This window comes from Microtus oregoni, unplaced genomic scaffold (assembly GCF_018167655.1).
Source record: "Microtus oregoni isolate MIOR12 unplaced genomic scaffold, Mior012 000016F_ref0000370, whole genome shotgun sequence".
Lineage (NCBI taxonomy): Eukaryota > Metazoa > Chordata > Mammalia > Rodentia > Cricetidae > Microtus > Microtus oregoni.
This window is the reverse complement of record NW_024543075.1, coordinates 38,846,921-38,919,009: the sequence shown is the minus strand read 5'-3', so window position 1 is coordinate 38,919,009 and position 72,089 is coordinate 38,846,921. Positions and strand designations below refer to the sequence as shown.

Sequence of the window (72,089 nt, the reverse complement as noted above, 5' to 3'; positions counted from 1 at the left end):
GTCCACTCTCTCCATACCTCGTCAATATAGTGCTTGAAGTTTTAGCAATAGCAATAAGACAACATAAGAAGATCAAGGGGATTCGAATAGGAAAGGAAGAAGTCAAAGTTTGTCATTTGCAGATGATATGATAGTGTACATAAGCGACACCAAAACTCTACCAAAGAACTCCTACAGCTGACAATCACCTTTAGTAATGTGGCAGGATACAAGATCAGTTCCAAAAAATCAGTTGCCCTCCTATACACAAAGGATAAAGAATCAGAGAGGGAATTCAGAGAAACATCACCTTTCAAGGTAGCCACAAATAGCATAAAGTATTTTGGGGTAACTTTAACCAAGGGAGTGAAAGATTTATTTGACAAGAACTTTAAGTCTCTAAAGGAAGCAATTGAAGAGGATACCAGAAAATGGAAGGATCTCCCATGCTCTTGAATTGGGAGGATCGATATAATAAAACTGGCAATTCTACCAAAAGCAATCTATAGTTTCAATGCAATCCCCATCAAAATCCCAACAAAATTCTTCATAGACCTTGAGAGAACAATAATCAATTTTATATGGAAACACAAAAAACCCAGAATAGCCAAAACATTTCTATACAATAAAGGAACTTCTGGAGGCATTACCATACCTGACTTCAAACTCTATTGCAGAGGTACAGCTATGAAAACAACTTGGTATTGGCACAAAAACAGAGATATTGACCAATGCAATTAAATTGAAGACCTGGATATTAATCCACAAACCTATGAACACCTGATTTTCGAAAAAAGAAACTAAATTTATACAATGGATGAAAGAAAGCATCTTTAACAAATGGTTCTGGCATAACTGGATGTCAATCTGTAGAAGAATGAAAAAAGATCCATATCTATCAGCATGCACAAAACTCAAGTCCAAATGGAATAAAGACCTCAATATAAGTTTGACCACACTGAACTTGATAGAAGAGAAAGTGTGAAGCAGTCTGCATCACATGGGCACAGGAGACCACTTCCTACGTAGAACCTCAGTAGCACTGACAATAAGAGCATCAATAAATAAATGGGACCTCCTGAACTGAGAAGCTTCTGTAATGCAAAGGAGAGTGTCATTAAGACAAAAAGGCAACCTACTGAATGGGAGAAGTTCTTCACCAACCCCACATCAGACAAATGTCTGATCTCCAAAATATAAAGAACTCAAGAAACTAGACATTAAAACTCTAATTAACCCAATTAAAAAATGAGGTACTGAACTGAACAGAGAATTCTCAAGAGAAGAAGTTCAAATGGCCAAAAGATACTTAAGGTCATGCTCAACCTTCTGAGTGATCAGGGAAATGCAAATCAAAACAACTTTGAGATACCATTTAGTTGGCTGTCAGAATGGCTAAAATCAACAACACCAATGATAGCCTATGCTGGAGAGGATGTGCAGTAAGGGGAACACTCATCCATTGTTGGTGGGAATGCAAAGTTGTGCAACCAATTTGGAAACCAGTGTGGCAGTTTCTTAGGAAACTGGGTGTCAACCTATCTCAGGACAAAGCAATACCACTCTTGGGAATATACCCAAGAGATGCCCAATCATACTACAAAAGCATTTGTTCAATTATGTTCATAGCAGTTCTATTTGTAGTAGCCAGAACCTGGGAACAACCTAGGTGCTCCTCAATAGAAGAATTGTTAAAGAAGGTGTGGCACATATACACTTTAGAGTTCTACTCAGCGGTAAAAAACTATGACATCTTGAAATTTGCATGCAATTGGATGGAAATAGAAAACACCTTACTGAGTGAGATAACCCAGACCCCAAAATATGAATATGGTATGTACTCACTCATAAGTGGATTCTAGCCATAAACAAAGGACATTGAACCTATAATTCATGATCCTAGAGAAGCTAAAAAAAGAAGGTAAACCCAAAGAAAAACATATTTTTATCCTCCTGGATATTGGAAATAGATAAGATCCCTGGGCATAAGTTGGGAGCATAGGGGTGGAGTATGGGGAAGGGAGCTGGGAAGAGAGAAGGGAGAAGGGGAGGATTGGGGAGAGCTTGGGGAATGGGATGGTTGAGATGGAGGAAGGGCAGATATGGAAGCAGGGAAGTATATATATTAATTAAGGGAGCCATTTTATGGTTGGCAAGAAACCTGACTCTAGAGGGGTTCACAGGTGTTGTGGCTCAAGCCTCTAATCCTTGCACTTGGGATTTGGGAAACAGAGGAATATGGATGTCTACAAATCAAGGTCAGCATGAATTAATCATTGAACTCTGTCACACACATTATACTAAGAAAATACTCCAAGATAAATAAATTAAAAGGAAAGAAACAAATAAATGTTTGTGCTATATTTGTTCAACTACAGTGTTTCTGTTTCTTCTAAGTTTCAGGCAGACTTTCTTCACACATGGATTTAAAAAATAAAAGTACTTTGTATATATATTTCCCTCCCCCACCTTCCATGTCTCAAGAGATCTAAAAGTTAGAGAATGTTGCATTCCAGCAAGAACTGGTCAAAGTCAAGTTTCCTTTTGGTTAGCAACACTGCTTTTACATAAACAAAAACAGAAGGGAGAGGCAATACACAGAGGTAATATTTAGGTGTTTACCATGTAACACAGCTCTGGATAGATGGGGCATCTGTTCCCTGGAAATCTTGGAGAGATTATAGATGGCTCCTTTATTCCTGATGGTCAGTGGGATGAAAGAAAACATTTTCTTCTTTTCCCCAGGATTAAAAGCATAGTCAGAACAATGTGTTAGGACATGCCCAAAGGACTATTGCTAGGAATGGAGGCTGTGCCACCCATGTAAACAGGTGAAAGTTCTGAGATTACACAACAGCAAAGCATTACAGCAGAGCAGAGAGCAGAGAGGAAATGTTCCTCCAAGCCAGAGGCCACAGAGGCTGTATCCTTGGTAAGAATGTAAAACAGACTACAAAGAACATCTCAATTTTTTTAAAAACTCATTTTGCATTCTATCCACAGTTCCCCTCTCCCACCTTCTCCCTCATTTCCTATCCACTTCTCAAAGAGGGTAAGGCCTTCCAAGGGGCATCAACTAATCCTGGCAAATCTAGTTTCAGCAGGACCAAGTCTCTCCCCCATTCCCCTTCTCCCCTACTGGGCATCAAGGCTCTGAAAGATATCCCACCATAGGGAATGCCAGAAGCAAATAAATTTTAACCCAGGAAGGAAAACCAGAAAGTAAGTGACCTCAGATTGTTACTTATGTTAAAGTTTTGTGGGTTTGCAGGGATCCAGGACATGGGAAAGCACCCAAATGCAATCATTTTGCATCCAGGAGTCGTTTGTTCAGACCTGGAATTAGAGGGACCTCCAGTCGCAAGCTGGAGGAGGACTTCTAGGTAATTTCTATTAGATAGAAAGTGTCAGTGCTGTCCTGTCACACACATTACTAGAACATCAGTCCTTTTGCTGGTGTTGTTTGCTTTAACCAAATCCAAAGTCTATACACGTCTTTAAACTTCTATACAGTCAAAACGTGCTTTATGAAGCTATGGGTCTTCACATCAGATTTCGCACTTTCACTGATAATTATGTTTTGATTCACATGTTCACACTACCACCACCACAATCCACCACAGAGTTAGAATAAGAAAAACAATCTTGATATTCAACTTGATACCGTCTTTCATAACTTATTCCTATTACCTCCATCAGTCCTTTCTCATCTTCTAAATATTCAGTCTTTCTTCTGATTTTTTTTACATGTTATACTGTTCCCACATGTTCAAAGTGATGCATATAAGGTAGAAAATGAAGGTTTTTTTCGTGAGATTGGATTGCGTGACCCCCACATTTTAAGTTCATCAGTTTTGGTGGAGTATGCTTATTGTATTTTTTTCTGAATATTATTCATGTCTATCTGTCTATCTGCCTGTCTATCTGCCTGTTTATCTATCTATCATCTATCTATCTATCATCTATCTATCTATGGTTTTTATTATCCATTCACCCTTTGATGGACATCTTGATTGATTCTAGTTTTTTTCCCTAGTGAATACAGGGTCTGGGGTGTAAAAGGAAGGGTACAATGATATAATTATAATGTATTATATTCTTAAAAATTAGAAATGATAAAAAAAAAATCTTGAGAGTTAAAATTTCTTTTGTAGGGTAAGGAGTCCTCTGGATATATGTCCAGGAGTGAAACAGTTGAGCCATATGGTAGTTATATTTTTCAGTTTTTGAAAAATATTTAAACTGATTTTCAACTGACTTTATTTACACCCCCATCAATAGTGAATAAAGAGTCTTCTCACCACACATACTATCATTTATTCTCAGCTTTGTTGATGACAGTCATTATGACCCCAGTCAAGTGGTCTCTTAAAGTTGTTTTCATTTGCATTTCCCTGATGACTAGTGATATGAAATTGGTCATTTTTCTTGTTACTCATTGATCACCTCTCTCTCTCTCTCTCTCTCTCTCTCTCTCTCTCTTCTTAAACTGTTCACTTCACGTGCCAGTTTGCTGATCACTGGTACTTAATTTCTGCAGTTCTTTATAAATTCTGGACTTCACTCCCATATCTGAAGTATAGCTTGTATAGGTTTTCTTTCATTCTGGGTGCTGTCACTGTTATGCTGATGTTTGCATTGTTGTACAGAAGTTTTTGATTTTCCTGTGTCCATCTGTTGATGCTGAAGGAAATTTCTGTGAGGCTGGTGTTCTATTACAGAGGAAGATCTTGTCTGCTCAGCATCAAGTTTGAAACTAAAGTCTTCATTACATCTTGAAATAATTTTTGTATGATGGATAAAATGAATCCACGCTCATTCTTTTGCAAATAGAATCCAGGTTTGGCAGCACCATTCATTGAATAGACTGCCTCTTTTCGATGTATATTTTGCTTTTCTTGTCAAAAATTAAGTGGGCATAGCTTTGTCAACTTATTTCGGGATCTTTACTCTATTTTACTGGTTTACCTGTCTATTTCCCATGCTACTACCATGTTGTCTCTATTACTGTATCTTTCATTATATATTCTCTTTTTCTTTTCACGGTGAAATGATTTTTTTCTCACATAAAATATGCTGATTATTTTCCCTCTCTCTAGACTTCTGCCAGTTACACCCTATTTCCACTCCCATTTGGACCTATTCCTTTTTTCTTTTCATTTCAAAACAGACAGGTTTCTAAAGTATAATAATATAATATAATGTTAATAAACAAATATTAATGCATTGGGATTAATACACAGAAACAAAAGAACTCAAGAGAATGCATAAGAGTCAGAGATGTTCTTGCTTTGTACACTAGGGAATCCCATAAATATACTAAACTATAAATAATAATTTTATTTTGAGAGTCTTAATTTGTTTGGGGTTGAATTTTGTTCAGGGTAATAAGAATGGATGTATTTGGAGTCTTCTTCTTCACCATTTTTTTTTTATTTACAACACTGCTTGGTCTATTAGCTTAGGCTTCATATTAACTAACTCTTACATCTTAAATTAAACCTGTTAATTTATGTATCACCACGAGGCTGTGACTTCCCAGGTAATGTTCTGGCATGTCCCTTTTTTTTGGTGGCTACATTCTATATTCCTGACTCTGTCTCTATATATCTCTTTCAACCCAGCTGTATTTGGATTCTTCTACATACATCCATCTAATTTGACGAGCACCAGCTGTGGAAGATGTTGTCTTTTTCCCAATGTGTGTTTCTGGCTTCATTATGAAAAATCAGTTGTCAATAGTTCTTTGGATTTATGTCTGGGTCTTCAATTTGATTCCATTGATAAACACATCTGTTTTTGAGCCAACACCATGGAGTTTCAATAACTTTAGCGCTGTAGTACAGCTTGAAATCAGGGATAGTGGATACATCCAGCTAATTCAGCTAAAAAAATAATCCTTTTATTATTCAGGATTGTTTTAGCTATTCTGTGTCTATGTATTTCCACATGAAGCTGAACGGTTTCTTTTCAAGAGAATCTTTAAACTACTCACTATTCAAAAGCCTTAAGTCTGAGAGGACTGAATTACTCTATAGAAATTTCCTATCGTATCTCCATGTAGGGCATGGCATAAGAAAAAGAACAAAGGCAGTTTGTCATCCAGAGCGTAGTCCTGTCAGGTGCCCAGCCTTATCTTTGAGATTGGTAGTGTTGGTGCCTCTCTCCCTCTCTTGCTCTGGACAAGGCACACACCACCATCTCTGTGCATCTGGGTTTGCTAATTCCTATGCTGCTGAGTCTTGTTTCCCTCCAGTCCACATCACTTGCTCTACGTGATGTGTAATTTGGGACTAAGGGAAACATTTAGTAGCATGACCTTATGGAGCTGTTTATAATATGTACCTGTATTGTCTTTTTTTACAAGTTGAAGCAGAAATGTGTTCTTATAGTATAGAAGATAATTGTGTCTCTTTCCATACATTTTCTTCCATCTGAATATCCTGTAATTTTACCAAGAAATGCATATCTTCTTCCAGATAAATAAAAGACAAAGACTTTTGGCACACATAAAAATTTATGTTTTAATATGCGATTGACAGCTTTTTTGAAGTTCAGAATTAACATAGTCAGAATTAATTATTAAATACTATTGAAAAGAATGACCAAATGAAAGATTTTTTATGCTTTCTCTATAGAGATAGTTTAAACTGATACACAGATATAATCATTTTTAAAGACTCTTTTCTCTAAGACACATCTTACAGTAGGTAGAAATAGATTTTATACAAAAATCATCATTTATAGATAATTGTTGCCCCACTAAAATACTAGCTTGCTAACATAATGAGATTAGAGTCTTTTCTGCTCTGATAGACCCAATTACTCAGTCTTTATCCCTAGCACTGCAACAGATTACCAGCTGTAGCCTCCCTTCTCCCTCGCTCACACCTCCTGTGGATTTTACAGAACATCCCCTCCTACCCTCACCCACCACCACATGCCTGTTGCAGTATCCCAGCTCCCAATTCCAGCAAGCACCTCCTGCTCAAACATAGGCCATGCCAGGCAAAAAAAACTAGGTAGTCTTTCCATAGACCTTCTCCTCTTTGGTTCCCTAAACCTTATTTCTCAGTCTTGTCCCTAGTACTGTAACAGGTCAGGAGTAGCAGACACCCTCCACCCATGTTGACAGTTCCTGTGGACTGCACGAACCATACCCTTCTAACCTCCTGCCACTCATCACTCTGTCCCGGCCTCCAACCCAGCAACCATTCCTTATGAACACACCTGCTGAGCAGCCCTGAAAACACAGGCAACTAACAGCCATCATGCTCTCTGAGAACTCAGAGGAGAAATAGAAACCAGGGAACAAAGCACCCACCTATCATAGACAAACTCACAAATAAGTGACTAGAGCTATAAACATCCCAAACCTAGATGTCAAGACAATAGAATAAAAACATAATCAATAGAACTCTGCAGGGAGAGACTACTATGTCACCACAGCAAAGCCTGAATATTTCAACATAAATGAAGCTCTAGAAAAAGACCTTAAATATAACTATATGAAGATTATAGATGTCCTGGAAGAGGAAATGGATAAACCCCCAAGAAGAATTCAGGAAAACACAAACAATCAAAGGAAATAAATAAAATAATTCCTTATAAAAGCCAACAAAATACAAACAAATTGTTGAACTCAATGAATAAAACTGTTTGATACATGAAAATGAAAATAGAAGCAATAATGAAAACATAAACTTGGGGACTCCTGAAAATGAGAAAATAATGTACTCAAACAGTAACTATAAAGGCAAGCTTCAAACAATACAATACAAGATGGAAGAGAAAATCACTTAGGTATTGAAGATACAATAGAAGAAATGGATACATCAGACAATCAAATGTTAAATCTAAAATGATCCTAATATTAAATATAGAAAAAATCTGAGACACTAAGAAAAGAACAACCTAAACAACAGTAGGAACAGAGAAAGAAGAATTCCTGCTCAAATGCTCAGAAAATATTTTCAACAAAAATCATAGATGAAAATTTTTCTACCCTAAAAATGGAGTTGCCTATGATGGTTTAAGAAGCATACAGAACACTCAATAGATTGGAAAAGAAAAGAAAGTCCCCTTGCTACATAATAATCAAAACACTAAACATACAGACCAAATCAATAGAGCAATAGAACAAAGAAAGAATTCAAAAAGCTGAAAGTAAAATATAAAGGCAGACTTATTAGACTTAAACCTGACTTCTCCATGGTGATTCTAAAAACCAAAAGAGCTTAAACAAATGTGCAACAGACTCTAAGAGACCAGCTCAAACTACTATATCCAGCAAAACTTTCTTTTTTTTTTCTCGTGGATTATTTATTTCTTTACTTTTTTGACACTGATTCTGAGAATATTTTTCTTTCTACTTTCTTTTTTTAAAAAATTTTTTATTGAGAAAAAGAAAAAAAGAAAAGTTTCCGCCTCTTCCCAGCCTCCAATTTGCCTCCCCCTCCTTCCACCCTCCTCCCCCTCCCCCCACAACTCTCTCCCTCCCTCTCCAGTACAAAGAGCAGTCAGGGTTCCCTGCCCTGTGGAAAATCCAAGGCTCTCCCCACTCTGTCCCTGTCTAGGATGGTGAACATCCAAACTGGCTGGGCTCGCACAAAGCCAGAACATGAAGTAGGATCAAAACCCCGTGCCATTGTCCTTGGCTTCTCATCAGCCCTCATTGTTCGCCATGTTCAGAGAGTCCGGTTTTATCCCATGATTTTTTAGTCATAGTCCAGCTGGCCTTGGTGAGCTCCCAATAGATCAGGCCCACTGTCTCAGTGGGTGGGGGCACCCCTCATGGTCCTGACTTCCTTGCTCATCTTCTCCCTCCTTCCGCTCCTCATTGGGACCTTGGGAGCTCAGTCCAGGCTCCAGTGTGTGTCTCTGTCTCTATCTCCATCCATCACCAGATGAAGGTTCTATGGTGATATGCAAGATATTCGTCAGTATTGCTATAGAATACGGTCATTTCAGGTTCCCTATGCTCAGCTGCCCAAGGAACTAACTGGGGACATCGCCTTGAGCTCCTGAGAGTCACTCTAGATTCAAGTCTCTTGCCAACCTTAAGGTGGCTCCCTTAACTAAGATTTGTGCTTCCGTGCTCCCCTATCCAAATTTCCTTTATCCCAATCATCCTGTTTACCCCAGTTCCCCCCATCCTCCCCTTCTCACTTTTCTCTCCCCATCTCCCCAAACCCCAATCACACCCAAGCCCCAAGATCCCAATTTTTTCCAGGCAATTTTGTCTACATTCCATAGCCAAGAGGATAAGTATATGTTTTTCTTTGGGTTCACCTTCTTATTTAGCTTTTTTAGGATCACCAATTATAGACTCCATGACCTTTATTTATGGCTAGAAAACACTTATGAGTGAGTACATTCCATGTTCATCTTTTTGGGTCTGGGTTACCTCACTCAGGATAGTGTTTTCTATTTCCACCCATTTGCATGCAAAATTCGAGAAGTCATTGTTTTTTACCACAGCGTAGTACTCTAATGTGTATATATTCCACACTTTCTTCATCCATTCTTCCATTGTAGGGCATCTAGGTTGTTTCCAGGTTCTGGTTATAACAAATAATACTGCTATGAACATAGTTGAACAAATGCTTTTGTGATATGATAGGGCATCTCTTGGGTATATTCCCAAGAGTGGTATTGCTGGGTCCAGGGGTAGGTTGATCCCGAATTTCCTGAGAAACTGCGACACTGCTTTCCAAAGTGGTTGCACAAGTTTACATTCCAACCAGCAATGGATGAGTTTCTCCACAACCTCTCCAGCAAAGGCTATCATTGGTGTTTTTGATTTTAGCCATTCTGACAGGTGTAAGATGGTATCTCAAATTTGTTTTTATTTGCATTTCCCTGATCGCTAAGGAGGTTGAGCATGACCTTAAGTGTCTTTTACCCATTTGAACTTCTTCTGTTGAGAATTCTCTGTTCAGTTCAGTGCCCCATTTTTTAATTGGGTTAATTAGCATCTAAAAGTCTAGTTTCTTGAATCCTCTATATATTTTGGAGATCAGCCCTTTGTCTGTTGTGGGGTTGGTGAAGATCTTTTCCCAGTCAGTAGGTTGCCTTTTTGTCTTGGTGACAGTGTCCTTTGCTTTACAGAAGCTTTTCAGTTTCAAGAGGTCCCATTTATTCAATGTTGCCCTTAATGCCTGTGCTGCTGGGGTTATACATAGGAAGCGATTTCCTGTGCCCATCTGTTGTAGGGTACTTCCCACTTTCTTTTCTATCAGGTTCAGTGTGTTCAGACTGATATTGAGGTCTTTAATCCATTTGGACTTGAGTTTGTGCATGGTGATAGATATGGGTCTATTTTCATTCTTCTACAGGTTGACATCCAGTTGTGCCAGCACCATTTGTTAAAGATGCTTTCTTTCTCCCATTGTATACTTTTGGCTCCTTTATCGAAAATGAGGTGTTCATTGGTTTGTGGGTTAAAATTTGGGTCTTCTATACGATTCCATTGGTTGACTTCTCTGTTTTTATGCCAGTACCACACTGTTTTCATTACTGTAGCTCTGTAATAGAGTTTGAAGTCAGGGATGGTAATTCCTCCAGAAGATCCTTTATTGTATAGGATTGTTTTGGCTATCCTCGGTTTTTTGTTTTTCCATATAAAGTTGATTATTGTCCTATCAAGATCTTTGAATAATTTTCATGGGGCCTTGATGGGGATTGCATTGAATCTATAAATTGCCTTAGGTAGAATTGCCATTTTTACTATGTTGATCCTCCCAATCCAAGAGCAGGGGAGGTCCTTCCATTTTCTGGTATCCTCTTCAATTTCTTTCTTCAATGCCTTAAAGTTCTTGTCAAATAGATCTTTCACTTCATTGGTTAGAGTTACTCCAAGGTATTTCATGCTGTTTGTGGCTATCGTGAAAGGTGAAGCTTCTCTGATTTTCCTCTCTGCTTCCATATCCTTTGTGTATAAGAGGGCAACTGATTTTTTGGAGTTGATCTTGTATCCTGCCACATTACTAAAGCTGTTTATCAGCTGTAAAAGTTCTTTGGTGGAGTTTTGGTGGTCGCTTATGTATACTATCATATCATCTGCAAATGCAAAAGTTTAACTTCTTCCTTTCCAATTCGAATCCCCTTGGTCCCATTATGTTGTCTTATTTCTATTGCTAGAACTTCAAGCACTATATTGAAGAGGTATGGCTAGAGTGGACAGCCTTGTCGTGTTCCTGAGTTAAGCGGGATGGCTTTCAGTTTCTCTCCGTTTAATTTGATGTTAGCTGTCGGCTTGCTGTAAATAGCTTTTATTATATTTAGGTATGACCCTTGTATCTCTAATCTCTCCAAGACTTTTATCATAAAGGGATGTTGAAGTTTGTCAAATGCTTTTTCAGCATTTAATGAAATGATCATATGTTTTTTTTCTTTCAGTTTATTTATATGCTGGATTACATTGATAGATTTTCGTATGTTGAACCAGCTCTGCATCTCTGGGATGAAGCCTACTTAATCATAATGGATAATTTTTCTAATGTGTTCTTGGATTCAGTTTGCCAGTATTTTGTTGAGGATATTTGCGTCGATATTCATGAGTGAGATTGGCCTATAATTCTCTTTCCTGGTTGAGTCTTTGTGTGGTTTTGGTATCAGAATAACTGTAGCTTCATAAAAGGAATTTGGTAATGACTCTTCTGTGTCTATATTGTGAAATACACTAAGGAGTATAGGTATTAGGTCTTTTTGGAAGTTCTGGTAAAATTCTGAATGGAAACCATGTGGTCCTGGGCTTTTTTTGTTAGGGAGGGGTTTGTTAACAGCCTCTAATTCTTCGCGACTAACAGGTCTATTTAGATTTTTAACCTGGTCCTGGTTTACTTTGATATATTGTATTTATCTAAAAAAGTGTCCATTTTTTTACATTTTCCAGTTTTGTGACATACAGGCTTTTGTAGTAAGATCTAATGGTTCTCTGAATTTCCTCTGTGTCTTTGCTTATGTCCCCCTTTTCATTTCTGATCTGTTCAATTTACATATTCTCTCTATGCTGTTTGAATAGTTTGGATAGTTGTTTATCAATCTTGTTGATTTTTCTCCAGGAACCAGCTTTTTGTTTCATTGATTTTTTGGATTGTTTTCTGTGTTTCTATTTTGTTGATTTCAGCCCGCAGTTTGATTATTTCCAGTCTTCTCCTCCTCCTAGGTGAGTCTGCTTCTTTTTTTTCTAGAGCTTCCAGGTGGGCTGTTAAGTCTCCAATATGTGCTTTCTCTGTTTTCTTTAAGTGGGCACTTAGTGCTATGAACTTTCCAATTAGGAATGCTTTCATAGTGTCCCATAAGTTTGAGTAGGTTGTTTCTTTATTTTCATTGAATTCGAGGAAGACTTTAATTTCTTTCTTGATTTCTTCCTTGATCTAGGTGTGGTTCAGTAGTTGACTCTTCAGTTTCCATGAGTTTGTAGGCTTTCTGGGGGGTAGCATTGTTGTTGAATTCTAACTTTAATCCGTGGTGATCTGATAAGACACAGGTGGTTACTAATATTTTTTTGTAACTGTGGAAGTTTGCTTTGTTACTGAGTATGTGGTCAATTTTCAAGAAGGTTCCTTGAGCTGCAGAGAAGAAGGTATATTCTTTCCTATTTGGTGGAAAATTCTATAGATGTCTGTTAAGTCCAATTGATTCATTACCTCCATTAATTCTCTTATTTCTCTGTTAGGTTTCTGTCTGATTGACCAGTCCATTGGTGAGAGAGGAGTGTTGATGTCTTCTAATATTAGTGTGTGCAGTTTGATGGCTGCCTTGAGTTTTAGTAATATTTCTTTTACATACGTGGGTGCTTTTATATTAGGGGCATAGATATTCAGGATTTAGACTTCATCCTGATGAATTGTTCCATCAAAACTTTCAATCACCATAGTTGGAGGAAATAAATTATTCCATTTTAGGCATATTTAAATAATATCTATTTACAAATACTGCCACACAGAAGGCACTAGAAATACCCCAACAAAAGAAGGTAAACGATGTCCATGAAATAATCTCACAACAGCAAAACCAAAGGAAGGGACACACACACATATACACACAGAAACACACACACACACAGCTCTTGCACCACTGCCACCAACAATAACAACAAAATAACAGATACATTAATTTCTTCAGCTGTTGTTCTAATTATTACAAACAGTAGTATAAAGGAATTATTCAGATGTGCATCTAAAATATACTTTAAAAATCTTTGAGAATTTATAACAATGTAGTTTTTTTTTCTTTCTCCATCCCTATCTCCCTTTTCACAGACTGTCAAGTTGTCCTCTCCTCCTCCTCCTCCTCCTCCTCCTCTTTCTTCTACTCTTATTTCTCCCTGGAGCCCAGTTTGCGTTGTCTAACTACTGCTGGGAATGTAGCCTGCCCTAGAGTGTGGTCACCTTGCTCCCTCTTCTAGAAGCTATCAGAAACTAATGGTGCTCATCTACCAATGGGCTTTTGTGTCCAACTTTTCCTGTATGCTGCAATGTTGTCTGGATTGAGTTTATATAAGACTTATACATATCCAGATTCATAGAAATGGCTATACTTACCAAAATGAACCGGATATCATTTATTTGAATAAATGTTCTTGTAAATGGTTTTCTTCCCTAGGCATTATTGTTTCTTGTTTATATTTCATTTAATTTTACCTTCACTTTCCAAGTTTAAACCATCTTGATTTGCCTTAATACACTGAATTTAAAGAAACTTTTCAAATCTCTTTAACAGTGCTTTAATGATCCAGCTCCCATCCACCTTTAGCACTGGAATGAGAGTATAGAAATATTAAATATCTAAGACAGGGCCTCTGCAACCTCAGAGATAATGGTGATATTTTAGGTTGTTTGTCTGGTTCGCACTAGGCCTGAACTTGGTTTTACTGAGAAACTGAAACTGAATCGTTATTTTCAGAAAGCCCTTAAGTGCTGTCTGAGCACTCCTGACTGCATTTATCATACACTAATGTTCTTGAACACAACTGACCTGTCTCCTCTGTCTGTCCAAGTTCCCACATTAACCCATGTGGTCATTTCAGCATCTAAGCTTGATAGACATGGAAAAATACAGTGTTAAGTGGGGAAGCACAAGTTCAGATTGAGAAAACAAAATGCTTTCCCTCACTTGCACATCGTGCCCTCCAATGTATATGTGTATAGATTTAAATAGGGGCAAATATAGGTAAAGTGTAAAGAAAAGATCTTTTGAAAAAGACTGGAATTGATGTAGGAAATATCCTGAAAAACTGACAAATGAGATAACATGAATGTTTTTGCCTTGAAAAGAAAATAAGCATCACAATGAATGACAATTCACAGGAGGGGATAAAAGTCTATTATCAGATTTACTTTAAATTATTAATTCATATAGACAATATATAAAAAATTAAAAACTAAATTCCTCTAACTCCAAGTCTTCTATTTTAAGTGAGATAATGAACAGAAGAGACTCCAAATGAAGAAATGGAAATTGCCAATTAAACCTAAATTCACATTTTTTGATATCCGTACATATATTTAATGTGTTTTGTTCAATTTCTTTCCTCTTTAATTCTTCAAGTCCTACTGCTTTTTATCCAATTTTTATGGATTGCCTTTTTTTTAATAAAATATACACTGAGTTCATTTAGTTCTGCCTCTTATACATTGATGTGGGAGTATGTACACCCTCCCAGCCCACAACCTGACAAACAGTGATTCTCCCCTAATGGCCACAAACTGCTTATAGATTCTCAAAAAGAGATAGGATGTTATAAGCCCCTTCCCCTCCACATTGAAAGCTTGGCTGGCTTGATTTTGTCCAGGACTGGCACATGTATTTCCTGTCATTGAGATTTCATGTGTGCAACTGCACTGTTGTATCCAAGAAACATTGTGTCACTCCAGACAATGTCTATTCTGGCTCTTACAATACCTCTGATCCCTTTTTTTATAATGCTCTTGAACCTTGTGAGCAGAAGGTAAAGTATAAATGTTCCAGCTATTGACAGGAGATCTGCAGTCTCTTCTTCACTTCATGTTGACCTGGTTTTAGTCTCTAAATTACTCTCATCCAAAAAAACCTTCTTAACTGAGGTTTAATAGAAGAATTGGTGTATTAGTATAAAGATAAAAACTTAGGGATAAGTTTATTACTGTGTCTATTAAACAGTATAATATTAGGTCCTCCCCTATGACTTATAATCAAACACTGACCAAAACCAACTTAGAGAATAAACAGGTTATTTAACTTACAAATCCTGGTCACAATCCATCACTCAGTGAAATAAGGATTATTTTTGTCCAATTTTAAATATCATTTTCAATTCCATATTGTGGAGTGGGTACAAATTCAATCAGAATATAGTTGCACACTGTCAAAATATTAGTGCTGCCATTGAACCAGCAAGCTTATAGTGAGGCAAGAATCTTTTACTTTTCTCCTTTTATATCATGCATAGCACCTGCTGGTATTTTGAAAGCTAGCCAATGAGGACAATGACTTTAGGCCAGAACCAGCTTGTTTTTTCAAGTAATTATGACTCAAGTATGTGGTGTCTTCACCAATACGGTCTTACTATCAAGTTCCAGAGGGCAAACTGGAGCAATAACTTTTAATAACTTTTAGGGCATTTGGTATGAAAAACCTGACAAACAACTTATAAAAAGGTAGCTCATATATGGTAGTGGGCTTTACTTATGGTGTTCGGGGAAGCATTGTCCCCTTTAGAGTATAACTTCATTTAAACTGATTTTATATGTGTATACTTATACATTTTAGAATGCTTCTAAACTAGTCAGTTATATAAAAAAAATTCAAAGTACTTTAGTATTATTTATTTGCTTCCATATCCCTCTCTCTGTCTTGCTCTCTTATTCCATCACAGCACTTTAATCTTTCTTCATATGGCCTGTGTTTTCTCTCATCTCCATTCAAAGCTTGGCCTCAGCTGAATGTCCTGTTCAGGCTCCATATTGGGTACCAGCTGAGGGGTCTCTCTGCAGGCCCCACAGAATGAAATGATTCAGCGTCATGCAACTGGTGCTGGCTGAGGAAGGGAAGTACACTACTTGCCATGTAGCCCCCAGATCCTGAAGTCAATCAGACGCAGAATGGAGTCTAGTCAAACAGGAACTTGTTTATTTCCTTACAGCATGGAACTTACAAAACAAAAATCCATGAATCCCAGAAGCAGTGGAAGAAAAATTAGCCAATCATATTAGTACTCACATCTGCATGAGAAGCAGCTCCCATAGACCCTGATGGAGAATACAAGGCATCAGGCATTTATGTCATCTCTTCCCATCTTAACTCCAATTATTTTATTTATTTATTTATTTATTTATTTATTTATTGTAAATAGTCATGTCCTCTCTCTCCTTGCTTCCTGTCATTGCCACTTTGGTTACTCCTACCTTCCATATGCTCAATTCAGCCTACATTTCTGAATAAGTACTCTGCTATCCCAGACATTAGTATCAAAGTTGTCAAATGGTATGACATGAAACCAAAAAGCTTCTCTATAGAAAAGAATAGCATCATTATTATGAAGAGGAAAAATGGTAAAAAGTCTTATCAGTTATACATCTGTCAGAATTACTTTATTGAATATATAAAGGTCTAAATCACTAAACACGAAGAAAGAATTCCAGCACAAACAAGACATGGAGCTGAACAGAGAGTCCTCAGAAGAAGAAACACATGACCAAAAAATACATTTGTTAAAAAGTTCAGTATATTTTACTATAAGGAAAACCCAGTATAAAACTCTGGATTTTATTTTAAGACATATAGATTGGCCACAGTCAGAAAAAGAAATCACAACAAATGCTGGTGAGGATCTGGGGAAAGAAGAGCACTTCTTTATTGTTGGTGGGACCATGAACGCCTGGAGCCAATATAGGAATCAGTGGGAATCTTCCTCAAAAGGATAGAGGTAGGTCTTCCACATGTTCCTGAGGTGGTAAAAATGTCTGAGAGCTACAAACATAGAGTGGAGAAAGCAGAAGTAGGAACCACATATTACAGGCAGCAAAACCAAAAGGCTGGAGTCATCAAAATCCTTTGAGACTGAATACACCAAACACCTCATATACCTGATATATATATATATATATATATATATATATATATATATATATATATAGAGAGAGAGAGAGAGAGAGAGAGAGAGAGAGAGAGAGAGTTTAGGACTTAATATTTTCCCTGCTGAATTTCTGTCTTACTTTGCTATTTTTTATTACTCATTACATTCCTGTTGAAGTAGCTGCAGGCCTGCTTTTTGTCCCGCATGGCTAGCTTTACACCAGAAATAACAACACACAAACTGTATTCATTTAAACACTGCTTGGCCCATTAGCTCTAGCACTTACTGGCTAATTCTGATATCCCCATCAACCCATCTCTAATAAACTGTGTAGCACCAGTCTTACCGGGAAAGATTTAGCATATCTGACCTAGCAGCTTGCTTAATTGCGTCTGCACGGGAGAGGGAAGCATGGCATCTGAGCTCACTTCCTCTTTGTCCCAGCATTCTGTTCTGTTTACTCTACCCACCTATGTTCTAACCTATGAGGGCCAAGCAGTTTCTTTATTTTTTAACCAATGACTTTCCTCCATCATTTCCCCTTTTTCTGTTTAAACAAAAAAAGGAAGGATTTAACTTTAACATAGCAAAATTACATATAACAAAACAGTTGTCAAGTAAAAATTACAATATTTACATCTATTTTATCTTTATCATAACTAAGGAAAACTATAACTATAACTAACTATTCTTCAACTCCATCAAAGACTCCAGAAAGATATAATATTACCTAAGTAAATGAGAAGTAAGCAACTTACAAAACTCTAGAAATCACAGAGACATCTCGCTGCCTGGACAGTCACCCAAAGTTCCTCTGTACCGTTGGGGCATCCATCTTCAGCCTACAGGACCATAGTTTCCAGCAGACATTTCCATGAAGCAGGAAATTTCAAAGTCAGTTCAGTCACTATCTGCTGTGGCCTATAGAATGTCTCGCAGACGCCTTTATGAATCAGGAACCCCGAAAGATCACCTCACCTTTAGCCAAGTTCAATAGTCCTCTCTCTGTGGGTTCTCTGTGTCCAGTTTATGCAATAGTCCAGGCAAGAGCAGTTTCTTGCCCAAATGGCTATCAAACTCCATAAGGATACTCTTCGATGCCCATCTTCCTCTTGAAGTAGATTGGTGCTGCCAGGAGCAGAGTGTCTCATTGTCATGAAAAGCCCTAAGTTATTAAACCATTTTAAATGCCATATTCTGTAATCTTTGAAAAATATGAAGAATGCCTATCTAAAATATATCTATGTACATCTAGAAAATCTTAACTAACATGACTACAAGCTTGACTATTATTGATTATCCATTAACAACCTATATACATTACATTTTAAATGAACTACACAATCACAATACCTTAATCAAGATCAGAAATACATATACACATAACAAAATTGACCTTAAATCTCTATCAATAAAGCAAAATCTATACTAATGCAAATTATTCATACCTATATCATATCCCCCTTTAAATGTAGAAAAACATTTATAAACAATATATGGGAACATGGGTGCAATTATTTCTCTCCAAACTGCTTCCTGCTGAATTGGGGCATTGTAATTTAGACCTTTTATGGTATAACCTGTGTGCCGGGGTCATCTCAGTTGGCAGTTCAGTGAAGTAATTTTTTGAGGGTGTTCACAGCAACCTTTCAGGAGGGTGTGGTCCATCATACCATATTGGAATAGAAGCAATCATAGTGTCTCATCCTCTGTGAAAACAAAAGAAGAAATTCCTTTCCAAAGCATCATACACTTAGATACAAATTCTGAAGTCAAGATATTTTCAAAATATCTATGTTGGATTAGTTCAGCAGCATTTATAAACAAATATTTTTTTTAGCATCTTTTGCTCCTTCCTCACCATTCAGACAATTCAAAGAGAGCATAATAGCATACAGTATCAAGATTCTCATTGTATTTTCCATCTTTGTGTGGCTATATTTTAACCTCTATTTCATTTATTTTTACTTTTATTTTGTATTCTCTGTATATCTTTGTCCTGAAATAACTCAGTAGACCAGGCTGTCCTTGAACTCTCAGAGATCCACCTGTCTCTGCCTCCCAGGCATTGGGATTAAAGGTCTGTGCTACCATACCTTGAAGTCACAGAGGTCAATCTCCCTCTGCCTTCCAAGTGTTGGGATTAATGGTGTGTCCTACCACACCCAACTACTCTCTTTCTTCCTTGTTTTTTGGTTTTTTACTTTAAGAACTTTAACTTTTAGTCTGCATATATTTTCAACACACTGTAAATCATTTAGAGGTTTTCTTTGTTATTGAATCTCTCTTTACTGTATTTCTCTCTCTTTTTCTGAACACATGAGCCTTTAAATTACCAAGCAATCTCAGTAGGACTAAAGCCGTGGCTTTGACAGCTGGATCCAGCCCATTCCTTAGCTTTCCAGCCTCATGGCAGAGATACCATTGGAGCCATTTTTATCGCAACTCTATGGTGTTTCAAGGTCCCTGCCAGCAAGCAAGTTGAGTGTTGTTTAACACTCAAAACCTCCATAGTCAGGACTGCCTGCTTGAAAGAGTCAGAGTTTGCCCTGGCAGAACAGCCCAGAAAACCGGCATTTTAAAACAGCACAACTTTTTTTTTTTCTGCTACGGCTGAAAACAAGCATTCAGTCGGCTTTTATCAACACCATTTAAGTGTTTCATGGCAGGACCTCTTAAGAGCTGCAGGGTTTTGCAGTTAAAGCTGAGTCAGGAGGCCTCTCTTAGATGAGAGCACTTGCTTGCCTCTAGCAAGCAGAGTAGACCCAAGAAATTGCTGCTACCAAGAAAACATGCTTTACTCTATTCTTTCCCAAGCTTTCTCAGGCTTTCTGTGGATTCAGTTGTCCACAAATTGGGCAGCCATTCTGTTGAAGGAGCTGCGGGCTTGCTTTTCCTCCCGCCCAGCTCCTGCATGGCTAGCTTTACAACAGAAATAACAATACACAAACTGTATTCATTTAAACACTGCTTGGCCCATTAGCTCTAGCCCTTACTGGCTAATTCTGATATCCCCATCAACCCATCTCTGATAAACTGTGTAGCACCAGTCTTACCAGGAAAGATTCAGCATATCTGACCTGGCAGCTTGCTTCATCGCGTCTGCCTGGAAGAGGGGAACATAGCATCTAAGCTCACTTCCTCTTCCTCCCAGCATTCTGTTCTGTTTACTCTACCCACCTATGTTCTAACCTATGAGGTCCAAGCAGTTTCTTTATTTTTTAACCAATGACCTTCCTCCATCACATTCCCATTTTTCCTATTTTTAAATGGGAATGTATATTCTATGTCATTTTAAAAATATGCAATTCTGTTTTAAATTCTTCTTTTACTATTGTTCATGCATTCACAGGTCAGATTTAGCCTTAAGTCTCAGAATTGACTGTATACTTTGGAGTTTTGTTTAGTGTTGAGGCTACTAAATACTACGGGGAATTCTGTGTTGGACTAAATGGGTTTTGCATTGTGATATGGCATGAATCTCTGGGGGTCAGGATTGGAATACTGTGATTTGAATGAAAAATGACCCACAAGCTTATGTGTCTGAATATTTGACCCAAAGAATAACTGGTGAGGTAGGAAAGTTCTAGAATGTACCTCATTTCTTCTCAGCCTATGAAACTTTGCTGTAGAAAGTCAACATTGGAATCAGGCTAGAGGGTTTGTAGACCTGTTGCCTTACAGTTTGCTCTCTTTGTTTCCTGTGTGCATTTGAGATGTGATCTTGCAGCTTCATGGCTAGATTGAAAACAGGCACTTAGTTGGTCCATGTCCTGTACTTTAGAAGTGTGATTTCTTCTGTAATAGAAAGAGTGTAACAAGTCTATAATTTTCATCCTTGTTTTAATTGTGAAGCGTGTACTTTCATTGGTATCTTTATCACACACATTGTCAAGAATTAATTTGATATGGGAAATAACCAGGCCAGCTTAAAGATAACAATTATATTTTTCATTGTTATAAGGGGAAACTCACACCACAAGAATGGGAAGTCCGACTTCCTCTGTCTCTGGTGGGAATTGCCCAGAGAAAGAGGGCACACCTGGTTCCTCCCAGTTTTTCTTCTTGGGTTCCAGGTAGTCATGCCTTAAATAGATTTAATTGGTTAACAGAGCTTCCCATCTCCCCCTTTTGTCTAAACAAGATCAATCCAAACCCAATACAACTATATACAATAGGAACAGATACCAAATGTAAAATTACAAATAATAAACAATATTAAGCAAGGAATGTATAACAAAAGTTTTACTAAGCATTCTGTTTCAAGGAGTCTAAATCTTACATTGAAATTAAGCTTGGCTAAATCATGAGGAAGGTAACTACAATTATCTAATCTTTAACCTCATCAAATATCTGAGAAGGGAAACAATATTACTTTAGTAAACAGGAAGTGCAATCAAGCAATATTACTTGAGTTAACAGGAAGTGCAATCGAGCAACTTCCAAAATGTGCAAGAATGACAGAGACAACTAGTTACCTGGACAATCACCCAAAGTCTCATTTGTAATGCTGAAGCAACCAATTATGACTAAGGCCTAATGTAACTGACATACCATTTTCAAAGGCAAGAAACATTTCAAAACTATCCTGTCTTGGTAGGATTTGACAGTCCTGTTTTATCCACTTATGGGTACTATGTATTTTTGTCAGTGGTTGAGGCATGGGCGTTTATTTGCCCAAAGGCCAGTTCTGCCAAGAAGAAAACAAGCTCACAGTGGAGTGTCTTTGGTGCTCAAAATTCTCTTGGGAATAGATTGGTGTTGCCAGGAACGATTGTGTCTCACTACCACAGAACTCTAAGTTAAATCAAATGCCATTTTCTACAGCTCTTTGAAGAGGCTGAAGATTATCTATCTATACAGATATAATCTCTATGTATCTAAAGAACCTGATTAGTCTAACTATAAATATGACAAACATAGATGACTATTGATCTGTAATTCTTAGTACCTATCTAACTTAAAGACTAAGACAATAAACAACTGTGCAATAAATGAGGACAATGACATCCAAATGTAAACAATGTATAAGTATCTTGATCAGAGGTAGAAATGTATACTGCAATATGATAAATATATCTATATATTAATACATAAACAATGTCTTAAATAGAGGTGGAAGCATACATGCATACAATATTCAATATAACTTAACGTTGTATCAAAATATACAAGTATTTATACCAATGTAATTGTATAAAAACAATAACTGACAAATACCAATCTATTATCCCATCATTCAATTTTCCCTCTTTATTTCAAAAAGATCCCTGATCTTATAAAATTCCTATCCCCAAACTCAACAGTATACCAATTATATTCAACACCTAAATGATGTCCCTAAGCCTTAGAACAAACTTTGCTGGGAGAGGGGACATTGTCTTCTGGATTCCTTCTAGCTGCCATGGGGGGACTTTCTTTTTAGGGGATTCTGTGAAAATAAAATGATGGTTAAATTTCAAGACTAATGTCTTGTAAGATTGCAAATAAGCTCTGAGTATTTTGTGAAGGTCTAGCCAGAATGTTGTAAAAGATGCGCACCATTTCAGCTAACCAAGTTGGAACTGTATTGTGCAGCTGGTACCCAAAATACATCTTGTAGTAGCACTATCAGTATCATGATGTCATATAAGCCAGGTGAAGTTGTTGTAATGGGACCCCATCTTCTTCCTGGAAACTTCAAAGATTACTGCAGGAAAATTCACTGTTAATTGTGGAAAACTTAAGCATTATTTATATAGACATATACAGACATATATATTCAATAAAAAGGCATGATAAAGACAAAAATAGATATAAAGAAAAGTAAAGATGTTTTCTAATTTTTTTCTTTCTGTCCCATATCATGGGTCCTGACATGAGGCAAAAACTCTGGGCTTTTCTTTTAACACCAGGCTTGGAATTAGAGAGGGACTGAGCCAGAGTCCAACTCCAAAACCACTTCTGGGATAGTTGCTATTAATTTCTACCAAAAAATTAGCACAAACTCTTTGTTAGAGTTCATTGTCTTTCCATAACTCTTTTTATTTCATCAGTAGTGAAAGGTACTATAATTTCTGCTGGGTCTATACCTGCTAGTTGACAAAGTGTCAATTTACCTTTTATAATTAATTCAGAGACATTTTCCACATAAGTTTTTAATTTTTTACTTGGTTTATGTGGTAAAAAGATCAATTCTAAAATAGTATCATTTCTCTACATTAAAATTCCTGTAGGAGAGATTCTGGAAGGCAATATGACTAGAATACAACTAAGATTTAGGTTCACCCTATCCACATGTGCCTCCTGTAATTTTTCCTCAACAATTGTCAGTTTCTTTTCTGTTTCAGCTGTTAATTCTCAGGGACTATTCAAATCTTTATTACCGTCTAAGGTTTTGTTTAAAAGAATTATTAGATAAGGTGTTATCCCAACAGCTGGTCATAGGCTGGAAATGTCTCCTAAAAGTCTTTGAAAGTCATTAAGTGTTCGTAACCATTCTCTCCTAATTTGTGCCTTTTGTGTCCTAATTTTTTGTAAACCTGTTTAATAATCTATAATTGATGGAATATCCTCTCTGTATTTTTCCAGGACCAATCTGCAATCCCCATTTAGGTAAAACTATCTTCATTTCTTCAAACATTCTTTCTAAGATATCTATGATTGAATCAGATAGCGAAATGTCATCCATGTAATGGTATATTATAGACTTAGGGACTTGCTTACGTATTATTTCCAATGGCTGACTTACAAAGTATTGAGCTATTGAGCATTTACTGTGAGAGGACAGTTCACTGGTACCTCCTAGTAGGCTGAGAATTATTATACGTAGGCACTATGAAGGCAAACTTTTCTCTATCTTTTTCTTGTAAAGGTATCGTGAAGAAACAATCCTTTAAATCAATAACTATGAGAGGTCATCCCTTTGGTAACAGAGAGGGCAGAGGAATTACAGATTTTACAAGGATAATAGGTTGAATAACCTTGTTGATAGCTCTAAGATCTGTCACCATTCTCCATTTTCCAGATTTTTTTCTTAACAACAAATACAAGAGAATTCCAAGGGCTGGTAGATTCTTCTGTATGTTGAGCATCTAGTTGCTCTTGTACCAGCTATTCTAAAGCCTGTAACTTTTCCTCAGCTCAAGGCCATTGCTTGATCCATATTGGTTTCTCAGTCAACCATTTTAAGGGCAGGGCTGTTGGTACATATGGGTTATCAATTTCTTTGTGCTCTTGTACAGCCCGAATGGCCAGTGTTTGTCGTCTGTAATATTTTCTAATATTTTCCTCAAAAACATAAGCTTTAGGGGCTGCAGGAATGTTAATATGGGTATTTGATTGTTGCAATAGGTCACATCCCCACAAATTCACTGTAATATTGGCTATACATGGCCTTAGCTTTCCTATTTGCCATTCTGGCTCTATGCATTCAACACATCTTGTGCTTTGTCTTACCTGAGATAAGGTTCCAATTCCCATGAACTGAACATTTAACTCCTGAAGAGGCCAATTCGGATGCCAAGATTCTGAAGTAATGATACTTACATCTGTACCCATGTCTAATAAACCTTCAATAAAAATACCATTTTTACACACTCTTAGCTTTGGTCTTTATTCATTTATAGAAGTCGGCCAGAATATACATTTCCTCTGTCTCATCAGATCTCTTGACTCATTCTCCACAATTATCTCATCATTCAGACCATTATTTCTTTTCACAGCAGGCATGAGAATTTTTAATTTTCCTGATGAGACACATTCTCCACAGTAACTGGGAATGATGGTACAGCTTTTGTCATGGGGGGCCTGTGAGAGGCCCCCCCCATGCTATTTCCCAATGGTATCAGGTTGCCTTTTCTCTCTTTGTTGACCTACATTCATTGGTCCAATGTCGGCCTTTGCCACCTCTCCTGAAGGCTGGGTCCTCCTATTTCTGCCATTCCCAGAAAATGCATTAATCCTAGAAATCCATTGTCTCCAATCCCTACTCATATGTCCCATTCTGCCACACTTAAAAGATTTGGTATTTTGATGTCTTCTTTTACCATTGGAAATTGTTTCTCCTACCCACACTTCAGTACCATAGTCAAGTGTCTTGACACAAAATGTATGCAAGACCCATTCATCTATGGGTGCTGATCTGATCTTTAAAGGCTCCAGGACCCTTTGGCACTCTATGTTGGCATTCTTATAAGCCAGAAATTCTATTATTATAAGTCTATCTTCTGGGTAAGTTATCCCTATTTGTAAGCCCTAGTTAGTCTTTGCAAAAAGTCACTAAAAGGTTCTCGCTGACCCTGTTTAACCTTAAGATATGGTTCAACTCTCTTTCTTAGTTCCTGAATTCTGTCCCAAGCCTTTAAAGCTGCTGTGGTACATGGGGACAGGGTTGTGGTCATCATAGAAATCTTGATCCTGAGGAACAGAGTAAAGTCCTTCACCTAGAATTTGATCTAGGGAAATTTAAATTCCTTTTACTTTTTCTTGTTGCTCCAAAATTCTCACTTTCTCTTTAAGAAAGCATCTCCAGTGCAACTGCGGTCCACATTCTAGGACAGCTGGTATTAACTGAGACCAATCATGAGGTCTGGCTTTGTTACTGAAAGCCCAGGTTTTGACCATCTCTCTAACAAAGGACAAGTGTAGTCTGCAAGTCACAATTGATTGTCTAATTTCTTTTAGATCTGTCATATGTATAGCTCCCATGTATATTCCTTGACAACCTTAGGGTATTTGGAGCCAGATACGTTTTCTGATGTTATTACTGGAAAGACAGGTAGACTTCTGGGGAAGCTATCTCAGGGATTTTTACATACTGATGATTTTAAATTTTGCCTTTTTATCTTTTGCTCCTGGTCATCAAAGTTGATATTTTCCTCAATCTTTTCAAATCTATTTACTACAGCCTTTTGTAATGTCTGGACTTCCTGTCCAGTATTCTGCTGTAATTTACTATAATGTGCCAAATCTCTGTTTATTTTCTCCAGAGGGCTGAGTCTCTCATTAAATAAATTACTATTATATGCCAAATCAGTTTTTTTTCCTCCAGAGTGTTGAATCTCTCTTTAAATAAATTACTATCAGACTGTACCTTTTCCAAAAATATCTCAGGTGACTGAGTCTTATTAAACAAAGTCCTAGTATCCTCCTTCAGATGTGCAATCTCTTTTGCGAAAAGTTTGTTATTAGTCTGTACCACTTCTAAAAGCACCGCATTCCACTAAGTTTTGGTATTTAAAGTGTTTGTATTCTCCTGTAGATGTATGACCTCCTCTTCAAGAAGCTTGGAACCAGTTTGTACCATGTTTAAAAGTACCTCTGCTGGCTGAAAATTGTTAGTTAAGATGGCCATATCCTTCCTTAGATTTCCAACTTTTTTCCTAAGAAGCCTGAATTCAGTAGTAAAGACTGCATCATTTTCCTATTATCAAACCATATTTTTTAGGAAAAGATTATTGAGTACAAAACTAAACCCTTGGAATAGGAATAGCAATGTAGAAGTGACATCATAGGTGTCTTGTAAAACCTCACACATGGTGTAAAAGAAAAGGCTATTGAAACCTTGAATGGTTAGATTGTCTGACATATTGCACATTTTAAATCAGTAATTTATGAATTATAGTTAGAATAATAAAGCTCACCTTTGGTTTAATCAGCTGGAGTAGGGGCAATAAACTGTCATCTGCCAGTAGGTGTTTGAGTGTACTTGAATCCACATGCGTGGATTAGATCTAATTTTAGGTTAAATGCTGAAAAGTATACTCAAATCAAGAAGTGTTTTAGTATAAATCACAGACTGTATGTCTGTGAAGGTCCTTGGCTGTTTAATATCCACACTAGATAGGTCTCCTGCTCTGGCGGCGGCAGCAGCAACAGCCATGGCGGTTGGGCTCAATGCTGGGTGCAGTGGGGTCTGCAGCCCCAGAAGGGTGCAGGGAAAGTGCATAAAGACGGTCTTTGCCCATGGCAGTGGCAGCAGAGCTGCTCACTCTAAGGGCTAATTCTTGACACTTGGCGTCCAATAGAGAATTTCCACAAAGCGGCCCTGTTTGGCTGTTACCAGCTGATTTCGGGGTTGGGAACACGGGAGGCCAAGGCAGAAAAGGCTGTGGAGATGTGACTTTGTTGGAGTAGGTGTGAACTTGTTAGAGGAAGTGTGTCACTGCGGGATTGGCTTTGAGGTCTTCTTTGCTCACAGTGTTCAGTGTGACACATATTGCATCTGCTGCCTATGGATCTCTCCTCCTTCTCCAGCACCCATCTGCCTGAATGCCACCACCATGGTGATAATGGACCAAACCTCTGAGACTGTAAGTTAGCCCCAGTAAAAGTTTTCCTATATAAGAGTTATTGTGGTCGTAGTGTCTCTTTAAATCAATAGAAACTCAGACTGAGACACTGACTCATGGTGTTTTATATCCTAGAGAACTTTCTTGACTTTTAATGGTATTCTGTAATATTTTCCAGAGCTTTAAAATATTCGTATTTTTAGGAATAATACTTTTTAAAAGAAATAGTTGATATGTATAAAAATTAACATTTTTCACTCAAAAAGGAGTTAAACTCTGCCATAATAAAGACAGATAGAGCCCTATTTCCCTTCCTAAATACTATAATTAGACCAAGTTAAAGATTATAAGATTGTGATTTCAACCTAATCCAGCCTTTTATTAATGTATTTAAAAATGGGAAAATATAATTTTGTTAAAAGAACATTTGAAAGGATACTATATTGTTACCTAATTTCCTCTGTAATATAACTGTTCATTTACTTCCTCAAACTAAAATCTGAGTTAATAAAAAAGATCAAATGAGGAACCACAGGTAAGAGTTATAGTCAGCTAGCTGTAAAAGGCCAGCATCATGTGCCCCAGGGAGTCAGGTTTTGATACCTGTCCTTGATTACAATAAAAGAGAACAGAGAAACAAGATTTGTTCAACATGGAACCATTGTGAAAAGGGAAAAAGATCCAGTAACACCCTGCAAGTCTATCTTCAGGAACCTGAAGTGAGCTGAAGTTTAAATAGAGTAGCACACCTGCCATTTGCCATCTTTGTCCCTTCTTTAAGAAAGTCTGACAAGCTGAAAATCTCTTTCCTAGAGAAGAGGTTTCTGCCCTGGTTAGGCAGGATTTAGGCTTCCTCTTCTCCTTGTCTGAAATCTCTGGCAAAATTTCAAGTTCTTAATAGCCCATGGTTTTCATAATCTGGTAGCGAAAATGTAGTACAGTTTCTCTTTAGAATATATTCATTCCTGCTCTGCAAGCAAGATTCTCCACATGAGGTTATAGGTATTTCCAGAAGAGAATCTAGAGTTAAAGAACACAAAATCACTTCAAATACTCTAAGCATCTAGTAAAACAGTGCAGCAGTATAGATGGGTGATTGAAAGAGTGAAAACACTCAGAATTGGTTCAGGAGAATTGTCTGTAATCTGTCAATCATGTTTTAAATAAACGTTGATTGGCCAAGCAGGAAGTATAGACAGGAAAACCAGACAGGAAGTAGAAATGATGTAATGAGAACAGGAGAATTCTGGGAAGGAGGAAGTTGATTCCTCCCACTCCTGCCCAGACCACCAAAGCAGCAGGATGTGGTCTGCCCCATTGAAAAAGGTACTGAACCACATGGCTAAAAGAGATCAGAAAAATGGGTTAATCAAGATGTGAGAGTTAGCCAGTAAGAGGTTAGAGCTAATGGGCTAATCAGACTTATAACTTATGGAGATCTCCATGTTATTTCTTTGGGGCTTGCTGGCTGTGGGGTACCAGACAGGACAGAAATCCCAACAAGCAGGCTCCCTTATGTTATACAGAATGTCCCCAGAAAGTGAACTTAGAATTTTAGACTGTACTTAAAAGAGTAACATGGGATAGGCATGGTTTCATACTCGTCAAATCCTAGCACTGATGAGGCTGAGGCAGGAGGATTGCCAAGAATTTAGCATCAGCTAGGCTTTCATTATCATACTCTATCTAAAAAAAAGTAGAGACAGGCCAGTGAGAGGGCTCAGTGTATAGGCACTCTCCCTCACATATGATGACCTGAGTCTGAGCTCTGGGTATCAAATATTGAACCAACTATTACAATTTGTCTGCTGACATCTGTTTAGTGCTCTACCATACACATGCCCTGCCCACACCAAATAAAGAAATTGCAAAAAAATTATGAAGAAATAAATCTTTTTTTTTTCTGAGTCAAAACTCAGAAAAAGGACACATAGCAGAGGGCACCTGTGCTGTGGAAAGAGATCCTGGGTAAATATCTAACTGAAGGAGCAATTCTTTCCCCTCCTTACCTTTTTTTCCTATGTATCATATTTATTGAAGTTTCTGGGACAATAACTTTCATGTCCAAATAATTGTCAGGGCTTTCTTGTCCAAATAATTGTCAGGGCTCTTTGGATTATGCTACCAACTGCAAGATCATGCAGTGAGAGTTCAGCACAGTCTTCAGGGGTCCACTCAGCACAGATGCTTGTCTCATGTGGGACACACCTCATTTATCAAGGCATGAGGAGTATCGTTACCAGAGATGCACATCTTCTTAACGTTTTCTGCAAGACAGTATGCAATAGTGCCTCTGAATGTTCAAAGCTGTCTCTTTGCAGACATCTTGTGTGAAGACCTCTTTCCCTCAGATTATAGTTTGGGAATTCTTCCCATAGCACTATAGTGTATTAATAGTTTACTGAGCATAATTTTCCTTATGCACTGATATATTGGATGACTCCACCCAGCAGTACATGATTCTGACAAGAATGTAATCACTGTTAATGCCCTTGTTCTCTCAACTATAACCTTAGAAGTCTGACTTCCTGCAATTATCTTCCTTGACAGTTTGTCAGTGTTAGTGTCCAGGCAAAGAGACCTCATTTGTGACATTCACAGATGCCCAAGGACAAGAGTTACAATATGTCTGAACTTGTTTATCATTTTACTGTCCGCTAAGTCTTGCATTAGTGCTGTTGTTCTATTTGTGTGCTGTTATCTAAAAAGAGTTAGGATCTGTCTAATTACAGATTAAACAGAGAGTGAGGCAGCTCTGACTATGGAGTGTCCACAGTATTGTGTTTTATGAATTAGACAAAGATTTCTTTCCACAGTACAGCTCTGTTGATACAAAACAAACAAGCAAACAAAAACCCAACTAAAGAGAAAACAAAACAAATTCTTTTACCTCGGTGGATATAAGATAATTTATTCTGTAGTTAAATGTGAGTGACAATGACCCAGGAATGATTGGGCTTCATTCAAATATTTTGTTCCATTATGGTAGCAGTCCAGAGAAATTTTCATAGTCACAGAAAAATGAAAATCATGAATCAATTCCTTTTCAACACATTGGCAGAAACATGAGTGAGGCAGTGACCATCAGAGTCACAGAATCTCTGTTTTGGGTCTCAGATCCTATCTGATGACATTTTTTTAACCTTTAATTTGGTAGAAGGTAGAGGTGTGTATTTTCTGAAATACTTCTCTCATAGTTACACAGTTGTTAGTGCAAATAAAGAAGAGGATTAAATATCTTTTTAGGGGCTAAGATAGCCCAGGATAACTTGAGACACACAGAATTCCAACTCTCCAGAATATTTGGAGTTCTAGTAAGTCAGCCTTGTAGGAAGTTTAGTGTAGATTCAACCTCCCCCTATCCCAAAACATCAGTTAATAGTTTCTTCTTATCGTTTAGTCAGTCCTGCCTCACTATGGAACAGAAGCTTTCAGTCTCATTTCTCACTCAAAGTCCTTTTCTCAGAAATGCTTATTTATATTCACATGTAAATGGAGAGTTGTCAGCCAACTGTGTGTCTGTTGATTAACCAGTGGGTTTTTTTTTTTTTGGCAAGGTATTTTTTGATGTTTTCCTTTCTTTTCTTTCTTTCTTTCTTTCTTCCTTCCTTCCTTCCTTTTTTCCTTTCTCTGTCTCTCTCTCTCTGTCTCTCTCTCTCTGTCTCTCTCTCTCTCTCTCTCTCGTCCTTTCCTTATTCTTTTTTTTTTCTTGTGCTGTCATTTAACAAATTTGTACCATTGAAATTTGAGGTAAGAAGACTTCATAGAACAGTCCTATTTTCTGTTATGTTCAGGGCCTTAGAAAAGCTTCCCCAGTCCTCAACAGTATTGTTTGTGGACACTGGCATGCTGTGTACAGTGGATCCATGATGGAAGGCAAAAGCTGTTTCACTCCAGCTATCCTGGAGTGGGTTGATTCCCAGAGCCCACTATAAACAATAGTTGTGCAAATAACCAGACCAAATGCTGCTAAGAAGCAAGGAGGAGCATCTTCTGTTGGCTGTCAAGTTTCTTCCTTACTTCCTGGTAATCTACACTTTCCCTTGAAAAGTGGCTATCTGTCTTATAGACAAATATCTGAATAATCTCCTAAAGTAAGAGTGGAGGGAAAATCTTTCATTCAATTCAAAGGTCTTCATCCACCAATTTCAAAGCAATGTAGTTAAAAATATTATTCTCATAAGGATTACTTTGGGTTTCATGGAGTATTTCAATGTCCTATTTGTTATAATTTTTTAAACTTTTCTTCCAATCCAACCATATTCTCAAATGGAGAACATTTAAGTTACTTATAAAATTCTAGTCCATTGCAAGCAATAATCACTCAGATAAATGTTCATTTTACTACTAACTACTTGAGGAAAAAAGTGCCCACTTTCCCCTCAAATCCTCTTCCAAACCTTCGTTCCAATGGTTTTACTTTGTGGCGATGTCATTGTGTCCTCACCTTTAGGCTTCTCATTCTTGTGTAGACTTCTTCCATTTGTAATTCCACACTCTTGGGCCTCGTACATATCCATAAAACATCTTTTCTCATGCCTGCTGAACTAACTTCCCTCACCATAATGGAGCATAGAGCAGTGCTTGTGGTGGAGGAAGCACAGCAAGGGTAGAAGTGGCCCCAAAGCACAATCTCCCTCCATCAGTCTTCTCCCAGGCTCAGAAGTTTTTGAAAAGAAGGAAACCGAGGCAGACTGTTCCTTAAGAAAGAGATCTATAAGAGCAGATAGGCAGGTACACAACAGTGCTGTGGGGGTTCAACACTCAGCATATATTACTGCCAGGGGCACTGTAGACTGCAGTATCACTTAATGTGCATTTGCATTCTAGGTGTTTGGCATTGGTGCTTGGCTTTTTCCCTTATATTCAGTCAATGTCTAGTTACAATATATCCTTAGGAAAGACTGAGAGAAATTCCCAATTCTTCATTCTTTCAATCTCTCTCTCTCTCTCTCTCTCTCTCTCTCTCTCTCTCTCTTTCTCTCTCTCTCTTTGTGTGTGTGTTTGTTTGTTTGTGTTTGTGATAATTATAGAATTGTTTGAGAGTTTGTAAGTAAGTGCATATATGAAAACATCAAAGTCTCAGTGTTCAGTGGCTGGATTGAAATTTCTTGCTACCTCTCTTATCTCCCTTTCTCATAGCTGTTCACACTACTCATCCAGAAAGGAAGGAGATGGGAATACGATAGCCTGATGTTTTCAGGTCTACAATGAAGAAACAACAGGAGCATTCTTTTCATCTTTGCTCCAGCAATCTCTTTTGTTGTTGTATCTAATACGTGTTGATTTTTTAAAGCACAGTTCCACCTTGATGCAAGAGAAGCTGGAATAATTTTATTTGAAAGAAGTTCATGAAATCTTTGCTGGGCTCTGGGGAGCCACACAGACTTTCTCGGAGGCTCTGAAACAAAGAGAAAGGGAATTTCAATTCTGTGCCCTTGTTCAGGAGTGAAGTTTGCAAGGCCAGTCTAGGGCTGGAGCCAGTACTTCCTCTTAAGGGTCAAGGTTGCAGTTTCTGGGATCCTGACTCTTCCCCCTGGAAAGTAGTTATCAGTCTATAGTCAGCTGTGTCTGAGGTATCCCTCATATTCTTTGCCAACATTGCCTGACTTAGATCCCTCCTGACCTTAGGCATTTCCCCCTGTAAATAGTTATGTGGTACTGTACTTCTAATAAACTTGCTAGACACAAGTGATCAGCTTAAGCAAGACATCCTGATCCCATGTATTGCTTTTGGAGTCTTTATTTCTCATTTTCTCTATTTCTCATCCCTGGCCCACCCAGTCAATACCTCAACTTTTAGGACCTCTTTTCTTCCAGTTAGGGATTCTAACTGTCTAAGTGTGGGCAATGCCAGGAATACACAATGAATCAATGGCCATTTATATACAAAAGACATGTATCCAAGTAAATAATGGGTTTAGAAGACCTTCCAAGATATATTTTTATTATTTTACATGGATGAATATTTTTCCTGAGAGTGTGGATGTGTACCACATGGTTGCCTGGTGCCCCCAGAGGTAGGAAGAAGGCATTGAATATCCTAAGAAGAATTAATACCTATACTACTCAGATTGTTTTGCATAATAGAAACTGAAGGAACATTGCAAAACTCCTTCTATATGGCTAGAGTTATTCTGATACCAAAACCACATAAAGACTCAACCAAGAAAGAGAATTACAGGCCAATCTCCTTCATGAAAACTGATGTAAAAATATTCAGTAAAATACTGGCAAACCGAATCAAAAAACACATCAAAAAAATCATCCATCATGATCAAGTGATCAAGTTGGCTTAATCCCATACATGCAGGGATGGTTATATATATATATATATATATATATATATATATATATATATTCCATATTAATAAGCTGAAAGATAAATAAAATATGATCATCTGGTTAGATGCTGAGAAAGCATTCGACAAAATCCAATACTCCTTCATGATGAGGGTCTTGGAGAGATCAGGGATACAAGAAACATATCTAAACATAATAAAATCAATATACAGCAAGCCAACAACCAATATCAAGTTAAATGGACAGAAACTCAAAGCAATACCACTAAAATTAGGAACAACACAAGGGCTGTCCTCTCTCTGTATATTTATTCATCATAATTCTTGTAGTTATAGCTAGAGCAGTAAGACAATGAAAGATCAAGGGGATTCAAATTGGAAAGGAAGAAGTCAAAGTTTTGCTATTCATAGACGATATGATAATATACATAAATGACTCCAAGAATTTTACCAGGAAACTCTCAGTGGACAACCACCTTCAGTAATGTGGCAGGATACTAGATCAACTCAAAAAAAATCACTAGCCCTCCTGTATACAAACAATAAAGGAACTGAGAAAGAAACCAGAGAAAACTTGTCCTTCACATTAACTGAAATTAACATAAAATACCTCGGAGTAATACTAATAAAAGAAGTGAAAGAACTTTAAATTTTTGAAGAAAGAAACTGAAGAAGATACCAGAAAATTGAAAGATCTTCCATGCTCTTGAATAGGTAGGATCAACATAACAAAAATGGCAATCATACCCAAAACAGTCTTTAGATTCAATGCAATCCCCATCAAAATTGCAACACAATTTTTCACAGACCTGATTTTCCATTGGAGATTTATTCACTTCCTTTTTACAGAACGCTATCATATTCTTACAGTTAGTTTTTAAATTCTTTTTCTTATGCTACAGCTATGTTGCAATATCTAGGGCATGCTGTGGAAGGATTGCTGGACTCTGGTGGAGACATTTTTCTCTGATTGCTATTGATTTTGTTCTTATTCTGACATCTAGTCATCTGGGTTTAGGGTGATTATAGGTATAGATGTTGATTTCTGGGTTTTTTTTAGAAGGCTGTTTTGTTGTTTGGTTTTTGTTTCCCCTCTGGATTTTAGGAGATTGTTGGAAGCTAGGCGAAGAAGTGTACAGAGGTCACTGGCCTGTGAGATTTTCAAGAATCATGGATGGGAGTTGGAGAGGAAGCTCCCCTTGATGTTCTGTTGTAGGGCTAGAGAATACCCTAAGGATTCGAATTGGGGGAACAGAGAGAGGGGAGAAGGTCTTGGGGTGGGTGGCCTATCTGCTTTTTTGGTAGGCATGGACTGTTTGAATAGAAAATATCTGCCTGAGTAATCATGACACATGGGAGGGTTAACTTCTATTGAAAGGTAGAGAGTGGACTAAGCCTCAGGCAGCAAGCTAGGCCTTTTGTCTGTGAGGTTCCTGGCCAGCAAGGGGCCCTGATTCTGCACCAGAAGATCAATCAGAGGGGTGAGTGTGTTCTTGACCGGTGGCAGAAGCCCCGGAAATGGATCATGGACATTCCTCAACCCCCTAATCTTTCTGGTCATTCTGTAGGGGATTCTCTCCCCAGCTACTCCCTCTCTCTTCCTAGCCCATCCCAGCTTGTGCCCAGGCAGCCCTTTCCTTCTTTATGGCCATAAGATCCCCCACCTCAGTCTGTTTGGGGCTGGGACGGGGTTGTGAGTGTAATCAGGCAGGAGTTTCTTTGTTTCACTAAGCCTCAGGCAGCAAGCTAGGGCTTTTGTCTGCTAGGTCCCTGGACAGCAAGGGGCCCTGATCCTGGACCAGAAGATCCATTGGAGAGCATTTGAAGGAAGAGATGGGTAGGCACCAATGCAAGAATTCCTCAACAATCTGAAAAACATAACACCAGAAACCAGTGAACATATGGCAGCAAGACTTGAATACCCTATTCTGGAAGAAGTAGAATAAATTGACATTATGAAAGTGATAGAGTTCCTTAAACAGGATGTTAAACACTCCCTTAATGAAATGGATGAGAATAACAAAAAGTTTGAAGAAATAAGTAAATCTGTAGAAGATATCCTAGGAAACCTAGAAAAAACAATCAAACTGATAATGGGAACAGATCAAGACTTGAAAACTGAAATGGAGGCAATGAAGAAAACACAAACCAAGGGCCTTCTGGATATGGAAAATCTAGGTAAATAAACAGAGATGACAGAGACAAGCATAACCAACAGAATACACAAGATAGAAGAAAGAATCTGAGATGCTGAAGACACCATAGAGAAAATAAATTCACTGATCAAAGAAAAAAGCAAACCCAACAAATTCTTATCACAAAACATCCAGGAAATGAGGGAGACAATAAAAAGACCAAACCTAAGAATAATAGGGGTAGAAGAAGAAGAATTATTACACCTCAAAGGCCCAGAATATATGTTCAAAAAATTATAGAAGAAAACTTTCCCATCCTAAAGAAAGATATTCCTATGAAGGTACAAGAAGCATACAGAACACCAAATACAGTGGATCAAAAAAAATCCCCTTGCCATATAATAATCAAAACACAAAACATACAGAATAAAGAATGAATATTAAAAGCTGCAAAGGAAAAAGATCAAGTAACTTATAAAGGTAAACCTATCAGACTTACACCTGACTTCTCTATGGAAACCATGAAAGTCAGAAGGTCCTGGACAGATGTGCTGCAGAAACTAAGAGACTAGGGATGCAAGCCCAGACTACTATACCCAGAAAAGCTTTCATTCACTATCAATGTAGAAAACAAAATATTCAAGGATAAAAACAAATTTAAACAGTGCATAGCCACAAATCCAGCCTTACAAAAATAATGGAAGGAAAATCACAACCCAAGGAACCCAACAATGCCCACAATAAATATGACATCTAGTGACCCTTCACCAGCACAACTCAAAGAAGGGAAACACACAAACTCTACTACCCAAAAAGAAAATAACTGAAGTAAACAAGAACTGGTCATTAATACCACTTAATATCAATGGACTCAATTCACCTCTAAAAAGGCACAGGCTAAGAGATTGAATGCGAAAACAGGATCCAACATTCTGCTGTTTACAAAGAAACACATCTCAATCACAAAGACAGACATCTACTCAGAGTGAAGGGTTGGGAAAAGGTTTTTCAATCAAATGGACCTAAGAAACAAGCAGATGTGGCCATACTAATTTCTAACAAAATTTACTTCAAACTAAAATCAATAAGAAGAGATCATAAAAGGAACAATTCATCAGGATGGAGTCTCAATCCTGAATATCTATGCCCTTAATATAAAAGCACCCACTTATGTACAAGAAATATTACTAGAACTCAAGGCAGACATCAAACCACACACACTAATGTAGGAGACATCAACACTCCTCTCTCACCAATGGACAGGTCAATCAGACAGAAATCTAATAGAGAAATAAGAGAATTAATGGAGGTAATGAATCAAATGGACTTAACAGACATCTATAGAACATTCCACCCAAATAGGAAAGAATATACCTTCTATTCAGCATGTTATGGAACCTTCTCAAAAATTGACCACATACTTGGTAACAAAGCAAACTTCCACAGATACAAAGAAATATTAGTAACCACCTGTGTCTTATCAGATCACCATGGAATAAAGTTAGAATTTCACAATAAATCTAGAAAGCCTACAAACTCATAGAAGCTGCACAGTCAACTACTGAACCACCCCTGAGTCAGGGAATAAATGAAGAAAGGAATTAATGTCTGTCTTGAATTCAATGAAAATAAAGGCACAACATATGCACACCTCTGGGATACATTGAAAGCAGTGCTAAGAGGAAAGTTCATAGCTCTAAGTGCCCATATTAAAGAAACAGAGAAAGCTCACATTAGAGACTTAACAGCACAGCTGAAGGCTCTAGAAAAAAAGAAGCAGACTCACACAGGAGGAGTAGAAGACTGGAAATAATCAAACTGAAGGCTGAAATCAACAAAATAGAAACACAGAAAACAATCCAAAGGATCAATGAAACAAAGCTGGTTGGTTGAAAAAGTCAACAAGATTGACAAACCTTTATCCAAACTAATCAAAAGGCAGAGAGAGAATATGCAAATTAACAAGATCAGAAATGAAAAGAGGGACATAGAAACAGACACTGAGGAAATTCACAGAATCATTAGGTCTTGCTACAAAAGCTTATATGCCACAAAATTGGAAAATGTAAAATAAATGAACTTGGTTTTAGATAAGTAACATATACCAAAATTAAATCAAGACCAGGTGAACAATTTAAATAGACCTATAAGTCTTGAGGAAAAAGAAGCTGTCATAAAAATCCTCCCAACTGAAAACAGCCCAGGACCTGATGATTTTAATGCAGAATTTTATCAGAACTTCCAAGAAGAGTTGATACCTATACTCCTTAATGTGTTCCACATAATACAATCAGAATAGTCATTGCCAAACTCTTTTTATGAAGTTATAGTCACCCTGATTCCAAAAACACACAAAAACCCAACAAAGAAAGAGAACTACAGACCAATCTCACTCATGAACATTGATGCAAAAATTCTCAATATAATTCTGGCAAACAGAATCCAAGAGCACTTTAAAAATATATCTATTATAATCAAGTAGGCTTCATCCCAGAGATGCAGGGCTGGTTCAACATACGAAAATCTATCAATGTAATCTATCATATAAATAAACTGAAAAGAAAAAATCATATGATCATTTCATTAGATATGGATAAAGCATTTGACAAAATTCAAAACCCCTTTATGATAAAGGTTTTGGAGAGGTTAGGGATACAAGTATCGTACCTAAATATAATAAAAGCAATATATAACAAGCCAACAGCTAATATCAAACTAAATGGAGAGAAACTCAAAACCATTCCACTAAAATCAGGAACAAGACAAGGCTGTCCACTCTTACCATATTTCTTCTACATAGTTCTTGAAGTTCTAGCAATAGCAATAAGAAAACATAAGGAGATCAAGGAGATTTGAATTGAAAAGAAAGAAGTCAAACTTTCGCTATTTGCAGATGAAATGATAGTGTACATTAGTGACTTCAAAAACTCAACCAAAGAACTCCTAGAGTTGATAAAAAAAATTGAGTGATGTGGCAGGTTACCAGATCAACTCAAAAAAATCAGTAGCCCTCCTATACACAAAGGATAGAGAAGCAGAGAGGGAAATAAGAGAAACGCCACCTTTTATGATAGCCACAAATAGCATAAAGTATCTTAGGATAACTCTAACCAAGGAAGTGAAAAATCTATTTGACAAGAACTTTCAGGCATTGAAGAAAGAAATTGAAGAGAACACCAGAAAATGGAAGGATCTCCCATGCTCTTGGATGGATAGGATCAACATAGTAAAAATGGCAATTCTACCAAAGGCAATCTATAACTTCAATGCAATCCCCATTAAAATACCAACAAAATTCTTCATAGACCTTGAGAGAACAATAATCAACTTTATATGGAAAAACAAAAAACCCAGGATAGCCAAAACAATCTTATACAATAAAGGAACTTCTGGAGGCATTACCATCCCTGACTTCAAACTCTATTACAGAGCTACAGTATTTAAAACAGCTTGGTATTGGCATAAAAACAGAGAAGATGATCAATGGAATCGAATAGACGACCAGAATATTAACCCACAAACCTATGAACACCTGATTTTCTACAAAGGAGCTAAAATCATCTTCAACAAATGGTGCTGGCAGAACTGGTTATCAACCTGTAGAAGAATGAAAATAGATCCATATCTATCAGCATGCACAAAACTCAAATCCAAATGGAATAAAGACCTCAATATCAATCTGAACACATTGAACCTGATAGAAGAGAAAGTGGGACATAGTCTGCAACACATAGGCACAGGAGACCACTTCCTATATATAACCCCAGTAGCACAGACAATAAGAGCAACATTGAATAAATGGGACCTCCTAAAACTGAGAAGCTTCTGTAAAGCAAAGAACCCTGTCATAAAGACAAAAAGGCAACCTACTGATTGGGAGAAGATCTTAACCAACCCCGCAACAGACAATGGTCTGATCTTCAAAATATATAAAGAATTCATGAAAGTAGACTTTAAAATACTAATTAACCTAATTAAAAAATGGAGCACTGAACTGAGCAGAGACTTTTCAACAGAAGAAGTTCAAATGGCCAAAAGAAACTTAAGGTCATGCTCAACCTCCTTCGCAATCAGGGAAATGCAAATCAAAATAACTTTGAGATACCATCTTACACCTGTCAGAATGGCTAAAATCAAAAACACCAATGATAGCCTTTGCTGGAGAGGATGTGAAATAAGGGGAACACTCATCCATTGTTGGTGGGAATGCAAACTTGTGCAATCACTTTGGAAATCAGTGTGGAGGTTTCTCAGAAAATTCAGGATCAACCTACCACAGGATCCAGTAATACCACTCTTGGGAATATACCCAAGAGATGCCATATCATATTACAAAAGCATTTGTTCAACTATGTTCATAGCAGTATTATTTGTAATAGCCAGCACCTGGAAACAACCTAGATGCCCCTCAGTGGAAGAATGGACAAAGAAAGTGTAGAATATATACGCATTAGAGTACTACTCAGCGGTAAAAAGCAACAACATCTTGAATTTTGCATGCAAATGGATGGAAATAGAAAACACTATCCTGAGTGAGGTAACCCAGACCCAAAAAGATGAATATGGTATGTAGTGATTCATAAGTGGATTCTAACCATAAATAAAGGACATTGAGCTTACTATTAGTGATCCTAGAAAAGCTAAATAAGAAGGTGTACCCAACGAAAAATATATCGTTATCCTCTTGGGTATTGGAAGTAGACAAGATTGCCAGGCAAAAATTGGGAGCTTGGGGGTCAGGGTGGGGTGAGAGTAAGGGGAGGTGGAAAGAGAGAAGTGAGAAGGGGAGGATGGGGAGAGCTTGGGGAAATCAGACAGTTGGAACAGAGGAAGGGTGGATATAAGAGCAGGGAAGTATATATCTTAATTCAGGCAGCCATTTGAGGGTTGGCAAGAGACTTGACTCTAGACAAGTTCCAAGGTGTCCAAGGAGATATTCACAGCTTGTTCCTTGGACAGCTGAGGAGAGGGCACCTGAACTGGCCCTATCCTATAGCCACACTGATGAATATCTTGCATATCACCATAGAAAATTCATCTGGTGAAAGATGGAGATAGAGACAGAGACCCACATTGGATCACTGGACTGAGCTCCTAAGGTCCAAATGAGGAGCAGAAGGAGGGATATTGGGAGCACGGAAGTCAGGATCTCGAGGGGTATATCCACCCACAGAGATGGTGGAGCTGATCTAATGGGAGCTCACCAAGGCCAGTTGGACTGGGACTAATGGAGCATGTGATCAAACCGGACTCTTTGAACATGGCTGACAATGAGGGCTGACTGAGAAGCCAAAGACAATGGCACTGGGTTTTGATTCCATTGCATGGACTGGCTTTATGGGAGCCTACTCTGTTTGGATGCTCACATTCCTGGAACTGGATGGATAGGGGAGGACCTTGGACTTCCCACAGGACAGGTAACCATGACTGCTCTTTGGACTGGAGAGGGAGTGGAAGGGAATGGGGGGAGGGGGAGGTACATGGGAGGAGGGGAAGGGCTGGAAATTTTTAATTAAAAAAAGAAAGGTGGAGTTGGGGATGTTCTGAGAGTGAATGGCCTAACTGGTCTCATGGAATATGTGGCCAGTGTTTGAACAGGGGGTCTCTGCCTGAATTCAAAATGTGGTATTTTTTAATAAAAGCAAAAACTAAAAGAAGAAGGCAATGACTCACAAAAAAGTCTAGCATTCTTGACGACCTTGGCTTGATCTCCAGTGTCTTTCTATTAGTTGAGCAAGTTCCTTAAGTATATTGGTTTCTTTTAGCAGTTATTATAAATGATTACAAGCAGTAGCCCAAAAGAATAAAAAAAAACTTATTACTCTCAGGTGAAGTTACAAATTCAACTCAAAAATTATTTTTAATAATTCCTTGAGAATTTAAGATAATATACTTTGAACATAATATTAATCTCAATTTTTCACAGGTCATGTTCTCTGTCCTTAACTCCCAATTCAACTAAATTTGAGATGCTATCTTCTCTTCCTGTTTCTCTTCCTCTTCATTCTACTTCTTTTTTTTTCTAACATTGAGTCAAGTTTGGGTTGTCTACTTACTGGTGGGAGTGGGACCTGAACTGGAGTTAGTTTCCCACTCCCAGATGCTATCATATGACAGTGGTACTTCAGCTAATAACTCTTTCTGCTATCCTGTAATTTTGTCTGGGTAGAACTAGTATAAGATTCACACTTTTCCCAAATTTATCGGACATGATTTTTCTTATCTCAGGGAACCCATCTGTTTATTTTGAGTTATGAATATTTTTATAAACTGTATTATCCCCCAGGTTTCTCTTCCTCCTCGTCCTCCACTGCTTCTTCTTCTTCATCATCGTCTTCTTCTTCTCTTCTCCTCCTCCTCCTCCTCCTTCTTCTTCTTTTCCTTCCTCTTCTTCCTCTAACTCTCACCTTCCAAGTTTAAAATCCGTTTGAAAAAGTCTGAACTTGTTTAATAAATTGGACTTAAAGAAGTTCTTCTGAATGTCTGAAGGGGATTTAAAACAATCCAGGTCCCATCCAACTTTAGCGCTGCGATGAGGGAATAGAGATATTAGGGCTCCAAGACAGGGCCTCCAAAATGGCAGTGCTGATGGAAATATTTTAGGGAGAATGTCCAACTCTCATCATGGTTTGGGCATGCTAAAACACTTGTTTTTTCCCCTGAAAAACAGGAACTGAAATTTTTCTCAGAAAGCCTTTAAGTAACATCTGAGCACTCCTCAGTTCAGTAATCATATGTGAATGCTCTTGACCATGGCTAACCTGTCTCTTCTCTATGACCAAGTCCCCAGGCTAACCCACCTAGATATTCCACAATCAGAGTTCCGTGGACATGGAAAAGATAAATTTAAATGAAGCTACATAAGTTCAGAAAGTCAAAAATAATATTACCCCTCTCATATGCAGATCTGACCTATCATATATACTTGTATCTATGTAAAGGTATGTAGCTTAAGTCTAAAGAAAGGAACTTTTGAAAAAGAATGGGATTAATCCAGGAAGCAACCTGAAAAATTGACAAATGAGCTAATCTGATAGAGGCAATTCCCAAATTGATATTCCTTCCTCCCATAAAATCCTAGTTTGTGCTATGTGGACAATATTTCACTAGCACAACCTAATAGTCCGAATCCCATAGATGAAAAACCAGAAAATACATTTCAATTCACATGCATAAGAGAATACTTTCTGAACAAGGACTCTGGTATCACAGACATTAAGACCACAATTGACTAATTGGACCTCATGAGACTAAAGAGCAAAGAATATGATCATGACAATAAAGATAAAGAACGGAAAAAAAAACTTTACCAGCTTTACTTATGACAGAGGGTTATTGTCTAGAATATATAAAACACCAAAAAAACTGAAGACCAAGAAATCATCTCCATTACAGAATAGGGTATAGAACTAAACTCAAATAGTAATATATAGTCTACAGTGTTCAATGTCCTTCACCCTCAGTGAAATGCAAAGTAAAACAACTTCAGATTTCCTTGTAAAATAGTCAGAAATTCCAAAGTCAAGAATACAAACTACAAGAAATTCTTGTGAGTATTTGAAGAAAGGGGATCACTTCTTCACTGTGGGATGGAGTGCAAACTATTACAGCCAATATGGGAACCAATGTAAAGCTTTCTCATAAAGAGAAAAATAGAAGTGCCCAGGTCCCCAAGGTGTTAGTATATCCGAGACATAAGATATTTGCCAAGGGAAGTACAAATATTAGAATAAGCATAATTAAGAATTCTATGTTATGGGGAGCAAAGCTGGAGAGCTGGAGTCATCAAAGTCCTTGAAGACTAAAGCATCAAATGCCAGACACAGAGCTGGATCCTGGATTTGGGATTTTCTCTGATTGATTTCTGTCTTGCATTGTTTTACTCTTTCCTTACTATATCTCCATCCCCATATTTCAAAAAAAAATAGGAAGGTCTATTTTCTACTGTTTGGGGGAAGATGTAATTCTTTCTAAAATCTGTTTACTTTTAGTCATTGTTCAGGTGGTCGCAGTGAAGAGTTATCTTTATGTCTGAGAATTGACTTTGGATTTTAGAGTTTTGATTAATGTTGATACATTAAACTCTTTTAATTTATGTCAAGAATTGAAAATTAACCGGTTATAATTAGGTAACAGTACACATTGCTGACTAAAATACCTGACAAATTCAACTGAAGGAAGAAGAGTTCCAGCTCATGGTTTGACTTCAGAGTGAGAAAATTAGAGCTGCAAGAGCTAGATCCAAGTGATCTCATTACATTTCCAGTCAGTAAATGGAGAGCAGTGAATGCCCTGTGTTCAGGTCACTTCCTCCTTTTTCTTCAGCCCAAGAAACGGGGCTTACCAGTTAGGGAAGGTCCTCCCACCTCCAGGAATCTAATCAGTATTATCTCTCAAGGCATAGACTAATATAATCTGAAAAAAAAAACTTTTGCTGGTATGTTCCTGGAGTCTTGTCTCCTAGGTGACTGTAGACAAAAATTCTGGTAAAAATGCCATTGAGTTTGTTTTTTATTAGTCAAATAGTCATGTGCATGGGACATGTACTGCAGTATAGATAATATACCTATGGGGTTTCATTGGTTGAAACTGATTTTTTCCTTTTCAGTGTGTATAAATTGCAGACAACTTATTTGAGGGTGGGACCCTGTGTTCACTTCTCCCTTTTAGTGCTGCAACAGTGTCTGGATTGAATTTATCAAGACATTGTGTGCATTGCTACAGTCTCCGTGAGTTCCTATGCACATCAGTCCTGTTATGCTTGCTCGTACTGTTTTCTTGAAGTAGTACATGACATCTAAATCTTCCCAACTTTCAGCCTCCTCTACTGTAAAGCTACCTGGGACATGAGGATGATTTGATGAAAACTTCCCATTTAGGACTGAGTGTTCCAAAGTCTCTCACTCTCTATATATTTTCTCACAGTGGGTTTCTGTATTAATTCCCATAGACTATAAGAAGAAACTTCTCTGATGTGTGTTGATCAATGCACTGATTTATTGATATAGCAATCATTTTAATGCTTTGTTACTTGAGCAGAATTATAGTAACAGGTTTCCCCTAGGTATGAGATCTATCTAATCTGAGGTTCTTGGCTACTTAAGCAGTATACATATAGGTTTCATTGTATGGAGTAGGCCATAAATCAAATCAGAAAGTGTCAGTTAATCCCACAATATATGTGCCAGTATTGAACAAGTTTATCTTGAAGGCAGGTAACTGTGGTTTTGGGGTTAGTAGTTGGGCAATGCTGTTTTTAAGTACTAATATTTTTGATTTGTTCTTTCATTTTATAAAATGAACAGAAAAATGCCAAGACAGAAAGTATGAAAAGAGTAAAACCGTGGTCAGAAAAATTGTTCTTGTTTATCTTTCCTTTATTGGATTGGTAATGATCACTAACATCATGGGTTTGTCCTGATCAAACCTGCTTAACTATTTTACAGAACAGAGGCTTCTTAAATTGCTCTGCTTTGGGATCCTCAATTCTCAAGGAAGATTGTTACTTTAAAGTTGGCAAGGTTTCTTATAATTTAAAGAGGGGAAAATCGTCTTAAAGGCTTTTCCTCAGACAAGTATTTTAAAGACTTTTCCATCAGTGTATCTAGAGATCTGTGGCAGCCTGAAAGGCTAGAATATTTGTCTAATAACATAACTTTCCATGTGTATGCTATATGCTTAAAGAAACATTAAGAATATAAACTGTGAAGTAGACTATTGATAGGATATTGGTCTATACATATTTTCATATATATAGTACATTATATATGAAGCAGGAATAATAAACACATTGCAAAAATCTTCTTAGTAGAAAATCTTCTAATATGGAAATAGTAGCTTATTAATGGTTACTTTCTTGATTTATAAGGTATCTTGAATGTAGGTCCTAAATTGATATTAGGGTCCCTTGATTAATTTGAAATTTCTTTGGAACTACTAGTATTCTATTTGTGACTTTTTAAGAAATCGAGTACTTCTTGCTTTGTGATTTTGAACCATGAATCTGGTATTGTTCCTTTTTCAATAAACTTTTTGCCGTATTTGTTTTCTAGCTCTGTTTTAAAGTGGCAGACAAACCATTTCCAGTATGGCTGGGTAGATGAGTCTGGAATGATGCTCCACCTGGTGTAGTTATCTCCTGTTTCTCGATATCTTTTGTATGAATATTGCAAGTCATTTACAAAAAAAGGATAATCACTTGCTACTAAACTAGTACAGAATTCAATGACAAAGTCCTCTGTTTTTTTCCATTTAGCTCCACGTACAGCCTGAGGACGGTGGAGTGACACACTGTGGTCTCCTTCATGTTCGGGAATGGTGTTGGTACAAACTGCTTTACAGAAAGGACACTGTTTCCAGCAGCCACAGAGCTGGGCAGAGAGAATTTTCTCAATGTCAGGAACCATTTCATCTATGGGCTTACTTGAGCAGTCCTCTTCGACTTTCCTCACTGCAGGATCCAAAGCTGCACTCATGGCTTCTTTGAGAAACTCAGTGTCCTTTATCTCCAGGTGCTCTATGCTTATCAGGTCTCTTTTTGGAAAGATCAGGTTGCTCCCTAGATGATCACAGAAAAATCCAACCAGCGAGAAGCAGTGCTGCTTTCATCTTTAGTTACTTCTGTGGCATTTTGAACAGCAGAGAGGATGATGTTCTTGATGTCCTCTAAACTTATTTTTAAAAATGTCTTTAATTTCTCACCTTTTTCTGAGCAGTACCTTATAATGTGCTCTGTAATGTATTCTCTAAAAAATGGTTCTGGATAATGAACATATTTCCAGTACTTCTCAAAATTTTCTTCTTCTGCCAGAGAAATGAGAATGTGTTTCTCCAGGTTAGCCCTGTTTCCATTGAATGCAGGGCACATGGATTGCATATCCCCAGTTACTATACTAACCATTTCCCTCCATACAGTGGCAGATATAGCAGGAGTAAGCTTAAGCCAAAGGAAGTCAACAAAGGATGTGATGGAGGTGGTACCTTTGCAGTGCATCTTAAAACTCATGAAAAAATCATCTTTCTTTCTCTTCATATAGTTCACAGGATCATTTGCCATCTTGAATGCCTCATGCATTTCCTTGAAAATCTTTGATGCTGATGCACAGAGGCGCAGCGGCGGGGGCGCCAGACGCGGCACAGCGGCGCCAGACTGGGCGCAGCGGCGGTGGCGCCAGACGCGGTGCAGCGGAGACCAGACCCAAGCAGCTGGGACAGGCGTGCAATAAGGAGAGCAGATTGCCCTACTACAATTGAATCAAAGAGGAAGGCCTTTGGTTGGTCAGGTCACTGGCACAAGGGGAGCCTGGTCCTGTCCTGAAGATCCTTCGGAGGGGTGAGAGGGTTCTTGGCCTGCAGCAGGAACCACGAAAGAGAGTGAGGGCATTTTGTAAGCAGAGCCCTTGGCCAGCAGGGAAACCTGATCCGGTTTCTAAAGGATCCATTGGATAGGATCAATAGGAGGAGATGGGCAGGCGCCAAGGCAAGAACTCACCCAATAATCCGAAAAACAACATGAAAACATCAGAACCCAATGATCTTACAACAGAAGTATTTGAACAACCTAACACAGAAGAAGTGGAAAAAATCGACTTTATGAAGATAATAGAGTCCCTTAAACAACATGTAAAAAATGCCCTTATAGAAATGGATGAGAAGTATAACAAAAAGTTTGAAGAAATGAGTAAATACGTACATGATACCCTGGGAAACCAAGAAAAAACCATCAAACAGGTAATGGAAACAGTTCAAGAATTGAAAACTGAAATGAAGGCAAAGAAGAAAATACAAACTGAGGACCAGCTGGATATGGAAAATCTAGGCCAACGAGCAGAGTCTACAGAAACAAGCATAATCAATAGAATACAAGAGCTAGAAGAAAGACTCTCAGATGCTGAGGACACCATAGAGAAAATAAACGAACAGATCAAAGAAAACAGCAAAGCCAACAAATTCTCAACACAAAACATTCAGGAACTATGGGACACAATAAAAAACCAAACCTAAGAATAATAGGAATAGAAGAAGGAGAAGAGTCACAGCTCAAAGGCTCAGAAAATATTTTAAACAAAATTATGGAAGAAAACTTTCCCAACTTAAAGAAAGATATTCATTTAAATATTCAAGAAGCATACAGAACACCAAACAGACTGGATCAAAGAAAAACATCTCCTCGCCATATAATAATCAAAACACAAAATATACAGGTTAAAGAAAGAATATTAAGAGCTGCAAAAGAAAAAGGGCAAGTAACTTATAAAGGTAAACCGATCAGACTTACACCTGACTTCTCGATGGAAACTATGAAAGCCAGAAGGTCCTAGATAGAGGTTCTGCAGAAGCTAAGAGACCATGGATGCAAACCCAAACTACTATACCCAGCCAAGCTATCGTTCACTATCAACGGAGAAAACAAGACATTCCAGGATAAGAACAAATTTAAACAATACGTAGCCACAAATCCAGCCCTACAGAAAGTAATAGAAGGAAAATCGCAACCCAAGGAATCCAACACTGCCAACACTGCCTACAATAACCCAGGCATCTAATGACCCGTCACGAGCACATCTCAAAGAAAGGAGACTCACAATCTCTACTACCAAAAGCAATAAGAATAACCGGAGTAAACAACCACTGGTCATTAATATCACTTAATATTAATGGGCTCAATTCACCTATAAAAAGGCACAGGCTAAAAGATTGGATACGAAAACAGGATCCAACATTCTGCTGTTTGCAAGAAACACATCTCAACCACAAAGACAGGCACCTACTCAGAGTAAAGGGTTGGGAAAAGGTCTTTCAAGCAAATGGTCCTAAGAAAAAAGCAGGTGTGGCCATACTAATTTCTAACAAAACTGACCTCAAAATAAAATCAATCAGAAGAGACCGAGACGGTCACTTTATACTCATAACAGGAACAATTCATCAGGAGGACGTCTCAATCCTGAATATATACGCCCCCAATATAAAAGCACCTACTTATGTAAAAGAAATATTACTAGAACTCAAGGCAGACATCAAACCACACACACTAGTAGTAGGAGACTTCAACACACCTCTCTCTCCAAGGGACAGGTCAATCAGACAGAAACCTAATAGAGAATTAAGAGAATTATTGGAGGTAATGAAGCAAATGGACTTAACAGACATCTATAGAACATTCCATGGAACCTTCTCAAAAATTGACCACATACTCGGAAACAAAGGGAACCTCCACAGATACAAAAAAATATCAGTGTCCACCTGTGTCTTATCAGATCATCACGGATTAAAGTTAGAAGGCAACAACCACGCTGCCCCCAAAAAACCGACAAACTCATGGAAACTGAACAGTCAACTACTGAACCACACCTGGGTCAAGGAAGAAATCAAGAAAGAAATTAAAGTCTTCCTTGAATTTAATGAAAATAAAGGGACAACATACTCAAACCTATGGGACACAATGAAAGCAGTGCTAAGAGAAAGTTCATAGCACTAAGTGCCCACTTAAAGAAAACGGAGAATGCATACATTGGGGACTTAAAAACACACCTGAAAGCTCTAGAAAAAAAAGAAGCAGACGCGCCCAGGAGAAGTAGAAGACTGGAAATAATAAAACTGAGGGCTGAAATCAACAAAATAGAAACACAGAAAACAGTCCAAAGAATCAATGAAACAAAAAGCTGGTTCTTGGAGAAAATCAACAAGATCGACAAACCCCTATCCAAACTAATTAAACGACAGAGAGAGAACACGCAAATAAATAAGATCAGAAATGAAAAGGGGGACATAACCACAGACACAGAGGAAATTCAGAGAATCATTAGATCTTACTACAAAAGCCTGTATGCCACAAAACTGGAAAATACAAAAGAAATGGACATTTTTTTAAATAAGTATCATATACCAAAGCTAAACCTAGACCAGGTGAATGATCTAAATAGACCGGTTTCTCGCGAAGAATTAGAAATGGTTATCAAAAATCTCCCTTCGAAAAAAAGCCCAGGACCAGATGGTTTCAATGCAGAATTCTACCAGAACTTCCAAGAAGAATTAATACCTATACTCCTTAAGGTATTTCACAATATAGAATCAGAAGAGTCATTGCCAAATTCCTTTTATGAAGCTACAGTTACCCTGATACCAAAACCACAAAAAGACCCAACCAAGAAAGAGAATTACAGACCGATCTCACTCATGAACATCGACGCAAAAATCTTCAATAAAATACTGGCAAACCGAATCCAAGAACACATAAGAAAAATTATCCATTATGATCAAGTAGGCTTCATCCCAGAGATGCAGTGCTGGTTCAACATACGCAAATCTATCAATGTAATCCACCATATAAATAAACTGAAAGAAAAAAACCATATGATCATTTCACTAGATGCGGAAAAAGCATTCGACAAAATTCAACACCCCTTTATGATAAAGGTCTTGGAGAGAATAGGGATACAAGGGTCCTACCTAAATATAATAAAAGCTATTTACAGCAAACCAACAGCTAACATTAAATTAAACGGAGAAAAACTCAAAGCCATCCCACTAAAATCAGGAACACGACAAGGATGTCCACTCTCGCCATACCTCTTCAATATAGTGCTTGAAATTCTAGCAATAGCAATAAGACAACATAAGGAGATCAAGGGGATTCGTATTGGAAAGGAAGAAGTTAACCTTTCATTATTTGCAGATGATATGATAGTATACATAAGCGACCCCAAAAATTCTACCAAAGAACTCCTACAGCTGATAAACAGCTTTAGTAACGTGGCAGGATACAAGATCAACTCCAAAAAATCAGTTGCCTTCCTATACACCAAGGATAAGGAAGCAGAGAGGGAAATCAGAGATGCATCACCTTTCACGATAGCCACAAATAGCATAAAATACCTTGGGGTAACCCTGACCAAGGAAGTGAAAGAATTACTTGACAAGAACTATAAGTCTTTGAAGAAAGAAATTGAAGAAGACACCAGAAAATGGAAAGACCTCCCTTGCTCTTGGATTGGGAGGACCAACATAGTAAAAATGGCAATTCTACCAAAAGCAATCTATAGATTCAATGCAATCCCCATCAAAATCCCATCAAAATTCTTCACAGATCTGGAGAAGAAAATAATCAACTTTATATGGAAAAACAAAAAACCCAGGATAGCCAAAACAATCTTATACAATAAAGGTTTGTCTGGAGGCATTACCATCCCTGACTTCAAACTCTATTACAGAGCTACAGTATTGAAAACAGCTTGGTATTGGCATAAAAACAGAGAAGTCGACCAATGGAATCGAATAGAAGACCCTGACATTAACCCACAAACCTATGAACACCTGATCTTCGATAAAGGAGCTAAAAGTATACAATGGAAAAAAGAGAGCATCTTCAACAAATGGTGCTGGCAAAACTGGATGTCAATCTGTAGAAGAATGAAAATAGATCCATATCTATCACCATGCACAAAACTCAAATCCAAATGGATTAAAGACCTCAATATCAGTCCGAACACACTGAACCTGATAGAAGAGAAAGTGGGAAGTACTCTACAGCACATGGGCACAGGAGACCACTTCCTATGTATAACCCCAGCAGCACAGACACTAAGGGCATCATTGAATAAATGGGACTTCCTGAGGCTGAGAAGCTTCTGTAAAGCAAAGGACACTCTCACTAAGACAAAAAGACAACCCACTGACTGGGAGAAGATCTTCACCAACCCTGCAACTGACAAAGGTTTGATCTCCAAAATATATAAAGAACTCAAGAAACTAGACCGTAAAAGGCTAATCAAACCAATTATAAAATGGGGCACTGAGCTGATCAGAGAATTCTCAACAGAAGAACTTCAAATGGCCAAAAGACACTTAAGGCCATGCTCAACTTCCTTAGCGATCAGGGAAATGCAAATCAAGACAACTTTAAGATACCACCTTACACCTGTCAGAATGGCTAAAATAAAAAAACACCAATGATAGCCTTTGCTGGAGAGGTTGTGGAGAAAGGGGTACACTCACCCATTGCTGGTGGGAATGCAAACTTGTGCAACCACTCTGGAAAGCAGTGTTTCGGTTTCTCAAAAAATTCGGTATCAGCCTACCCCTGGATCCAGCAATACCACTCTTGGGAATATTCCCAAGAGAGGCCCTATCATACAACAAAAGTATATGCTCAACTATGTTCATGGCAGCATTGTTTGTAATAGCCAGAACCTGGAAACAACCTAGATGCCCTTCAACGGAAGAATGGATGAAGAAAGTATGGAATATATACATATTAGAGTATTACTCAGCAGTAAAAAACAAGGACTTCTTGAATTTTGAATACAAATGGATGGAAATAGAAAACACTATCCTGAGTGAGGTAAGCCAGACCCAAAAAGAGGAACATGGGATGTACTCACTCATATTTGGTTTCTAGCCATAAATAAAGGACATTGAGCCTATAATTCATTTTCCTAGAGAAGCTAAATAAGGTGAATCCAAAGACAAACACATAGGCATCCTCAGGAATATTAACCTTCATCAGGCGATGAAAGGAGACAGAGACAGAGACCCACACGGGAGCACCGGACAGAAATCTCAAGGTCCAAATCAGGAACAGAAGGAGACGGAGCACGAGCAAGGAACTCAGGACCACGAGGGGTGCACCCACACACTAAGACAATGGGGATGTTCTATTGGGATCTCACCAAGGCCAGCTGGCCTAGGTCTGAAAAAGCATGGGATAAATCCGGACTAGCTGAACATAGCGGACAATGAGGAATACTGAGAATTCAAGAACAATTGTAGTGGGTTTTTGATCCTACTGCACGTACTGGCTTTGTGGGAGCCTAGGCAATTTGAATGCTCACCTTACGAGACCTGGATAGAGGTGGGCAGTCCTTGGGCTTCCCACAGGTCAGGGAAACCTGATTGCTCTTCGAGCAGATGAGGGGGGGGGACTTGATCGGGGGAGGGGGAGGGAAATGGGAAGCGGTTGTGGGGACGAGGCAGAAATCCTTAATAAATAAATAAATTAAAAAAAAAAGAAAATCTTTGATGCTTTCTGGAATAAGCACAAGGATAAGTCAATGATGTAGTCTCTGGTTAATATGTAGTCCTCCTCCTGGGGAAGAGATTTCACTTCATTTTCTACTATCCTCAGGATTTCATGGAAATCATTCTGATTGTAACCACACTGTTGCTTCCAAATATTTTTGATTGTTTCATTAAATCTTAAATCAATATTAGAAGTAAAAATTTTAATAGATTCTTTATGTGAGGTTTCTAAACTCATGCGGATTAAGCCATGTCGTTTTTTCATTTGGATATGTTTGTCATAGTTTATTTCAAACATGTCTCCAGAGTCCCTTTTTAATTTTTCTGTAATAATTTTTCTCTTTCTTGAAATGCTCCAGAAGGATATTTTCAGAATCCAAATCAATGTTAGGATCTGTCACAAGAGGAACACTTGGAGTCACATTGGAGATCCAATTTGTCCAAAGTTGATTGAATTTCTCATGCAATTCTTTATCACTGAATTATTTACCCTTCACACTCAAAGCCAATTCTCGGCTCTTCTCTAACAATTCATTTTCATATTGTGACGTTTGGTTATCTAGTCTTTTTTGGCTTTGTTTAAGATTGATAAGCTCATTGCCTTTCTTTCTGGTATCTAAAATAAGTGATTCGTTAAGCATTTGTAGCTTCTGCTCAAAATAAGTTTTCCACTGAAACAATATTTCACTCTCTGGATCTTCTTCAAAATACTTGTCAAATTCTTTCTTAATGGTTTCATATTTTCTGTGAAGTGGACCCTCTAGTGTATTGATTGTGATTGTCTTTATTTTTGAATTCTGAATCTGATTGTTCAACTGGTTCTGTAATTCCAGAACATAACTCCTCAACTCCCAGGTCCATTGATTATATATCGTTTCCAGTTTGTTCATGGCTATGACTTCCTTAGTGTTTCTGAAATTGAAAATGAAATTTTCACTGACCAGGGCTTTCCAAAAATCTTGAACTCGGAATTTTATATCTGAGATTTTCTTGATCCTTCCCCTGGATTCCTGCTGGGCAGTCTGAAGAATCACACTCTTCAATTCCTGGACATTGTAGCTATAATAAGTATTGGGTGAGGCCATTGGGGGATTGCCATCCCAGAGGTGAGCAAAGTAATAGACATGATTCTTAACATCAAATTTTATTACATCGCTGAAGTGGGTTATGTTTGAGCATTCTTCTAACTCAGCAGCTAATGCTGTCATTTCATCCAGTCTCTGCTCCAGTCTCCTTCGTCCTTCCATAGTTTGGTCTTTAGCTGTAACTTCTCCCACATTCTGATGGACAAAGATACAACTTGGGGAGATTTTCACTTGTTTCATTCTGAGAAAAGCCTGAACAACTATTTGTAGGATATCCTGCATCTCTGCTGGATTCTCCCCAAAAATATTGATCAGAGTCAAGTTTCCAAGACAAGTAACAAATGTTGCCAACTCATTGTCCCAATTCTGGGATTTGCTGTTTAGTTCTGGAGCCCGAAGTCCTTCTGTGTCTACAACGAGCAGAAAATCAAAGCCAAGTTCTTCTGTGAATGTCTCTTCCACCTTCAGGAGCTGCATGTAGGCCCCCTTGGTGCACCTGCCTGCACTGGCTGTGAACTGCAGCCCAAACAGTGCATTCAGTAGGGTGGACTTCCCTTAGCTCTGTAGGCCAAGGATAGAGAGAACAAACAACCTTTTGTCTCCAAGCGTCTCTGAGAGCTTGTCAAAAACAGCTGCCACCCACTTTAGAGGCACATATGAAGCATCCCCATCCATCAGCTCAATGGGAAGACCAGCTACCATCAGGTCTGCAGCAATCTGGGGGAGGCAGAGAATAATGTTGTCTCTAGGGGAGGAAGTTTCTTCCAGAACTTCATAAATTTGGGCAACTTCTCGGAGTAGGTGCTCAATGCCAAATGTACAGTCATAAATCTCTTTGGTGATGGCTTCTATCTGATTCTGCTGGTCAATCAAGAAGTTGCTTTCATACTTTCTATGCCCTTCTATTTGTTCTAATAACCACAAAGACCTTTGTTTCTCCTGTAATTTTTCTAAATGATCTTTAGTTAAGTTATGTAAAATCAGATTCAACCAGGTCAAGATATACTCTTTGGAAGGAGTTTCTTCATTTTCTTGAATAGTTTTAAGGAAAGAGCACATTACATCATTGAGAGGAAAGGCTTTTTCTAATTGTTGAAGGTGGATTTTTTGTTTCTCTCCCTCAATATCACTTTTATGTTGTTCAGTACTCCGATTTCCTTTTTCTGTCAGATAATAGAGTTCTTTGTCCTTCTTATACCAAATATGCCAGAGATTTCCCTGAAGTTGTAGTAAGTTTTCTTTTATCTTTGATAATGTCTGTTTTGCTAGTAGGGCCGTTATAATCTCAGCCTTTTATTTAGCTTTCTTGCAGTCTTTCTGGTCTTCATCAACCAGGAATCCTTGTTTTCGAGCCATCTGTGAACAATCTTCTAAGCTCGAAGAAGTATTAGAGTATTTTAATAAATGTTTTATGGCAGTTATGAGTTCTTCTGTTATTTCTGCCCCATTTCTATTCCTGATGCCAATTCTTACTCTTCTACCAGAATTATTGACCGAAACAATTTTTTTATCATCCAACAAACACAATAGAGGTATTGAGGACTCACTCAAGTGTCTGACAATATTCTGGTTTTCTTTCTTGTCATCAGAAGATGACATGACCATCACAATGACAGAAGAGATATCCTGCAGGAAGCTGAGTTGTTGCCTATGGTCCTTGGCATCTCCATGAAGATTGGTGAAGGCCATACACCTATCAAATGTGTCCTCACCTTGTTCCCCAGGACAGAACCAGGAGATCTCCACCACTCCCTCCATCAGGAGACAATATTTGCTGCTTTCTCTGCAGAACCTGTGAAAAAACACATCGTGTTCACCTTTACTGAGCAGAGAGTTCATGATCTGAGATTTGGACGCAGAGAAGTCATTTCCAACTCTAATGAAAGACACCATGGGGGTAGAGACACAGCATATCTGCTGATTCCTGTGACTGTAGCTCTTGTCCTGTGGTGATTTACTTGACTCTTGCCAACTTCTCCTGATTTGTCTGAGAGACCAGAGAAAGAATTCCATTTGAGAGGTGTTTGGATTTGGCACCAAAAGGGGGAGTGCAAACTGACAAATGGAGAGTTTGGACAAAATGTATTGCCTGGCAAGATCATCTGCACAGTGGAAAATGGCCATCTGGATGTCCATTGGGTGAATGCGTGTCTGGGACTCTGTGTCCAGAGGATCAGTAGGTTCATCTCTGTCATCAGACAAGTCTTCGAATGGATCAAAAGTATCAGTTTCCTCATTGCAGGGATCTAAAGAACTATTGGTTTTTTCATTTTCAGCCTCTTTGAGGACCAGATGTCTGAACCCACAATCTAGCATCAGTAGCTTTTGTAGGAAATAGAAGGGAAGTTCCTGTTCAGATGCTGGTTTGGACTTGTGTATAGAACTCTTGCAGATCAAATGGAAGTCAGCTCTGCTTATCTTTTTTGGGTAGTGATGTTCTAGGCCTAGGTGTTGTAGTAAGCTTAAGAAAGGTCCTTTTTCTATCATTTCTGCTTTGCTGTTTTCATTATGTTTCTGGTTACTAGTCTCTTTATTTTCATGGGTGAAGCACTGTGACTGTTCTTTTGCCTCATCCATCCAGCATTCTTCAGGGATCTCCATTGCTTGTCTCAGCTCTGCTTCTTTTTTCTTAACTTCTTTGTCTTCTCTGTGTTTCCCTTGTGATTGCAAGGCTGTCAGTTCCTGCAGTGCCTGTCCTGCCTGCTGCTGTTTGCTCTCTATCATCTCCTCTGGAGTCTCCTGGAACTCTGCAACACCGTTTGGCTGTGAGATGTCAAGCAGCTTTTCCAGAGCCTTTTCCTCCCATGTGTGTTGTATCTGGGACTTCAGCTTCTGGAGCTCTCTTTCTCCTAAGTGTTGTAAGTCCAGGGCACTAGTCACACCCAGGTCTTTCTGAAGCTTAGGCAGCCAGTAGTCAACAGACAACCCCATGTTGGTCAGCTTCTCCTGAAGATCTAGCTGCCTTCTGCTTCTGGAATGAACGTGCTTCGTTGATGCTATGGCTCTGTGAAGAACAGATACTTATTTAATCTGTGTCCAAATGTAAGATAACTGATCCGTGTGACCCAAAGTGTAAGTCTTCTTAGGAGGCTTGTTATTGAAGACTTCTATGCTTTCTTTTAATTGTCTAATTTATGTTTACTTAGAATTTTTGTCCTGTTGTTTTCTGTTTACTGTACATAATTTATATGTCTAGCTGCCATTAAGAGCTTCAGTATAATAGACTGGCTTCAGGTATTTCCTTCTGCATTGACTGAAGCCAGAATCACTAATGGTGAAATTTTTAATACATTAAGAGGTGACAACCACCTTTTTATTTGACAAAAAAATAATTTCCTTATCCTGATTAACATTTCTGTATTTGTTTCTATGAAAACTATGTTGACTGTTGTAATTTATATCTTCCTAAATACAAATGAAATTATGTAATATTGTGTTGGTCTCTTATCATTATAAATGAATTTCTGTTTTATGCTTGGTCACTTGCTTCTAACATTTCCTCTTGCCCTAGGATATTGTGTTAGAACCTTTTCTATTGATGTGATAAAACACAATGATCAAGGCAACTTACAAAAACAATGTCTAATTTTGGGCTTGTGATGTCACATGGTTAGAGTCTATCACCATTATGGCAGGGAGGATGATAGTAGTCAGGAAGACATAATACTGGAACAGTAGAAAAGAGCTCTTGTCTTAAGACAAAACCATAACAAAGAGAGAAAGGTAGGGAATGGCTGGGGCCTTTTAAAACCTCAAAGCTCATACCTAGTGACAAACCTTCAACAAGTCCACAACTACCAATTCTTCTCAAGAATTTCCACCACTAGCAGGACGGTGGTGGCGCACGCCTTTAATCCCAGCACTCGGGAGGCAGAGGCAGGTGGATCTCTGTGAGTTCGAGGCCAGCCTGGTCTACAAGAGCTAGTTCCAGGACAGGAACCAAAAGCTGTGGAGAAATCCTGTATCGAAAAATCAAAAAAAAAAAAAAAAGAATTTCCACCACTGTGGAACAAACATTCAAGTATCATTTTCATTCCAACCACTGTATTCTACTTCTAGCCCCCAATAAATGTATAATGCAAAATGCATTTCATCTAACTTCAAATTGTCTCATCATCTTTAATTCTCAACACTTTAAAAATCCAAGTTCAAAAGATTCTTCTGAGAGTAAAGACAATTTCTGAATCGTAACTCTGTAAAATCAAAAAGTAAATTGAGTGCTTCCATCTTCTAAGGGCAAAAATTATAATTATCATTCCATAAAGGAGGAAAGGGGTATAGTGAGAGCATACTGGACCAATGCAAGACCAAAATACAGCAGGACACACTGCAAATTCCACAGCTGCATGTCTGACATCAAAGGGTAGACCTTAGATGGCTTTATTCTTCTAGCTTCGCTGGCTACAACGAAGCTAGAGGTGGGGGAGAGACTGGAAGAAGATGGAGAAAAAAAACTATGGACAGAGTGTAAAAGCAAATTAATCAATTAATATATCAGAAGCTACAGTATTGTACAATAAATGTACTGCTCACAGATTAATAAAGGAAGACCCACAAGTGTACAACTTACGGGGCATCTTGTTTTGTAGAGCCTGTGAGAAGACTTGACTTTTGGATAAATCGCTGTCAATTCTGTTAAATCTTGTGAAATCATAGTGATTCTCCCTTAAAAATGGGATTCATTCCCAAAACAATGAGCTGTGTAACTTCTCCTGCAGGGGCAATGCAATGACCTTTCCATTCTCCCACACCATGAGACCTTAAAGCCAAAACATTCACTCTTCATTCTAACAGTCAAATTTACAGAGATTCAATCCCACAAAATTACTTGCTAACAAACCATATAGAAATTTTTATAAAAGATAGGCACTGAGCAGATAGGCAGTATGCCCCGCCCTTACCAGACTGGCAGGTCTGGGTGTGGGTGAAGTCCAGGTTCAGGAATCTTTAGTAACTTTATCTAATGGTTTGTAATGTCAGATATTTACCCTTGGATGCTGGCTGTTTCCTGGGTGGTGTCACCTGTTCCAGAGTGCTGTTTTGTGACTGCCCTTTTTGTGACCTTAATATGCATATTATCATTGTCTTGGTCTATGGAATTTTTCAACTATGTTTGTAAAGACTAGAAACCTCATGGAGACACCCCTTGTTCTTCTCCCTGCTTCTTCTCAAGAAGGAATAAAGAGCATGTAGTGGTAACGTACAGGAGTTGATTTATTTTGTTTACCCTCAGATCCAATTATCCAGGTTTTGCCTGCCATAGTGAATCTTTCTGTACCCTGGGTGGTTTAATGGGATTAACCCCAAAATAAATCTTGATATTAATATTAAATATTCAGTGGGAAACTAAAAGAGTGAATGAATGCCAAGATAGAATAACAAAGCTTGTACACTAGATAGGTTTGAAAGGTTGGAACACATTGCAACATACTACAGGGCACCTCTGACAAACATATATCCAACACTATATCAATGAGGAAAAATTCATAGTACTTACTTTAAAATCAGGGTTGAGACAACGAAGTCCATTTTCTGACCTCTTAATCATACAGTCCTTAAGGTCTTAGGTAGATTATCTAGGAATCAGAAATAAACAAAGGTGAACAAATAAGGGAAAAAAATCCAATTACTACCATTTTAGGATGATGTGATCCTATACATTAGATATTCTAAAACTTCCATGATAAAACTGTTATAATTGACAAACACTTTCATCACACTATTAGTATACAATATAAATATTAAAAGTATCACGATGTTTCCAAATACCAATAATGAACTTGAAAAGAAAGAAATTGATAAAAAATATTTCATTCACAATAAATGAATGAATAATAAAAATATGGAATAAAACTGTTTTAATGGCATTGGGACCCTACTTCTCACACTTGGTCATCTTAATACATGGGGTATCTTGATATGCCATGTTTTGTTGCTATCCGTGGAAGACTTGCCCTTTCCTGAACAGAAATGGAGGAGGAGTGGACTGGAGCTGAAAAGAGAGGGGAGAGGAGGGAGGAAATGGGAGGAAAAGAGGAAGGAGAAACTGTAGCTGGGCTGAAAAATGAATAAATAAATATATTAACAAAACCAAAAATATAGAATATATGTACTTTATGTTTTATTCTGTCAAAATAATTAAATCATTTGCTGGAAAATGGATGAATAAAGCCGGGCAATGGTGGTGCACGCCTTTAATCCCAGCACTCGGGAGGCAGAAGCAGGCAGATCTCTGTGAATTCGAGACCAGCCTGGTCTACAGAGCTAATTCCAGGACAGCCTCCAAAGCCACAGAGAAACCCTGTCTCAAAAAAAAACAAAAAAAGAAAGAAATAATCATATTAAATAAAATATACCAGGCTATGACAAATGCAACATTTGATTTCATTTTTTATTGATTTTTATTGAGCTCTACATTTTTCTCCCTAACTCTCCCCTCCCCGCTTCAAACTTCCCCCAAGGTCTCCATGCTCCCAATTTACTCAGTATCTTCTCTTTTTCTACTTCCCATGTAGATTAGATCTATGCAAGTCTCTCTTAGTGTTCTCATTGTTGTCTATGTTCTCTGTGACTATGGTTTGTAGGCTGGCTTTCTTTGCTTTATGTTTAAAAACCATCTATGAGTAAGTACATGTGATAAATTGTCTTTCTGTGTCTGGGTTACCTCACTCAAAATAATGTTTTCTAGCTGTTGTTATATTTTTCTGCAAAATTCAAGCTGTCGTTATTTTTTTTTCTGCTGTGCAGTACTCCATTGTGTAAATGTACCACATTTTCCTTATTCATTTTTCAGTCGAGGGGCATTTAGGTTGTTTCCAGGTTCTGGCTATGACATACTAAGCTGCGATGAACATATTTGAGCACATGTTCTTGTGGCACCATTGTGTATCCTTTGAATATATGCCCAAAAGTGCTATAACTGGGTCTTGAGGAAGGTCGTTTCCTAGTTTTCTGAGAAATTGCCACCCTGACATCCAAAGGGGATGTACTAGTTTGTATTCCTACCAGCAATGCAGAAGTGTTCTCTTTTCCCCACAATCCCTCCAGCATAAGTTGTCATCAGAGTTTTGGATCTTGGCCATTCTTACAGGTTTAAGATGGAATCTCAGAGTTGTTTTGATTTGCATTTCTCTGATGACTAAGGCTATTGAACATTTTTCCCCAAGTGTCTTTCAGGCATTCCACTGTTGAAGGCTCTCTGTTTAGATCTGTACTCTATTTTTTATTGAATTATTTGTTCTTTTAATGATTAATTTCTTGATTTCTTTGTATAATTTGGAGATTATACCTCCGTCTGATGTGGAGTTGTTGAAAATGTTTTTCCATTCTGCAGGTTGTCATTTTGTCTTGTTGATAGTGTCCTTTGCTTTGCAAAAGCTTTTCAGTTTCAGGATGTCCCATTTACTAATTGTTTCTCTCAGTGTCTGTGCTGCTTGGGTTATATCTAGGAAGTGGTCTTCTGTGCCAATGCATTCAAGTGTACGTCCTACTTTCTCTTATCTAAGGTTCAATGTGGCTGGCTTTATGTTGAGGTCTTTGATCCATTTGGACTTGAGTTTTGTGCATGGTGATAGATATGGGTCTATTTTCATTCTTCTAAAGGTTGGTATCCAGTTATGCCAGCACCATTTATTATATATGCTTTCTTTTTTTCCACTTGATATTTTTTGCTTCTTTGTCAAAAATTTGGTGTTTGAATTAATATCTAGGGCTTCTATTAGGGTACATTAGTCCTCCTGTCTGTTTTTATGCCAATACCAGGCTGTTTTAAGTACTGTAGCTCTGTAGTAGAGTTTGAAGTCAGGGATTGTGATGCATCCAGAAGTATTTTATTGTACAGGATTGTTTTTGCTATCCTGGGTTTTTTTTTTTCATTTTCTATATGAAGTTGAGTACTGTTCTTTTGAGGTCTGTGAAGAATTTTGCTGGGATTTTGATGGGCTTTGTGTTCAATCTGCAGATTGCTTTTGTTAAGATTGCCATTTTTACTATGTTAATTCCGACTATCCAAGAGCATGGGAGATCTTTCCACTTTCTTGTGTCTTCTTCAATTTCTTTCTTCAAAGTTATAATGTTCTTGTCATACAAGTCTTCCACTTCCTTGGTTAGAGATACTCTGAGATATTTTATGCTATTTGTGGCTATTATGAAGGGTGATGTTTCTCTGATTTCTTCCCCAGCCTTTTAATCGTCTGTGTACAGGAGAGCTACTGATTTTTTTGAGTTAATCTTGTATCCTGCTACATTACTGAAAGTGTTTATGTGCTGTAGAAGTTCTTTGATAGAATTTTTGGGATCGCTTTTGTAAACTATGATATCAGCAAATAGTGAGAGTTTCACTTCTTCTTTTCCAATTTGTATCCTCTTGTTCTCCTTATGTTGTCTTATTGCTGTAGCTAGAACCTCAAAACTATATTGAATGGATACGGAGACAGTGGACAACCTTGTCTTGTTCCTGATTTCAGTGGGATCGCTGGCAGTTTCTCTCCATTTAGTTCGTGTATATTGCCCTTATTGTGTTTAGGTATGTTCCTTATATTCCTGCTCTCTCCAAGACCTTTATCATGAAGGGATGTTGTATTTTGTAGAAAACTTTTTTGGCATCTAATGAGGTGATCATGTGGTTTTTGTTTTTCATTTTGTTTATATGGTGGATTACATTGAAAGATTTTTGTATGTTGAACCATCCCTGTATCTCTGGGATGAAGCCGACTTGATCATGGTGGATGATGGTTCTGATGTTTTCTTGAATTCAATATGCCAGTGTTTTATTTAGTATTTTTGCATCAATGTTCATGAGTGATATTTGTCTGCAAATTCTCCTTCTTAGTAATATCTTTTTGTGGTTTGGTTATCAGGGTAATTGTAGCATCATAAAAAGAGTTTGGAATTGTTCCTTTTGTTTCTATTGGGTAGAATAATTTGACAAGTATTATTATTAATTCTTCTTTGAAAGTCTTGTAGAATTTTGAGCTGAAACCATCTGGTCTTTGGCTTTTTTGGTTGTGAGAATTTTGATGACTGTTTCTATTTTTTCAGCAGTTAAATGTCTGCTTAATTTGCATATCTGGTCTTTATTTAATTTTGGGAAATGAGATTTATCCAGAAAGTTGTCGTTTTCCTTTATGTTTTCCAATTTTGTGGAGTACAGGTTTTGGAAATATGACCTGATGATTCTCTGTATTTCCTCCATGTCTGTTGTTATGTCCCCCTTTCCATTTCTGATTTTGTTAATTTAGATATTCTTCTCTGCCTTTTGGTTAGTTTGGATAAAGTTTCATTTATTTTGTTGATTTTCTTGAAGAACCAACTCTTTGTCTCATTGATTTTTTATATTGTTTTCTTTGTTTCTATTTTGTTGATTTCAGCTCTCAATTTGATTATTTCCTGCTGTCTAGTTCTCTTAGATGAGTTTGCTTCTTTTTGTTCTAAAGTTTTTAAATGTTCTGTTAATTCACTAGTGTGGGATTTTTCCAGCTTCTTTATGTAGGTATTTAGGGCTATGAACTTTCCTCTTAACACTGCTTTCATTGTGTCCCATAAATTTGGATATGTTTTGTGGTCATTTTCATTGAATTTTAGGAAGTCTTTAATTTCTCTCTTTGTTTCTTCCTTGAGCCACTGATGAGTTAGGTGAGCATTGTTTAATTTCCATGTGTTTGTGGGTTTTCTAGAACTAGTATTGTTTTTGACTTCTAGTTTTAAACCATATGATATGATTAGTTACATTGGGTTATTCCATTTTTTTGTATTTGTTGAGGTTTTTTTTGTTACTGAGTATTTGGTCAATATTTGGGAAGATTCCATGAGGTGCTGAGTAAGGCATATATTTGTATGTTTGGATGGAATATTCTATAGATGTCTGTTAATTCATTTGAATCATAACATCTGTTAGTTCTCTTATTTCTCTGTTCATTTTTTGTCTGACTGACCTGTCCAGTGGTGAGGAGGAAGTGTTGAAGTCTCCCACTATTAGTGTGGGAAGTTTAATGTATGATTTAAGCCTTAGAAGTGTTTCTTTTACAGGTGAGGGTGCCCTTGTATTTGGGGCATAGATGTTCAGTATTGAGATTTCCTCTGGATGGATTTTTCCTGTGATTAATATGAAATGACCTTCTTTGTCTCTTTTGACTGATTTTAATTTAGGTCTATTTGGTTAGATACTAGAATAACTACATCTGCTTGTTTCTTAGGTCCATTTGATTAGTATATTTTCCCCAACCCAACCCTTTACTCTGAGACAATGTCTGTCTTTGAGGTTGAGATGTGTTTCTTGAATGCAGAAGAAGGATGGATTCTATTTTTGTATCCAATCTGTTAGCCTTTGACTTTTTATAGGTGAGTTGAGTCCATTTACATTAAGGGATATTACTGACCAGTGATTGCTATCTCCTGTTAATTTATTTTCATTGTTGGTGATGTTAATTTATGTGTTTTCCCCTTCTTTGGGGTTTGCTGCTATGAGATCATCAATTGTCTGTGTTTTTGTTGGTATAGCCAGCTTCCTTGCGTTTGTGTTTTCTTCTAGTATTTTGTGTAGTGCTGGGTTGGTGTCTAGGTATTGGTGAAATTTAGTTTTGTCATGGAATATCTTGTTTTGTCCTTCTATGGTGATTGAAAGTTTTGCTTGGTATAGTAGTCTGGGCTGACATCTATGGTCTTTTTATGTCTGCATAATGCTTGACCACAACCTTCTGGCTTTCATTATCTCCAATGAAAAGTCAGGTGTAATTCTGATAGGTCTGCTATGTTACTTGCCTTTTTTCTTTGCAGCTCTTAATGTTCTCCCTTTACTCTGTATGTTTAGTGTTTTGATTATTGTGTGGCAAAAAGACGTTTTATTTGGATCCAGTTTATTTCATGTTCTGTAAGCTTCACAGGCATATCTTTCTTTAGTTTGAGAAAGTTTTCTTCTATGATTTTGTTAAATATATATTTTGTGCTTTTGAGTTGAACTCCTCCTTCTTTTATACCTATTATTCTTAGATTTGGCTTTTTCATGGTATCTCATATTTCCTGGATGTTTTGGGTTAAGCTTTTGTTGGATTTAATATTTGCTTTAACTGATGAGTCTATTTCCTGTATTTTACCTTCAGCACTTGAGAGTCTTCCATCTCTTGTACTCTGCTGTTCATGCTTGCAATTGTGGTTCCTGTTTGTTTTCTCATGATTTCTGTTTCTATAATTCCCTCGGTTGTGTTTGCTTTATTGTCTCTATTTCAGTTTTTAAACCTTGAATAGTGTCTTTCATTTGTTTGATTTCTTTTTTTTTTTAAACAAGGGGCATTTTATTAGAGTCCAGGTGTGTCAGCTTTGGCCAGCGACAGAGGGCAGCTTCACGTAGCTCTTCACTGGGGCCAGTGGCCGAATCTTTCGGCCAGCCCAGCCTCCCTTGCGTTGCCATAGCCCACTGTTAGGCCTCTTGCCCAGCCAGCGATTCCGTCCTGCCTTGCGGATGATCCGCTGGTTATGATTAACGTTGGAAACTCGGCCTACAGTTGCAGTGCATGTCTCCAGCACCTGCATTTGCCTCTTCGAGGGCAGCTGGATAATGGCTGTTCCATTCACCTTCCGAAGCAGCACACCACACGTCCCTGCAGCTCGGATATACTGTGCTCCTCGGCCAGGCTCACTTTCCACATTGTTGATGAGGGTCCCCACAGGCAATGCCCCAAGAGGATACGCATTGCCCTCCTGAGCTGCCACTGCCATTCTGCCTATGTGGTTAGAGTTCAGGATTGTATCTCCTGCCTTCATGTTTTCTGTGGCAATGATTCAGCATTTCCGGCTGCCCCCAGCTACCAGGGCTATGTCTGCAGACCTGCATGGATCGTAGCGGACGACGACAACCTTCTCCTCAAAGGGTTCTGGCTTGCTCTCCTTCTCTGGCTGGAACCGCAGGAAGTCAATCATTCTGTAATTTTGTTTGTGGCCCCCACCAATACCATGTACTCGGATGCGGCCTGTATGGTCTCGACCCCCAGACTTCCTCATCTTCACAGGTTTGACTGTGTACTTGGTACGACTTTTCCAGGACACAAACTTGGCATTAAGGTCCACAGATGTATGCACCGTACGCTGAGAGGGCAACGCCACGGCCGAGGGCTGCTGAAGGGCATTGCTCAGCATCTGGGCAGCCCGGAGCAGAGTTGGAGTCTGGGCAGTAATGACCAGGGATGCCAGGCTCAGAGAGTGCAGAGCACTAGTGAGCGCACACAGGGCCATGGGGAGTCCTCGGAGTCCATATGATTGATTTCTTTTTCTTGGTTTCCTTTAATGAACTTGCTGATGTCTTCTAATTTTTGTTTGTCTTTTCCTCCATTTCCTTAAGGGAATTTTTCATTTCCCCTTTAAGAGTTTCAAACATTCTCTTGAAGTTATTTTTTTAGTCATTTTCTTCTGCTTCATCTATATTTGGTTGTTCAGGTCTTGCTGTTTTAAGGTCTTTAGGTTTTACTGGTGTTGTGTTGCTCATTGTGGTATTGCATGTGTTCTTACTTTTTCTACTCATCTTTTCCTCTAATAGATATGGTTGGGGTTGTCTGAGATTTTGTTGAATAATCTTCTAGGTGCCAAAGAATCCAAAGCTCAGATGATTGTGCCCTTGTGGTACAGTCAGTGCAACAGTTCTAGTTACCCTGTTGGTTACTTTGTGTTCCAGGAGGTAGCTCAGTGCTCCTGTGCTTTGTTTCGTTTACTTTGAGTTTGCTGTCTCAGGCCTACTTTGTCTAGGTTACTAGCTTTGAACTGTTTCTGTAAATCCAGGTCTGGATTCCCTCCTGTAGAAGTCCCTGGCTTGGAGTTGGTTCTTCAAAGGTTTTTGGCTCTGGTCTACTGTCTCAGAGATCCCAAGCTTGGGTGTGCCCAGAACCAGAGAGGACTTGGCTCAGGATTACTCCCTCAGAAGTCCCAGACTCACATTCAGACCCGCAGAGGTTTCAGGTTCCTGCCTATTCCCTTTGATGTCCCAGACCAATTCCCAGACCCACAGAAGTCCTGGCTCAGGCCTACTCCTTCTGAGGTCCCAGACTTACGCCTGGTCCCTCAGAGATCTCTGGTTCCTGCCTACTCCCTCAGAGGTCACAGATTCATGCCCAGACTGGCAGGTTCCTGGCTCAGGCCTAGTTCCTGGGAGGCCCTAGACTCAAGCTCTGACCCACAGGTGTCCTGGCTTAGGTCTACTCCCTTGAAGGTCCCAGATTCATGTCTGGACTCTCAGTAGTCTCTGGCTCTGGCTCACTTACTCGGCAGTTACTCCCCTGTACCTGTTTCAGCGGAGATCGCTGACTCTGGATCTGGTTGCTGGCTTAATCCTGATCTGCCAGTGTCCGGGGACTGGATTGGCGTCTGGCTTCTGCTCTAGTGGAGCTTTCCTCCTTAGTCCCACTCTGTCCTAGGTAGCTGGTTCAGTTCCACTTCTGTTCAATTTGTTGCTCAAGGTGGAGTTCCATGCCTCAGGTTGACTTTGGCCTAGGTTACAGGCCTTGACCTGCTTCTGCAAATCCTGGTCTGGATTCCTTTCCTGCAGAACTCCCTGGCTTGGAGTTGGTTCTACAAAGGTTTTTGGTTCTGGTCTAGTGCCTCAGAGTTCCCAAGCTCAGAGTTCTAGGTACGCCCAGAACCACAGAGAACCTGGCTCAGGCTTACTCCCTCAGAGGTCCCAGACTCACACTCCAGACCCTCAGAGGTTCCAGGTTCCTGCCTATTCCCTTTGATGTCCCAGACAAATACCAGGATCCACAGAGCTCAGGCCTACTCCTTCTGAGGTCCCAGACTCACGTCTGGACCTGCAGAAATCTCTGGTTCCTGTCAACTCCCTTAGAGGTCCCAGATTCATGCTCAGACTGGCAGAGGTCCTGGCTTAGGTCTACTCCCTTGAAGCTCCCAGATTCACGTCTGGACCCTCAGTAGTCTCTGGCCCTTCCTTGCTCACTTGCTCAGCTACTGCACCCCTGTACCTGTTCCAGTGGAGATTTCTGATACTGGAACAGGTAATTGGTCCCAACATTTGATTCTTTTCATGGCATTTTCATGTTACATAGATGATGAGATCATTTATATGTAAGTATATAGCTTATATGATGTTAAAACAGAAGCAGACTGTGTGAATGACCTAGAGAGATGACTCAGGGGTTAAGAGTACTTGGTCTTACAGAAGACCTGCCGTTGGCTACTAGTAACCACATGGCAGCATACATTTATCTGTAATGACAGTTTTAGTGGACCATGTGCCTTCTGGCCTCCACAACCACCAGGCATGCATGCTGTGCACAAACATTCATGCTGGCAAACCATGGGTGCACATAACTAGCAATAATAAACTTAGAAAAACTGTGTTGAGAATGAAAGGGACAAAGAGATGGGAGGTGCGAAGGAATGTTATAGAGTATAAACATATTAGGCAGAGCCCCACCATTTTGTAAAGCTATTCTATTAACTTGTTTCTTCTATATTTTTGCTCTTAATCACAACCATGGCACATGTCTCCGAGAGACAGACTCCCTGCAACCATTAGACAGTCTGACTGCATGCATTCATTATGGACTGCCAATCAGTCACTGGCATAGAACCTACTTCTTTCTCTAAAGTGTATGAGAAGGGATATTCTTTTTGTCTTGTTTGCCTGATACTGGCTTAGCATCTTTGCTGTATTGCTGTCTGCTTGTCTGTATATGACATTAGTAACTTTTCTAATAAATATATAAAAAACAGAGCCCCTTGAACTCCTGATATGAAACCTTTTGAATATAGGCAAACTATGTGATATACTTGAATTAAAATATTTTTATGAAATTTATTACCATCTATAATGTATATGTGTGAATTTTAAGAAATTATTAAGAGGCCATAGCAGGATTTACAGCCCCCAACCACAGTGACTCAGAATCTCTCATTTTTGGGCTTGATGGGATTCTTCTGTCATTGGATCCCTAACTTTGCCATTATTGTCAAGCCTCTGTACCAGGCAGCCAGATAGACCCTCAAGGGGCCTGTCACTCTCATGGCCATCATCTCCCTTAACTTCTCTCTGATACAAGATGCCCTTGTAACAGTTCCTGCCCTTGTGCTTCCATACCCGACAAGATCTTACCACCTTTATACAGATGAACAGTTAGGAGTGGTCACTGGAGTTCTAACACAACTGGTTGGGCCTTTGAATCAGGCTGTCACCTTTTTGCCCAAACAGCTGGACCTAACCATCTGTGAATGGCAGACATGCTTGAGAGCTCCAGCAGCAGCAACTGAACTCACACAGGAGGCTCTCAAGATCACCCTGTCCAGGCCAGTCATGGTATATTCCACCCACTGCCTCTCAGACCTTCTAAGTCATTCTCTCTCCTTCCTTGGGCCTTCATAAGTCCAAGTCATTTACTCACTGTTTCTAGAAAACCCCAAATTACCTTGGCCTCTAGTCCTGCCCTAAACCCTGCAGACCTCCTTCCTGTTCCCTCCCCACTCTGATACTTCCTCTAATTCTTGCCCAGAGGCCTGTGCTCACCTTGGCCCAGTCTTTTAGATCAACCACTTAGAAATCCTCAATTCACCCTGTTTGCTAATGTAAGTTCCCTTAGAGACAAATGAGGAAACCGCCAGGCAGCATATGCAGTGGTCACTCCCAATAAAACAGTTAAAGCGACCTGCCTGCCAATGGGAACCTCTTCACAAAAGGCCAATTAATTGACTTGACTAGAGCACTCCAGATAGCCAATATCTATACTGACTCCAAATACGCCTTCTTAATAGCCCATACCTATTCTGTAGCTTGGAAAGAAAGGGGCTTCCTTACTACCAAGAATACTCTCATAGTTATTGGACCCCTTATAGCCAATCTCTTGGAAGCCCTCCAGCTCCCTGCAGAAGTAGTCATAATTCACTGTTGGGGACACCAATTCTCCAAGGATCCAGTGGCATTAGGCAATGCCAAAGCTGACTCAGTGGTCCCAGCACCTGGCCTACAGCCCCTCTGATTTAACAGAACACATTTTTTTGGACTCCCTCCTATCATCCCTGTTATCAACCAGAAGAGAGAGATGAACTCATTAAAGAGGGGGCCAAAAAAAAACAAAAGATGGATGGTTCTGCTTAAATAACTGTGATGGAGGAAGGTCATTGGCTAATAAAGGAACTGCCCTGGCCCATTTTATTGGTTAGAAGATAGGTGGGAGGAGAAAACAGAACAGAACGCTGGGAGGAAGAGGAAGTGAGCGCAGAGACTCCACAGCTCTCTCGGGAGCAGAAGCCTCAGAGAGAGACGCCATGCCCCGCTCCCGGGATGAAGCTCTGACCCAGGATGGACATAGGTTAGAATCTTCCCGGTAAGTGCACCTTGGGGTGCTACACACAGATGATTAGAAATGGGTTAAATTAATATGTGAGAATTAGCCTAGAAGAGAATGGGCCAAGCAGTGCTTAAAAGAATACAGTGTCTGTGTAATTATTTTGGGGCATAAGCTAGCCGAGCAGGCGGCCGGGGTGCTGGGAACGCAGCCCTGCTGCTCTTAATACTTCATAACTGTCTCATCTTTCCTGAAGACCAGACATTGTTGATCATTTCAGACATCCACCAGACCTTATGCATAGTCCCCAAAGTTATATTCCATTTCTTAAAGTCCCTCTTTGACCTCAACCATCTTCGAGCTCATATTTCAGAGGTTTACTCCTGAAAGGTGTGTGCCAAGGCCAATCCACAGGGGTTGTCCATATATGTCAGTCTCTGCATCAGCTTCATGGGCATCAACCATGTAAAAAATGTGGGCTGATTTCACTCATATGCTTCGTCATAAAAAAACTCTATTATCTCCTAACACTTGTGAACACTTTTACAGGATGGATAGAAACGTTTCTGGCCTCCATGGAAACAGCAGATGTGGTGGCTCAGGTACTACTAGACTACATCATTCCTTGGTTTGGCATTCTACAGACCATCCAAATGAACAATGGGCCAGCCTTCACATCCAGGGTCATGGAGCTCACATCAGAAGCTCCCAACATCTCCTGGAAGTTCCACATCCCTTACCACCCACAATCCTTGGGAAAGGTGTAGAGGGCCAGTGGACTCACCAAACAACAATAATCAAGCTTTCCATTGAATTCAGGTTATCTGAGCCCTCCCTTCTCCCCATTGCCCTTATCTTTCTCTTGGTCACCCCATGTTCTCCTATGGGTCTAAGCCCTTTCAAGTTCCTTTATGGCACTCCCTTCCTCCTTAGTTACCACCTACCAGCCCAAACTCCTCTACTGGCTGGGTACCTACCCTACTTCTCCCTTGGGAGAATGTTTTAGATATAAGCCAAATGAAATAATGTATTGATTGGTCAGCATTTCAATTCGTATCTAAACTTTCATTCCAAAAGGACATGTTAGGACTTAGTATCCATTTGGTGCTCCTAATAAACATTAGGAGGTACTGCCTATTTGGATGAAGTAGGTTATACAGAAGCAAGCCTCTGGATTGTGTATTCTGCTTTTTGTCTATTTGTCGGTCTACGTATTTTGTTTACAATGAAGTGATTATCTTACTCTGTCCTACATTTGCACTGTGGTGATATGCTTTATCACAGAACCAGGTAAGGGAATGAGCTGATCATTGACTGAATTCTCAGATACTCTGAGTAAAATCAAGTCTTTCTCCTTTAATTTGATTTTTACAGAGATTTAGTCACAGTGACAGAAAACTGACTATCACCATGCAACTCCATTGAAAGTAAAAATTTATGATCAGTTGAAAGACAAAATGAAAAGAACAAGAATATAATGTTTGAGTTATGATGTGGATACAAGCCCAGTGAGTGGAAGGTGGTAGTTTGAATAAGAATGCGTCCCTATAGGTTTATGTATCTGAATGTTTAGTCCCAGCAATTGGCACTATTTGAAAGGAACAGAAGATGTGGTCTTGTGTACTAAGTGTGTCACTAAGGGTGGATGTTGAGGTTTGAAAAACCAAGATAGGCCCAATAGCTCACTCTTCTTGCTGCCTTCAGGATTTGGATGTACAACTCTCTGCTATCATGCTTGCCTGTGGGTAAACATTCTCGCTGTTGTGAAGAAAATGCACAAATTTTCCCAAACTGTAAGCCAGCCCCAGTTGAAAATTTTCTTTCATAAGATGTTCCAAGGTCATAGTATCTCTTCACAGCAATAGAACTCTGATTAAGACAGAAGTTGGTTCCAGGAGTGGAGTAATGCAGTGACGTGCCTGATTGTACTGGTTGTTGGCAGAATGTGGATGTTGGGACTTT

General features: G+C 38.5%; 2 protein-coding genes across 2 annotated transcripts; both read right to left on the bottom strand.

Annotated features, from left to right (window-relative positions):
• Window positions 1-45,693: 45,693 nt before the first annotated feature.
• Window positions 45,694-56,781, bottom strand: LOC121457375 (interferon-induced very large GTPase 1-like). The gene is given in 4 exon segments (XM_041666046.1): window positions 45,694-46,325; window positions 46,328-46,846; window positions 52,772-53,096; window positions 53,098-56,781. Coding segments are annotated over 4 exon segments (5,160 nt in total).
• Window positions 56,782-65,027: 8,246 nt separating this feature from the next.
• On the bottom strand, window positions 65,028-66,075 carry LOC121458049 (39S ribosomal protein L2, mitochondrial-like). The gene is given in 1 exon segment (XM_041667167.1): window positions 65,028-66,075. A coding segment is annotated over 1 exon segment (918 nt). The 3' UTR covers window positions 65,028-65,157.
• Window positions 66,076-72,089: the final 6,014 nt, after the last annotated feature.